Source organism: Dysidea avara, chromosome 7 (genome assembly GCF_963678975.1).
Source record: "Dysidea avara chromosome 7, odDysAvar1.4, whole genome shotgun sequence".
In the NCBI taxonomy this organism is placed as follows: Eukaryota; Metazoa; Porifera; class Demospongiae; order Dictyoceratida; family Dysideidae; genus Dysidea; species Dysidea avara.
Window position 1 is genome coordinate 20,588,221 of NC_089278.1, and position 55,517 is coordinate 20,643,737.

General features: G+C 37.7%; 1 protein-coding gene and 1 long non-coding RNA gene across 3 annotated transcripts; both read left to right on the top strand.

Annotated features, from left to right (window-relative positions):
• The first annotated feature begins 11,643 nt into the window (after window positions 1-11,643).
• Window positions 11,644-16,707, top strand: LOC136260117 (uncharacterized). The gene is made up of 3 exons (XR_010703425.1): window positions 11,644-11,856; window positions 13,415-13,501; window positions 16,629-16,707. It is a non-coding gene; the product is annotated as an uncharacterized lncRNA (long non-coding RNA).
• Window positions 16,708-26,040: 9,333 nt separating this feature from the next.
• On the top strand, window positions 26,041-52,858 carry LOC136261535 (probable serine/threonine-protein kinase kinX). Of its 2 annotated transcripts, XM_066055549.1 has the most exons (7): window positions 26,041-26,150; window positions 27,324-27,461; window positions 31,534-31,683; window positions 44,301-44,450; window positions 44,909-45,058; window positions 45,119-45,277; window positions 51,731-52,858. In XM_066055549.1, the coding sequence occupies exons 1-7, from the start codon at window positions 26,058-26,060 to the stop codon at window positions 52,778-52,780; spliced, it is 1,890 nt and encodes a 629-aa protein (XP_065911621.1). In that variant the 5' UTR covers window positions 26,041-26,057; the 3' UTR covers window positions 52,781-52,858. The 2 variants fall into 2 exon arrangements, with proteins under 2 accessions (XP_065911621.1, XP_065911622.1); XM_066055550.1 differs by lacking the exon at window positions 27,324-27,461.
• The last annotated feature ends 2,659 nt before the right edge of the window (window positions 52,859-55,517 follow it).

Consider the following 55,517-nt stretch of genomic DNA (forward strand, 5'->3'; position numbering starts at 1 on the left):
ATCATCATTGTATCTGCATAGAAAAGAAGAAATGTGCAAAAAAACAAACTTCAAAGTCAGCCATAGACTGATTTTGTGGCCTTATAAGGTACAAAAAGAAGTGAAATCCACAACCAAGCTGTGAAAAAGTGGTGCTATCCATGATGTGTACATTGTACTGCAGTATGCCAAAAGGCACCTGTTGGGTTGAGGCAATGTCTAACAGTGAAAATTTGGAACACATAGCCTTTGAGTTATGCTGTCTGAAGGAATTGGGCAGGTGGGTGGGCTGGCAGGCAGGCAGGCAGCCAGTAAAAAAAAGAAATTCTGTTAAATAATTTTTTTTCTTCAAAATTTGTAATTATCAAAAGTGTCTCTGGCCACTTTAAAAACACTTTTAGGCTTGATTTGCCAAACTTCCAAGACACTATGAAGATATTGTGAGGATGGTTTATGGTCATTTTTATTTATAGTTTTGCAAGATAGTGTAAACTACCATATCCCAAATCAAGACACACGATATTGTGTCGTGCGGCCCAAGAAGCCGGCGCGCCACACCGTGAGTATATTAACAGGAAGAAAGAAAACGCAATTTTCACACCTATGTAGCTCTGTGATCCCTTATCCGATTGGAACCAAATTTGCTAGAGACGTGCCGCCCAGTTAGGGGAGTCTAGCTACATACCAAATTTGAAGAAAATCTCTCCAGCCATTTCCGAGATACGAGCGAACAAAATTTCGTTTTAATTTCTTCGTTTTTTTCTTCTTCATCATCTTCATTTCGCACACTTCGCAAAATTCGCCATAAAACACGAATGCATACTCGGATTGGGCTGAAATTTGGCACACTTAAAGGGCCATTAAGGCTGATCTCCGTACCAACTTTGGTAGGAATCCGATGAACATTCACGGAGTTATTACCGACTATTTGCGTAAAATAAGGTCGAAGGTCTGTCACGCCTACAGGGTAAACCCCTTGGAGGAATCAGTTGAAAATTGATATGTAGATGGAGCAACATCGTAGGAGTGCCTTTTTGTGGTTTGAAAGGAATCGGGATAAAGACCATGGAGATATGACACAAAACCCAACCTGTGTCAAAATTACGCGATCGATTTTTATGAATAAAAAAACTATTAGTTTTCGTGTCTACCAGGCAAACCACTTAGAGCAATAAACTGAAAATCAGTATTTAGCTGGAATGATCTTCATAGAAAGTTCTTGCAGTAGTACAGAAGAATCGGATTACAAATCACTGAGTTATGATTCGAAAGCAACTACGTGCAGCAAATACGAGATCGAGATACTCTAATAGAACAGTCACCCTAATAAAGCATTCAGCTGCATGTATAATTTACTCAGTTATATTACATTGTAAGTTATTCTGTAGGGAATTCAGCTACAAACAAGTCACCCTGTAGTCAGATCAGCTAGAAGAAGATACTCAATAGAGAGTTCAGCTACAAAGAAGCCATCATGTAGAGAGTTCAGCTCAAATAAATCACCCTGTAGAGAATTCAGCTACAAACAAATTGCCCTGTAGAGAGATCAGCTAGAAGAAGTTACCTGTAGAGAGTTCAGTTACAAAGAAACAATCATGCAAAGAGTTTTAGCTGCAAACAAATCACCCAGTAGAAAGTTCCGCTATGAACAGATCACACTGTAGAGAGTTCAGTTAGAAACAAGTCATCCTGTAGAGAGATCAGCTAGAAGAAGTTACCTTGTAGAGAGTTCAGTTACAAACAAATCACCCTGTAGAGAGTTCAGCTAGAAACAAGTTACCCTGTAGAGAGTTCAGCTAGAAGAAGTTACATTGTAGAGAGTTCAGCTACAAAGAAACTACCATGTAGAGAGTTCAGCTGCAAACAAATTGCCCTGTAGAGACAAACAAATCACCCTGTAGAAAGATCAGCTAGAAGAAGTTACCTTGTAGAGAGTTCAGTTACCTTGTAGAGAGTTCAGCTACAAACAAATCACCCTGTAGAGAGTTCAGCTACAAGCAAGTCATCCGGTAGAGAGATCAGCTAGAAGGATCACCTTGCAGAGAGTTCAGCTACAAAGAAATCATCCTGCTTCATCTTTTCTTCTTCCTGCAGTAAAGAAAAAATGACAGGTTAAAAAGCCCTAAAGCCAGCCATAGGCTGGCTTTGGGTATACATATACAAAAAGAAGTGAAATCTAATCAAAACAGCCAAGCTGTAAAAAAGGAGTGTGGCCCTGAGAAAGGCTATGGTGAAAAAAGATGTGAAATCCAAGGTGGCGGCCAAGAAATGGCTGTGATGGTAGGTTAATGGTAAAAATTTTAATAACAACAATTCAGGTGAATTTGGTGCCGCTTGGTCTTGGCACAAAATTCACCTGAATTGTCGTTATTAAAATTTTTACCATTAACCTACCATCACAGCCCATTTCTTGGCCGCCACCTTGGATTTCACATCTTTTTTCACCATAGCCTTTCTCAGGGCCGGCACTCTTTTTTACAGCTTGGGCTGTTTGGATTAGATAGTTATATACAGTACTACTATTGTACTGTAAGATACAATACCCACCCAAGACAAAAAACTTTTTAAAGCCTTTTGAAAACCACCTGCAAACATTAGTTTCCCTTGCATGGTTTTATCTATATTTGAAAAATCTACCCTTGGGTTTACACATGTGAGATTAATTACTCACACGTACAGTAGGACTGTGCGATTGTGACTACAATTACAATTGCAAGTAATTACTGCCCAGTAATCACAATTGTGCAATTAATTGCATTCTGTGTACTCTGAGCTAAAATGTCTTTGTTTAGGAAAGTTTAACAGTCACTCGTCTATATATTTGAGGCTTCCTTTACTAGCGTTACTTATGATACAGATTAGTTCTATGGTGATAGCAATTGGTTAATAGTTGAATAATTATTATAAGTGTGGCTCTTGACGGTGAGAATGTAATATTTTCGATTAATCGATTAATTTAATCTTTTGCAATTATTACATAATACGATTAGTGCTGCAATCAATTAATTGCATATTCAATGTTACAATCAATTAATTGCATATTCGTTAGGGCTGTGTATAAGTTATGCATAGCCCTAACGTACAGTATATATTTGTGTTAATAATGGAACACCTACTATACATGTTAATGCATTTAATGAAAACAAAGGTACGTAACTGAGTAGAGCTTCCTCACCAAGTACCTGTAACAGGTTGATTGTAACAGGTTGACTTGTCTACCACGTTGACTTGGGATACTTACACTTGAGGCTTGACAGTACTTTAATCATTCTTGCTGTCAATTGTGTCTAGCCATCTAGTTACCCTCAAGCTATACTGTACAATTTTAAATCAGGGTCATATATACATAGCTTATACTTATATTAGCATGTAGAAATGCAAATCTATTTATGCTAGCAACTACCTACATAAACATTTCAGATCAGTACTCTATCATATGTAGGAACACATATGTACATGTCAATTCTATGGACTAATTATGAGATTTTCTTGTTATTTCTAGATCTTATGTACTCACAAGTTGATGGTGATGCCTTACAATGAATTTAAACAAGTATAAACTAGTAGTAACTGTACGTTACTGTAATTATTGTACTGTGTACAGGTGGTATCCCAGTGTCAGATGGTGTTTGATATATGGGATGATGAGTTTGATAGATTTAAGGGTCTACTGTTTGAAGTTAGGAAGAAAAGACAAGAAAGAATTTTGGTTGATGATGTTGTACATGTACACAATAACTTGCAGGAGAGGATGTTATCTTTGCAAAAGTAAGAGCTGAAACTAGTATATTAACAATTATTGAAGTAGGGATCTAAACAGTAAAAATTAGCGAAACAGGAGATGAATGATGGTATTATAGCATAGTTCGGTGGAAAAATTCCTACATTGGGCATGTTATAACAATTATTTTGTTCAAGTGCTAAAGTAGGGATTTTCCCACCGAGTTATGCTGTAATACCATCATCCGTCTCTTGTTTCACTACTTTTTATCACTTGGATCTCTACTTAGTCTTTTTGGTTATAGCATACAGCTATATATTAGTTATAGCATACAACTTTCCCCCACAGAAATTGCATGGTCTCCCCCTTCCCAACAAGCTACGTCTAAGTCCTTGAAATTAGTTTAGGTAATCCTAAGGCTGCAGCACATGTTGCTGCAGACCTTCAGTGCTAGTCACTGTAAAGCATTAATACAATAAATACTTTAGGATTAAGGAAGAAAATCCATCCCTCCTGGAGGAGACTGAGTGTGGCCCCGACTAGACATTGGGTGACCTGCAGTTCGATTCCTGGGGTTGGAGGGATTTTTTTCCTTACTTTGGCCCCTTTTCTGTGACACCTTTTCAGCTATAAGCCACTAAGTCTAAGTCCTTGAAATTAGGTTAGGTAATCCTAAGGCTGCAGCACATGTTGCTGCAGACCTTCAGTGCTGGTCACTGTAAAGCATTAATACAATACAATACAATATAAAAAGCTGTCATGTAAAATCATCATAGAAATATTTACATGACAAAAATACCTTCTAGGAAGAGTCCTATGTATGTATCCAAGAGTACATAATGGGGAGAAATAAGAAATATACTCTTGATGTAACATAGTTATAGAAATAAGAAAACCCTAGCTTACAGAATCACCCCAGAGTGTGCTTCACACAGTTGTTGAGTGACTTCCACTATTTCCCATATAGGAGTATCCTAGATCTTCCCCTTGTTGCCTAAGCTGAGCTGAAACCCCTTCTGAAAATTTCTAGATCCTCCACTGGGATTGCAAACAATGTATAGTAGTGAAATAAGAATGATGGAATTACAAAGCTAAGTGGGAATGCCAGTGTAGGGATTTTCCCACATAAATGTCATCATCTTGGTCCATTACTTTTCAAGCCATACTTCCTTTTTAAATTAATGCTTTTAAATGCATTAACTATAATACAGTATAACTTTTATGTAGGAACAATTATAGCGTTCAGAGTACAATTACACAAACACAAGTTCAAAAGAGTAATATATCCAGTTTTGGGACTGGGGTATACCCAGAGAGGACTATAATTACTTTTATTCAATTGAATGATAATATACATATACGACTGTCAAGCATGTGTATCCTTTCTCCCACAGAAAAGTTTTTATTTGAATGCCTTGAGATAACAACTGTTGGCAAAATTCCTCCAGCAATCTAATTACTAAGACTTATTTTTGTAGCACAAGTTGAAAATTCCAATTTTTTTACAAAAAATTGTGTACTTATTTGTTAACATTTTTTGTAAAATAAAATTATTATTACTGGTGAACTCACGCATACCACATCAAAAGAAAGAAATGGTGCCATGCGTCCCAGCTACCAATTATCGTCTGAAAAGTGTGGTATCCATTACGCTTCGTTGTTAGCTATGTTCAACCTGTTACACAGCATTACGAATCAAGAACTGTTCGAAAAACACCTCTGCAATCAAAGTAGACACTATGAAAAATACGGATGATTTCTGTTACGAAGGGAAGCCATCACGTGCTAGTGCCAAATCGACACCTTTTGCTGTCAGCCAAGATGAATGGGACACAAAGGGGGACACTGGTAAGTCCATGAAGAATGCATTGTAAGTGCTACGGTATGCCAAAAGGCACCTCTTGGGCTGAAGCGACATCGAACAGTGAAAAACTCAAGCTCATAGCCTTAGCTGTTATCGAGTTATGCTTGTCTGAAGGCATCAGTCAGTTACTCAGTCAGTAGAAAATTCCATTAAATATGTAATTTTTTAAATTTTTCATAGCAACTCGTTGAAAGCATTTTGGGTCAATCTGAAAGCTTGTTGGGCTTAGTTTTACCTAACCAATACTGCCTCATTGTCGTCAGGAAAATTTGAGGCTGGTTTTTGGGTGATGTTTTTTCGTGGGCCACACCTACACCTTTGTGATACCTACTATTCAGTACTATTGTATTGTATGATATCGATCTTTTTTCACAGTTTTCAGCTACACTCCAAGAAGAATAATGTCGGTGAGATACCATTCCAAGGAGGAGAGTAGAGACCATAGCACATCGATAAAAGTACTGAAACAAACTGGAGTATATACGTAGCTAGTGCACAATATTAAATCACAGTAAAACAATAAGAAGTGTTATATCCCTACTGTGCTCAAGATACCGTAATGGAAATGCACAGTAGGATATAACACTTCTTATTGTTTTACTGTGATTTAATATCGTCCACTACTCCAGCTTGTTTCGGTGCTTTTTATCAATGTGCTATGATCCCTACTCTAGTTGAAAATTCATAATTTTTTTCAATTTTGTTTGTATTTGTACTCTAAAAGAACACTCACATACCCTAATAGAGCAGTCAGAATGTTTTGTAAAAGCTTTTTACCTACAGTGAGAATCGAATCACTGTTGTCCACTGACCTCTTACTTGAGAGTTGATGTATTACCACTGTACCAAGTGTTTCAGGTGTCTAAAGCCTATTTTGTACAGCTTATAAATGCTATACACGTATGTTTATTAACCCTGTAGTCAACATTGCCAAAGGTAACTGCAAATAGCCTGTTTTGAATATTTTTAACATTCCTCTGATTCAGGCAATCCTTCCTGGTAAATTTCCAAAGGTCAAATGCTATAATTCTCCCTGGGTAGACCTCCATTTGATGGGATGGGTGGGGCTTGTTCAATGCATTTGATATGTACATCACTGCATTTTGTATAAATACTTCCTTGCAGCATACGTCAACAATATGAAACAGTACAAGGACTAATTACTCGTGTGCTACTTGTACCGCCTGCTCAGTTGCAAGTCACAACTATTGACAGTAGTGATGTAGTCATGTCAGCTGAGGAGAGAGCTTTCAGTTTGTTATATTCAACATATGATGAAATGGCAACTGTGGATTGTCTTGACATTACTCCAGAAGGGACCATGGCCTGGAAAACTGTTGTGAAAAGGTATGCTATTTTTTTAAACCAGGTGCACACCTACAGCTGGCCTTAGGGTGCATATCTGGTTTCCTATAATTGTTAAAAATGTGTATGTTTGTTTCAACAAAGAAGCTTTATGCTAAAAGCAGCCAGTGAGAGTGTTCTATAGACTGACTGACTCTATATTGGTAGGTAAACTTTACTGTGATGTGTATACTTCATGCCAGTTTGAAATATGGAGAAATCTGATTTCTGAATATGGTGTGAACAGCCTTTCAACTGGGCTGTACGGGTGTTGTAGTGAACGAAAAATGACAGCACAAGCCTTGTAGGCTACCACAAATTGCATATCCCTTCAAGTCAAAAGGGAGCATGTCCATCTCATATGCAAAAGAAAATGAACAGCAGAACAAGGCTTTATCAAGAGAATTTTTATAAAGAAACACCATAAGAAGACAGTTCTGAGTGTTGTTTATGGTTTGTTTGAGTCACACTTCCTTAGCAATGAAAAGGTGCAAATTAGACAGGGTTGGGGTAGTTACTCTAATAATGTACGTATTGCTAGTTAATGTAATGTATTACAGTTACATATTACTCCCAGAAGAAATGTAGCAAGTCACATATTACACGTTACTCTAAGGGCTGTAACTAGTATATTACATATTACATTTGTTCGTCACAGGCTTTAAACTAAGCCCAGCTTTCTAAATACAGGCTCCCAGCCTACAACTACAAGAGACAATAGTAAGACAAGTACTTCTCTGGTATAGTTCAGACCCAAAAAAATACTTTGTTGTAGTATCTTGGCACTCCTCATACACTATCACTCTTTGTTCTTGCCTGTACAGCCATCTTCAGTGCTGTTAAGGACCGAAATGCAGCCAATCACGTGCTGGATACAATGTGCATAAAAAAAAGTAATGCATTACAATTTCCGGATATAATATCCATTATATATTACTCGTTACTTTGTCGTTATATTACTTCGTTACAACATAAGTATTACATAATTCGTTACAAATGTAACTCGTTACCCCCAACTCTGGTGCTAATGAATTACAAAATAATTAATGAATTACGAAACACATGGAATTATACAAGACCAAAAGAGTTGACCATATGTTTAACACTTATGCAATGATGCCTAGTTTTAGAAGTAGCAGAACATCAACTTGTCTTTCTGAGGTTTTACAATACCTATAGTAGCCAATGCTATGAAAAGGGTGGCCTAGGTTAAAAGCACTGCAAATCTAATGTGGCTATGGTGGATCCAGGAGGGTGCAACAAGTGCACCCCACATACATATTAGAGCCATTCATAATACTTTAGCATACAAAATATTGGTTAAATCCACTAGTGAATCCAGAGGAGGGCACAGGATGTACGTACAGTACATACCCTTCTCCCTCACCCTTCTCCATCTTCAAACCAAATAAAATCTTCGTACAAGATTGATATACCCAATAGCACAATCAAATAGTCTAATAGAACATTCACTTTATGTAACACGGAGTGTTCCATTTACGTTTCCTAAGAGGCTTATCGAACTAAGTGTATATACCCATGACATGGTGCTGCAAATGTATGTTTTAATACTAATCAGCTGGTGGCCGTCCTTTGTATACCATACCAAACCACTTCATTGTCATAAACTCTCACAGAATACTGATCCCTACAACTCATGTTTAATGAAGACTACTCATAAATCATGATTAATATTTTATTGCCACAAATATTTGTATGCAAAATCTACTATTAATTTATTGACTATTGTGATAGAATGTAACTGTTCTTTTAGAGTTCAATTGTGCACTTGTTAAACATGTTTTTGATTTTGACTTTTAACTCTGGTGGTTACACTCTGTTTTCTTTACAACAACCCACAATGGTTATATCTATCAACAAACTAGTATTAGTTAAACACCACACCTCAAAAAGTCAGTGCATTTGAATAGTGGCCGCATTGTGTACTTACCTAATAGCCTAAACACCATGCATTCTTGGTTAAACTCAGCAGCTAGTATTTGAATTCATGTGGAATTATTGTTCTAAGTAGGTAATTAGCTTGGGTTAGAAAGGTGAAGAAGGCTATCCCATAGTATCAGTCAGTAAGGTAAAGAGCAACAACATCATGTATCTACAAGCTATATATACCTTTCATCTTTTTGCACATTGCAGTGAAATGTACTGGAGCTACTAAACCAACTAATATTTAAAAAATTAAAAATGAAGTAGGGATCTATGCAACAAAAAGTAGTGAAACAAGAGATGAATGATGGTATTACAGCATAGCTCGGTGGGAAAGTCCCTACTTTGACAGATTGGCTCAATGCCAAAGTAGGGATTTTCCCACCAAGCTATGCTGTAATACCATCATTCATCTCTTGTTTCTCTACTTTTTGTTGCAGCACAGCTAGTTACAGTTTAACTTGTGACTGTTCTATTAGAGTATATCATACATGATTGTTCTATTAGAGTATCTCAGGTCAACCAAGGGGTGTGCAGCTAGCTAGACCAATAAGGGGTGAGGTCATCTTGTTTACTGTTAAGTAAACAGCTAGACTGTTAAGAGGTGTGGTCTCCGCACTCTATCGCTATTAGTCCTCCTAGATCTTTATTAGATGGGTATGGTCACGAACCTATCGCGAACGGGATCCCAATCGCAAAGTTGCATATATCTAGCTAGTATACCTCTTATATAGTAGCACCAGGATTGAAGCACTTCTGAAATCCAGCTTTGAAATAATTCCGTGGCGTCTAAATATGCAAAGTGTTGATATGGAAAATTAATGCCTCGCATGGTTTCGTTTGATGAAGAAGAAGACAAGCAGCCTGATTGAAGACTAGTATATTAAAAATTATAAATTTAAAAATGAAGTAGGAATCCAAGCTATAAAAAGTGGTGAAACAAGAGATAAACAATGGTAGCTATTACAGTATAGCTCAGTGGGAAGTTCCTACTTTGGCATTGAACACAAAATAATTGTTATACTATGCCAAAGTAGGGATTTCCCACTGAGCTATACTGTAATAGCTACCATTGTTCATCTCTTGTTTCAATATTTTTTATCGCTTGGATTCCTTTGAAATTTATAATTTTTAATATACTAGTTTTTTTCAGTTTTTTGATAAAGCATACCGCTAGCATTAAACATGTGACTAAGGTGACTGCTGTATTAGAGTATCTCAAGTCAGCCTTCGAAGATGTGTGCTTGCCCCAAAAGGGGTGTGGTCATTGTGGTTTTGATCGATTCATAGTATTACACTAGAGTATCTTGAATCAGCGTAAGTCACAAATACAGCTAGCATAAAAGGGGCGCGGTCATTGTGGTCTTGATCGATAGATTGATAATACGTAGAATAAAGAATGGGCGTGATGTTGTGACCTATCATGGAGTACTGGTACCTCTGTACAGTAGCATAGTCTAAGCGCCTTAAATAATTTTGTGGCGTCTTTTATGCCCGATTATATGTGCTGCTTAAAGAAAGTGTTGATATGGAAAATTAACGCCTCGACATGGTTTCGTTGGATGAAGAAGAAGACTAGCAACCTGATTGAAGATAAAAGAAAAGACAAGGCACACAGGGTGTATACTCGTCCCACCGGTGAGTTGGTTGTTGTGGCGTAAAATGGTGACTGTGCACTGCTTCGTTTGGGCTCTAGGCTTGCGACTGTGGTCAGGCAGTGAGTAAGGCAGTGAGTGAGGCAGTGAGTGAGGCAGTGAGTGAGGCAGTGAGTGAGGCAGTGAGTGAGGCAGTGAGTGAGGCAGTGAGACTAAAATTGGGGTTTTTGGCAATTTTTTATAATTTATATCCGGCCACCTGTAAGCGTTTTGTTGTTTTAACACTACATTTGATGCTAATATTATTCCATAAAGGTGATTTTTGTCACGTAAGAAGTTTCTAAGCTGGTTTTTAAAAGGCAATATTTTTGGTGGTGCATGTCATTTCGGGGGGGGGGGGGGGGGGGGTATTCCTACTTAAACAGTACTAATGTACTGTTTGCTAAAAGAAACAACAAGGTGCAGAGGACCAACGCTCCTCTTGGAACCCCAAAAGGCACATCCCACTGGTGGGTTTATTATTGTGGCGTAAAATGGTTGCTGTTCACTGCTTTGTTTGGCCTCTAGGAGGGAGTGAGCGAGTTAGGCAGACCAAATTTCAAGTTTTGGCAATTTTTTTTAAATTGTATATTCAGTCACCGGTAAGTGTTTTCTTGTTTATTTCACGTTAGATGGACTAATATTATTCCATGAAGGTGGCATAAGATGTCTCTAGGATGATTTTAAAGGTGGCATTTTGGTGGCGCATCATTTTTGGGGGGGTCCCTACTTAAGTAATACTACTGACCTGTTTGATGAAGTACATCATCTTCTTACACCAGCAGAATTTAATAAGATCATTAAATATGAGATGCTGCACTTAAGAGTTGCTTATATTATAGCTGCATGCCACCCTCAAATAGTGTCCTCCCTTGAATAGCAAACCCACCGATTATAAGGCTGTAATACAGTATGCACATTGCCTAGAGCCAGGCCAGAGGGGCATTCCACTGTAAGCATTTGTATTTTCCACTGTAGGCATCTTTCTGTTAAGAGAAGGGAACACAGAGCTATGTATATACGTTTGCATGAAATTAACACACTGGAGTTGCTCACTGACTTCTTGAATCACATGGTACACATTATTGTCTTGATAAGCAGAATAACATACATACAGTTAGTGTATTTTAAGACTGTGAAACACTTGTTGTAGTTATGATGAGCGGTTTGATCAAGTGGAGTCATTCATAGCAAAACATCTCAGAGAAAAGTTGAGAACTGCCAAAACTTCCCACAGCATGTTTCGTACATTGTCACCTTGTAAGAGGCTGTTCATACGCCGTCATGTTAAAGGAGTTCTTGCAGAATATCGGTGGAAGTTAATTCAAATGGTTAGGGATGAAGTTGAAGTAATCCATCAAAAAGTTCAGGTAAAACTTTAGTAATGTACTACACCTTCATGTTACCGCTACTGTACATATTAACCAGTAATATATTTACTAAAAATAAATCTTGGCTACTAACTGTAAAGGGTGCATAGAATAAATGGTCCTGTCAATCAACGTTGAAACCAGGTCACTACTGCTGACCCGGATGACCCACTGACCCAGATTTTACCCGGATGTGACCCGGATTAATTAAAGTCGAGGCGTGCGATAAGAGCTATGTTTCGGCTAGTCGAGACTATGTTTTGAGCGTTCGATTCGTGTTGAATAAATATTGCAACTTCAGCCTAGCTGTAGGTTGAAGACCAAAAAAAAAAAGGTCATCACCTACTGACAATAGCTACCCCTCACCATAGATACCCTCAGTTTTGTGCTATATACTGTACTTACTAATAAATGGGCGTAGCTGAACGTATGTTGGTAACGCGATAAGTGGGCGTGGCTCACGAAAGAGCTGCACGATAGCGTTTATAAGTTTCCACGCCGTCAAACGAACAATTTCATTTCTCACATGATCCAATCCGGGTCAGACCCGGATGACCCGGAGAAAATGTGACCCGGATGACCCGGATGATCCGACCCGGTTTCAACGCTGCTGTCAATGTCTTAAAATTGGCAGAGTTTCTGTATGTTTTGCATCACATTTGGCGTGTTTAGTCAATATGCAGTATACGTTTAAATTGTAAACAGCTTAAGCTTGACATAAGAAGAGATTTTTTTACACTAAATTCAGCTAATGTAATGTTAATGAGTATCATACAGTACAGAGATTTGAGATTTCTTGCCTAACAATATCACCCAAAACAGCCTCACCTTTCCTTATAACAGCTTGACAGTGTTCGTTAGGCATAGCCAAGCCATGAAGTTTCAGAGAGACCCTAAACCCTTTTAACAAATTTCTATGAAATTTTAAAAATTTTCTAATTAACAGAATTTTACACTGACTGACTAATTGATGTCTCCAGCCAAGCATAACTCAACAATGGATGTAAGGCAACAGGCTTGATTTCTTCACTGTTCCACATCACTTCGTCCCAAGACATGTGTTTTCGCCAACCACACTATGTACATGCAATACACTCATCTTGGACTTCCCTATGTCCTCCTTTGTGTCCCAATTCTTTTCGCTGACAGTGCAAGGTGTCAATTCATGAGAGTGTGGTACGGCTTCTCTGTGGCTGTGTTGACTAGCTATCATGCTTATCATGCGTATTTCCATAGCAACTGGATTGATTACAGAGAAACAGTGTCAGATAATAGAGGTATTCTGAAATGTAAGATTAATCTTCTTCCACAACAAAAATTTAGACAAGGAGATTATCAACAAAATGCAATCACAAATTTGTTTATAGTATGTAATTGTGGTTCTGACCTACTCTACTTAACCAGCACTATATAACTTATCACCTCAAACACGTAATATAATTGTAATCTATCTTAAAGCTTTTGATTGTGTGTGTAGCATGTACAATGTGCCTACATTATATCAAACTGCACATTCTAGCATGAATATTATTGTGCTTTTATTTGTGCATTTTTGTAGGTGGGTTATGCTGACAGTTCAGAATCTCAAATGAGTGTAACGTATGGCTTCACTCCTATTGCTGGATGTATGATTTGGACATGGCAGGTATTTTGGAGCTTATGCATTGCAAACATTTATACAACTGCTATTGTATCCCACTGAAGTCATACTTCCAGGGACTATGTGTTGCACTGTATTTGTTGGGTGTTAACATAATTCCAAGGAAGAATGGACAAGGGTAGTAAAAACAAGCAGCAAAGAAGGCCAGTTAGTGGTTGTCTTAGTTATTGACCATCCTTGGCTTCTCACGCTTTGGATTCATATCATTATGTTATTCTATTCCTACTGTCTTAATAATGATACATAGCGATAATATATTAATTCTCACCCCACACATGATACATCCTACAGTCCACACTATACAACTAAATACTAGGAATATAATACATGGAAATGCAGTGGAGATTACATCCACGAAATAATGAATTGGACAAACATGTGATAGTTGTGCATTTTGTGCCAGTGGGTTAAGGGGTCTACATATTTAGTCAGAACATTGTATAGCATTAAACTGCAGACCATTTTGTTATTGAAAAGTATGCATGCTGCTGATTCTAAGGAATCATATTGTAATATACATATAGGCTTGCATGCATAAGCTACGTACATAGTTTCACAGCAGGACTTTGTTCCCAGGTATTGAAGGTAGAGGTGTCAGTGCATTAAGACACAAATTATATGTGCCTGGTGCTGTTCGATATTTGATGCAGTATGCGTGGATTCACCTTTCATAAATTATGTTATAAAAGTAAACAAACAAAACTTAGGGAATGCAAATCTGTGAAATTAGCAAGGGAAGTTTCCTATGATTAGTACATCAGTCAGAGGTGACTTCCTTGGTTTCGTTACTTTTTATTTACTTCTATGAGCCCTACTCAAATTTGTAGTTCATGTATTAAAACTACAAGCATACCAAATCTTGTAAACTGCCATGTTTATCTAACCTTATTGATTTATTGTTTATGAACTCAACTGCTTCAAAGAGCAAAATAGAAGTCAGTTAACTCCGCCTACACTTAACGGAGGTCTAGTTATCAATACCTCAGTCTTGTCTTGATAACTATTAGTATTCATAGGAACAACTGCCATATTTTCTGTTTTACATATATACCGTTTGCAATATTTGGTTGAATCAAAAATTGATTACACAGAACATTTTTACCATTATAGTATTATAGAAATTAAATTAATTCGGTTACTGTTAGTGGCCATGCCACATCATGTGCGATGATTTGTCTCTGGAATGCACCCCCTTGTATGCCTTTGCTCATGTATTTAAGACCAAGAACAACTTTCCACATTATAGGAAAGGTTATTGTTATCTTCATGCAATTTCATCATGATTGGTACGGAGCACAGCTAATCAATGAATAGTAAATGATTTCACCACAAGTTGTATTGAATGAGCTGCACCAATATTAAAAACAATTCCACTCTGATCACTGCTAGAATTGTGATGAACAAATGCTGGCCTTTTATGGCACGAACATGCCCAATTTCAAATTTGCTTCTAGATCTGCTCTCCTGCAAAAAAAAAATTATGGATTATCATACAGTACGTTAGTACTGTATAGTAGAGACATCGAAGGTGTGGGGGCGATCCGTGATAAAATATAACCCAAAAACCTGTCACAATTTTTCCTCACAACAACGTGACAGTATTGGTTGAGTAAAACCAAGCCCAAAAGTGTTTTCAGATCAACCCGAAACATTTCCATCAAGTTGCTACAGAATTTTTTTTTAAATTTAGTCTACGGAATTTTCTACCTGCCTGCCTGACGCCTTCAGTCAAGCATAGCGGAAAACTGGCTACAGCTACAGCCCTAATTCTTTCGCAGAAATGTTTCTAGCTTGCTTAAGAAAAAACTTTTGGTATATTGATAAACATACAATGCTTGCGCTATTGTTTTACCTTTTATCCTTCTTTACCATGGCCATCAGTCAAGGTTCTGCCGCTGAATGTTAATAGACTGCAGTACGGCTTCCATCTACCAGTGTATATTGCATCAAACTATTCGAATACATGTGGTAACCGGTTGCACCAAACTATTTGAACACACGTGTACGTGACTCACTGTTGATATCGATCAGTGAGAGCAACTCGCAGCAAACTATATAGCAATGTGTAAGTCAATAAAATTTAATATAGTTTATTTAGTAACAATGTTAAACCGAGTCGGGTCATCCAGGTCCCACTTTACAGATTATTCGGGCCTGACCCCACATGCTAAATTTAACGGATGTGTTACTACACATCATAGCGTAGCCCTGCTTCTTTCGTGAGCCATGCCCACTTATGTAAATTGCTGCCTGTAGACATATGCTAAATTAAATGTGGACGTATGTGGACATATTACTACACGTCATATTTCTTTCGTGAGCCATGTCCACTTACGTAAATTACTGTCTGTAGATATATGGTAGCCACACTCGTTCATCAGTCTGTAGGTATGCACGAATCCACGTCCATTATTGTCTGTAGGCTTATGTAGAGCCACACCCACTGATTAGTTTTTATTGTATGAGTCGTAATCTAGTATAATAGTGCTGTGATTAACTCTTAAAATATTGTGACTGGTTTTGTGAAAAGCAGGCTATTTAGTGGTCATGAGCTCGCAAAAAGACTTCACAAACAAGTATAAGAAAAAAATAGGAATTTTATAATGCTGCAATAAAAAGTACCAAAACAAGCTGGATTGGAGTAGTATGTAATATCCAAATACTGTAAAACAATAAGAAGTGAATATCCCTACTGTGCATTGAGTGTAGCACAGTAAGGATATTCACTTCTTATTGTTTTACAGTATTTGGACATTACATACTACTCCAATCCAGCTTGTTTCGGTACTTTTTATTGCAGCACTATATACTGTTCCTACTTTAATTTAAAATTCCTAATTTTTTCTTATACTTTCAATAGTATATGATTCAATAATAAAAAGTATGTAGTTCATTGTTAAATTCCTAAGGAAAAAGGTGAAATTTTATAGAAATACAGTATGCTAATGTCACAATCCATTGTTTATATCCATGAATGGCATCCATCATGTGTATCAGCCTATGTGAATTTCAATAGTGGCTTTAAGAGTTAAACAACTTTAGTGCTAAAGTGCATTTAAATACATACAGTATGTACATGTGCTTGTAGTAATTGTAGACACCTTCTGAATAGGTTGAACAAAAGTTAAACTTCTATTTAGAGAAGATGCATTATTTATTGGGTTGGTGTTGGTACTTGCAAGGGAAGGGAGAATTACTAAGAAAGGAAGTTGACGCCATCAAAAGAAAACTAAACATAAAAGGTCTACATGAAGAATGGAAACAGCAGGTATGTAGTCAAGTGCATTGTGCCACGTGAATGCTTTGTTAGTCTAAATGCTTTACAACACACAAGAAAGTTTAACTGCACAATACTTACAATATGTACATGAATGTACGTATCTGATACTTCACCAGTTTCCTTTACTGGTATAAAATTTTAATTATTAGTAAGACCAAGAAATGGTGAGGAAAAGGCAAACTTGAGTTACTAACATCCCATTTTTCCCCCTTGATGGCAGTGTTAGCATTCCCATCATCCTATGACATCTGTCTTGTACCAGAAAATAAGCCACTTAATAGTAAGGTTATTCAAGCATAGTATTCTTGAAGTTTGTTGCTATATACGTGTAATTTTTTTGTCATGCATGATTAATTGCCTGATTCATTAGATGTCATCACTAGTGTGTATAAATGTTGTTGTAAATCACCTCTGGTTTATAAAGATAAACATATTATCTAGCAGTGATTTAGCACCAACTAAACACTAACTTGATCAAGAAGTTGCCATTACTGGCAGCAACCAGAGCCACATGAGACAGATAATTTAAAGTACACATCTGCTATTTAGAGACCTTTGGAGTGGTACAGTAATTACCTCAAGCTTCGCCATCGATGATTATAATACCATTCCTCAAGTCTCTAAGATAGTACAGATACTTGAATTTGTACAATGGTCATGCTAATTATTAATTGTATTAATTTGTAAACAGTTTCAAGTGAGACCACAGTTAAAAACTAGTTAGTAACTCTGCAACAGGTTTTTTTTATCTTGGATAAAACTTTCAGACATCAAAGAAATTATGAACGTACTAATCTATGACAAGAAAAATTACTGGTAGAATGTTCTTCCTGCTTGTCTTTCAATAATGCTACTGTATTAAAACTCTCCAGGGACTGAGTATCTAAGTTGGGTCTGGCGGATCACCCTTGGGATCTGAGGATGTAACCCCCAGTTGTCAGGCAGGCCAGTTGTATAAGATTTTAATGCTTTTGTCATACCTATTGAATCTTATGTTGTGCAGGCAAAGCCTTAGAAAATTTGGGTAGGTAAATAGGTTGGTTTGATAAAAACTTTAAGTATTATAGGACAACGTTAAACTTTAAAGAACTGCAACTACAAGCCTTGCGTGAAGCATAGTAGGGTGTTCTGCAGTACCATAATGTATCACCACAATCGCTTTAGTGTTATGAAACTGGAAGATCTTCACCATCTTTAAACTTTAGGTTTTGTCTCAATTGCACTTTAAAAGCTGTCTCATCACTTCCACACAGCCATGCATGCCATCTCAGCACACATGACCCTGTATCACATGATTATCATTAAAATTCAGATTTTACAATAAGACAGTCTGTTGGGCCTATGCAACATAGGTATGGCCTCAGCAGTGTTAATATACTTTTTTCCAGAGGGCCAGTTGTTAGAATTACCTATGCCAGTACACTGGACCCTAAAGATCTTTTTAACTGCTGAGCTTGTTAGACTATTCTTTGGCATGCAAGTGTCAGTCAATATCAATTAGCTTGTCTGTATTAATTATTTGTTAGAAATGATTTGATTTCACTGTAAACATTTTCATATATATTTGATTTGATTTATTATTATCCTCTTGGTAATCGGCATGACTTCCACAGTGTTTACAATCTTTCTTCATCTGAATATTAGCTGTAGGAATAACATCATTAAATTTTACTGGAAGTCCAAGGTTGAAACTTTGGTGTGATTTGTACCCCATTTGCTATACCACTGATCATCCCCCTTTACTGTATATGGTGTGGTTAAAAATTATGGATAATTATCAATTGATTTGTAGTTGATTGCCATTGCATGAAGCAACTGCTATGCCGCCTACAGAAGAATCAACATCTTTGTACTAGAGAAGAAAAGAAACAGAACATAAAGAAGTGCAAAAATTAGTATTAGTGCATACGTTATCTCCTCCAGTAAGCAATGAGATACATCTTGGGCCCAAGTTGTTTCTGATTTTGAAAATCAAGCTCATAGTATTATGTTTTGTTTGCCTGAAGGGATTAATTAGTAGTTAACAATATTATTTTGTTAGGTATTCAGTCAGTTTGTAAATAATTCTGTTAAAAAGCTTTTTTACATGTAAAAATTCACTGGAAGCAGGAGGTGCTTTTTGGCTTGATTGTGTTCAACCCATGCTGCCAGTACATAGCATAAGAGGTAGTAGGGTGGATTTTAGGTACACGTACAATACAAACCTTACAATCCCTTCTGTTAAGCACTACCATGCATAATACGTAATATCTGAAGATTCATGTGATGTATAATTTGATCTAGAGTGACAATGCACAGACGTCTACAATGTCTGGTTTTCTGATGGGGAACGAGAAAGTCATTAATGTGTTTAGGAATCAAAATAATGATGAATTAAAGTTTGAACTGAACTGCTCTCAAGAGATTGTTAATCTAATGAAAGAGGTAGGAAAATTAATTAAGCCTTTAAATCTAGTGTGTACGTACACATACATACATTTGTGTATTATGTCACAGTAAACGAAGTCTCATGCCCAAACAACATCCTTTCTTCAAGCATCTAATTAAAAGTAGTTATACTGAAGGTAGCTGCAATTGCGCAGGCAGTTAGTTTGATTGTTATAGTAGGAAATTTACTGTATATTAATCTCTATCAAAACTTATGGGTATTCTCTTTAGGGCATACTTGGGTTTGGTTGCACCACCATTCCATAATGGATAACCTAACATGGTACTTAATGTTGCATGACTGACGATTTAGTTGAAGGTACGTACGTATTTTGTCATTTTAGAGGGTTATTAAATCAAAGTTTAAACAAAATGAAATAACTATATGAAAACTTATATCTCTGAACACTTGGATGATTAAGTATGTATTTTTCTGTACTGTTTTCAGTGTGTTTATTAGTTACTTTGTAATTGTTAACTTGTGTCAGGTTCCTGTTTTCCGATGGACAAATTGCCGAGTCCCATTGATACTTGTAAACAAAGCTGCTCAGTGTGCACAGTTTTATCCTGTGGTTGTCTGTGTGAAAGAAAGTATTTATACTTACCAGTTGACATGTGAAAAGGTCAGTTTGTAAAGATGTTTACTGGATTTAGTATTCATATTATGTATATGCACATATACATGTACGTACGTGTGTACTAATGTCTATATTTTATTAATGTAGCATCATTGTTGAAGCAAAACTTTCTTATGCTTGAAATCATAAGATAATCCTATAAACATTCCTCTAATTTCTGAATTTTCAAAAGGTGCAATCTGTTTGTAGTGGGAACTCATAAAATTTTATCCTATTTTTTTTCTTGTTGATAGTACATTTTGTACACACATGAACGTATGTGTAGTAATTTCAACATGATACAGACTTCATTCTCATGTTAATAGTTGTACAGATTCTACGTGGAGTCTTGCAGATTTATAAACTTGAATATCTGGGACTGTAATGCGCAAGCCCAGTGAGAACACCACGAAGGATTTATTAATTCCGTAGACTCCACACTTTACTTGTTTAACTGCTTTAGACACTGCACTCCAAGTAACTACCTCTTTGTGGCTTTTCTGCAGTAGCATTGACAAACTTCTGAGTATTTTACAACATCACTAGTACTATGCCAACCATGCATGACTATTAAGCATCTTCTTTACATAACTGCACATATGGAATTTAGCCCATGATTTTACACATCTGTTATAAAAGAATATTATTATTCCTATGGACGTTATGTATATTAATGATTAATAACCCACCAAAACAGAGTCTAAAGCTTACATGCATATGCCTAGTTGGATGTACAGAGTGTTCACATAGTTGATTGTATAATAACAGTAAAAATAAATTGTTGTGCACACATTTATATGGTTATAGTTGTTTTGCAATTACATAAACATTCTAACATATCTACATGTTATATAATATTATGTACCACTCTGCGTGGGCAGTTCAAAGGCCCTGCCAGTGCCATAATTTGTATATGGCACTCTTGCGGACCACAGCGAGTGCATTATAACTTGTAACGCACTGGTTGCGGTTTTGCAGACCGCAATGAGTGCATTATAAGTTATAATGCACCGACCGCATTGCAATATACAGATATTGCACTGGCTGCAGTTTTGCTGCACAAGTGCCGGCAGCCGAGACTGCTATAACACCTCACCCAATAGGTGGAAAGACACCTCACAGATCACTCGAATTCTTTTATAGCCTGACATGTTAAGGTCGATTGTGGGCCATAACGTTACCAATATGTATAATATTTACCAAGCAGCCAATGACGATCGAAAAAGCCAATGCGGTGGCCACAACTCTAGTCTACATATATAAACATAGTACTACTTATACACCTTACTAGTCTGGTGCCATCTTAGCCCAGACTAAACTGTAGTCCAATTCAACAATGACTCAATAAAACTATTATATTCTAAATAATACTCACCTTTACGTTTGATTGTGGTAACCAGTTTTTGTCATGCCACCAGATTCGAGTTTAGCCAGTGTGAATAGTAAGAATTAGACCAGTATCGTTTAGTAGTTACGTTTTGTTTATTTAAACCGTCTATTAGCTGCTTTTTTTGCTCAAGAGAATCACTATGGCGATTAGTCTGGCGCTTAGTCTATATGGCGATTAAGTGATCACGCTGGCATGCTGAGCACTACATGATGAGAGTCGAACAGCGAATGCAGGTTAGTGATATAACCCATAGCGTACTAGCTTTCAATATCTCAGGGTGCTGCAGGTAACGTCATCGCAATGTTTGGCTTGGTTATCCACAATCGATGTTAGAAACCTGGTCTTTATAAGTGTTACAGCTGTCTTGTGAGACTCTCCCCACCTATTAGGTGAATGGTACATAACAGTTATACTACGTGCACTCGTGCTCTGCCTGTATAAACACACTTGCCTTCAGGCCTGATGGCCCTCAGGCTCATACATTTATATCAGGCAGAGCACTCGTGCCCGTTGTATAACTATATAATACACCACACCTGTGGTTGAGATCAAAAGCACCGCGCTGTGGTATATAACTGATATACCACAGCAAAGTGTGGTATATAAGTGATATACCACGCTTTGTGGCTATGCTTACCATATATGGTACATTCCTGAAATCCTTATCTAAATGGTAAACAAGTCTCTAATAACAAGCACTTACATCAACCAAGAATTATTCACCTGAGCTCTGTGAGCAAAGAGAAGGATTTTTGATGAACTCTTGTCTCCTTCACTAACTCTTGTCTCCTTCACTGAGTCGCGAGTAGATGGGCGTGGCAGTCTAAAACATTGAGGATTTCTCCTGATTTTGATCTTCAACAGGTGCTGTTTCACTATAAAATGCTATCTATAATCGTTTCATCTACTGGGGTGCAGAATATAATAGTTATAACATGATTACTCGGGATATGACAAAAATATATGCACCCGGGCCCTGTGGGCACTCGTGCGTGTATTTTTGTCATATGCCTTGTAACCGTGTTATAACTATAAAATAACGAAGCACATGTGTATATAAAAAGTACATACTGCTACATCTCCTCTTAGTTATTTCAGTCAGTTTCTTCATCAATCAATCGCCTGAATGGTTTTGACACTCTTCCACATCTAGTTATATGTCTTTCTGTACTGTTTGTCTCTGGTCTAGTTATATTCTCTATGGAAGACACATCTTGTGGTTGCTTTGCACTTCTGTAGTTTCTTTAGTTGCTTGTTGGCTTGGCTGTCTTCTGCTTTGTCACAAAGTGCCAGTCAATCCGGTAGAATCTGGGTGCATTAACTGGTCGTCACTTGTCCATGTGTTCCATCAGGTAACTAAACATCATCTCCTTCCTTGAAAGGACTTAGAATTCGAAGGCCATGTCTTTGATTTCTATTTCTGTATGATTGTTGTTTCCTTCTTTTGGAACTTGACTGTTAGGCAACTTGAGTTTGAACTGACTGCTAGTAGCTGGGGGATTCTTTGTCCCATTAGTACTCTTTGAGGCTGCAGCCATTCTCAAGTGAAGTGGTTCTGTAAAAAGATATATATTGTCATTCTAGATTGTCATTCTTGGTCAAAATGTTCTTTGTGGTTCTGACAGCTCTTTCTGTTTCTCAATTACTTTGTGGATATCTTGGAGTGCTGGTCTTATATAAAGCCACAGGAGCTTCCAAAAGATAAAAGTAAGCTACAGTAGCTGAAAACTGTGGCCCATTACCTTTAAAAACTTTAACAGGAATGCCTAACCTATGTCTTGCAATGATTGACTTAAGATGGCGGATGATATTATTTGCATAGGTAGTCATCAATTTGGATGTATCTATAGAGTAACAGGACTGTCTATAACGAGTAGGTAACTAAATTGTATCTATTTGAACAAATCAGCTCCCACCTTCTCCCAAGGATATTGAGGTAGCTTTGAAATATAAGTAGAGGTTCTGCCAGCTGAAATCTGTCATATCAGGCAATTGTTTACATATTCTTCAAACTTCTGCTGAATGCCTGACCATCACACTGATGTTCTAGTTCTTTGTCTATACTTTGTAATGCCTTGATGACCTGCATAAATACTGTCAAGTACTTTAGGCTGTAGTCTAACAACAAACAATGAGAACTCACTAGACAATGAAGCATATACTTTTTCATCAGTCCTTTGATGTGCTGTGGCTAGCCTTTTCTGCAGTACTACATGACAGCTCATGAGCCTGTTTTACTTCAGTTACATAGCCTTATATCAGAAGCAGGTAGATGATCTATGATCACATTTACATAGAGATCAGTATCTTGAAATAGTGTTTTGTCATAATTGGTGATTGCTGTCAAAGGGGCTTGTGATAGTGTGTCTGCTGTAGTGAGCAATTTGCCAGCAACATGAGAAAGTTAAAATGCATTAGTCTCACTTGAATTCTTTGTACCCAAGAGGTTAACTCATCATAATTCTTGTTGTTGAGCAAATGGTTTGTGATCAGTCTCAATTTGAAAGTGCATTCCAGTGAGGTAGCTGCTCGATCACCTACACACCCAGGTTACTGCTAATACTTCCTTTTCGATTTGAGCATACTGCTGCTCTGCTCAAATTGAAAAGGAAGAGCTCTGGAATTGGAGCTCTGGAATTGTAAGCAAGAGCTCTGGAGAGCTCTGGAGCGCTCTGGAGTTAGAGCTCTGGAGGAAGAGCTCTGGAAGAGCTCTGGAGGAAGAGCTCTGGAAGAGCTCTGGAGGAAGAGCTCTGGAAGAGCTCTGGAGTTAGAGCTCTGGAATTAGAGCTCTGGAGTTAGAGCTCTGGAATTGTAAGCAACTAACCAAAACTTATCCATTTGTTGTTTCTGAGTGAGAACTGCTCAAGTTCATATGAAGAAGCATCTGCTGAAACTGTAGTTGCATGTTTAAGATTATATTGGAAATGTAGAGGAGCTGAGCTTATGTCTTGTTCAATCAACTTAAATGTTTGTTGCTGTTGTTACTTAGTAGCTCATGAATTGGCAAGCTTCATTTGCAAGCTGTGGACCAAATTTTCTGAGTTGATTCACCTATGAAACCTCTAACCTCTGAAATGTTTGTAGGAGCTGGCATCTCTCTGATTGCTTGTACTTTTGTGGAATCTGTCACCATCTGATCTAAGAATTTTATTGATGGCTATGAGAATTGGCATTTATTAATGGCTGTACATGAGAATTGGCATCTTTTGGATGTTTAAGGTAATGACATTGGCTTCTCTGAGTTTATTTAACAACTCTGTTAGTGTGTGTTCCCCAACCCTTTAAACACTTTTTTACTGATCCCTACTAACTTCTGATTTTCCTTATATTTGTTTTATACCATAATTCATCATTTGTAAACTTCTATAACACCACATTCAGGCACATTGCAAAATGTTATACCAGGTGCATGAGTGCATGACAAAATGTACATCTTATTACTAATGGAGCAGAGTGACTGTTCTGTATATGCTTTTGCTATGCTCTGCCTGTTTTTCATGGGAAGGGCAAACTCATGTGATCCCTACTAGTGTACTGTATGTACGTACAGTATTGTTTATACAATATTATTTCCAATCTACAAGATTTAAAAAAGCTTTATACGTATGTTCATTACTGATAATAGCATGTGCTGTACTAATTTAGTAGCCATGGTGTCATACAGGTTGCAAAGAATCTTGCAGTTGCTCCAGTGGTGGTTGATCTGAAGTCAGAATGTCAGGCACTGTTGATGGATGGTGCAGAAATTTCATGGGATTCCTTCAAGCTACAACGATATGTAACAAAATTAGCAGACTGTGTTGAGTTCTTTCAAAGAAAAGTAATGTGGTACTTATAATTTAAGTGTCTTTGTGCATTTATTGTAACTAAAAATTACAGTATGTCTTTATTCTAGCTGCTTATCATTGTTCCATCATATGCTTCTGGAGCTTTTCTACGTGACATTGCCAAATATAATTCATACAGTAGCTTAAACACACATATGTATTTAATTTCCATTGTATTATGATCTAAACACAATGGAATATTAGTTATCTTAACTCCTGAGGACTATCCGGTGTTCAGATAGCTGAATAGTCTCTAACTCTTTGAGTTGGTCAGTGTATTAAACACTTTTGCAAGCAACAAGTACTCTGACTGAACACCAACTAATCTGATGGAAAAATTATTCCCAAATCACTTAACTAAAAATTTAGATATCTGACAATTTAAATATACTACTACTTTACATACATGCATACATTCACTAATGTGTAGATACTATACATTATAGTGGAGTTATATAACTGTATTTGCACATGTAGTATACGTATGTGTATTTGTGTAGGTCGATCGGTTGATAGACCCACATGCTTTAAGTGGTTCACCTCAAAGTGTAGTTGATGAAGAACTCGATACTACTGTTGTTAGGAAGTCAAGTGGCAGTAAAGTAAGTACTACCAAGCACATTCGAAAGTTCATTTAGTACTGTACATGTTTATGCATAATTTTGGTTTAAACTTGAAAATCTAGGCAAGCAGTAGTAAAATCCTGCTATCAAGAAAGGTTAGTGCAGACACACAGCAGACAGGACCAAGCCAGTGGTATCATTTTCACACACCCAAGGCTCAGAAATTCCCAAAATTTTTATACCTAGTAAATGTTCCCTAAGGAGTGAACATTTTCTATTCTTAAGTTAGAGTGTCCACCTTTAAGATTTGTCATAATCTCTCATTTATATTAATCATTTAGTCCATTTCACACTGCATAAAAAACTCACGGCTTACATTACTGTGAGAGGATCGATGGTAACTTTGTCCCATACAGGTAGTACAGCACCAGGTGGTTATGCTGAAGGATGATGTTATGGAGGAATGTTTGCGTGTAGAAAAGAAGGCAAATGCAACACAGAAAGAAAGATGGATACCTGTAGAGAAAACTGTAAGTTGAATAGCACCTTACAATAATCTTTAAATATTTTTATTGCAGTCTACAGGGATTTTTCTAGAAAATAAATTCATGGGGGGCATTCCAAGTTTTTCAGAAATTGAGGGGGGGGGGGGCAGAATTTAAATTAGGCTGGGCTGTTAAATCAATTTATCATTGTTTCAAATCAATTTATCATTGCTTCATCATTGGGCTGGTTGGGACAGAGTTCAGGGGGGGGGATGCTCCCTTTGCCCCCCCCCCACCCCCCCTAGAAAAATCCCTGAGTCTATTTCCATTCACTTGAGCACTTGTTTTTACTCAGTAACTATCATACAGTATGAGTAAGGTTTCCGTTCAAAATGAAGGATTCCCGCCCAAACACTGCATGCCATCATAGAAACATCATACTCAACAAAAGTACCTTTACAGAAGAATCTTAGTGCATTTAACATCAAATCCAGTGTTAAAAACAAGAACAAAAACACAGAAGGTCAAATATTGAAATTTAAACTTCACCAAAATCCTTTTTTTTTTGTTTTTCCTGCTGGCTATCCTAACCAAGCATATTGGGCAGCACTCATTACTTTAGGTGGGGGGGAGACAGTCAGTACTACCGCGCTATTTGATACTATCTCTTGATAGATATTCAACTGTTTTGTAGTCTGTCTATCATTTTTTCTTATACAAATCTGCTAGAGAAAGCCTCAAGGCTGCTTTTATTTTTGTTCATGTAAACACTGGATGTGCCCTTTTTTGCCTTCTACCTTGAAGAAATTTGTTATTTCTACATCTATACATGCATTCCAGAAGCTCACTTCACCTACAGACATGAATAAACGACCTCAAAGCAAAGCTTGCCTACCTGGAAGGTTAATGCAGGCTCAAATGCAGCTTTCATTACTTACATACGGTTTGCTTTTAGTGTAAATATTTTCCTCACGTGAACACAGAAGGAAACAAATAGACATACAAACAAAGACACATTTTTCAGAAAACAATTTTAAGAATCCAGGTGCATGCTCACAGCTGGCCTGGCCAGCTTTACTGGTTTTACAATAGTAGTGTTCCTTCCTTCCACTTTTAAATTGCTGTATTGTATTTTTGTAGCTGATTCATTTGAAAGTTAACATGCTATGTTAAAAATGTACAAAAGCTACTTTATGTCTTGTTCATTATACTATACAGGAACCTACTACTTATGAAAGAGATAATGCTAAAGTGCTAGCAGACTTTTTCAACCAGTTGTTATCAAGGAAACCTAGTTCCCCGATATCAGAAAACTCTTTAAGAAATGATTCTCAGGCTCATACACCCAAAGGAAAGGTATGTGTACAGGTTTAGTACATGTGTGTTTGCATGGATTGTGGCAAATTTTGGAGAAAGACAGTGAAGCACCCTCATACTTTCAGGTTGAACCTGTGAAGCCCATACCTTAACTTGCTTTCTTTGTTTAACATGCAGAATAGCTACAGTATATGAACATTTTTCTTTTATGCACAACTAGCTGTAGAAAGCTTCCAAGTATTAACTATGTAGCTTACTATCAACTTTAGCTGATTGTAAAGCTAGTGGCTAGTTTCAACTGAAGAACACTGCTAAATCTTATTAAACCACGCTAGTTACAGGGGCAGATCTAGGATTTATAAAAGGGGGGGGGGGGGGGGGGGGCTAACTCAAGGTACTAATCTCTTGGGTAGAGGTGTGTGAAGTACACTTCCCAGCATGCAAAGCATGCTGGAACTAGGGGGGTCTGGGGGCATGCCCCCCCCCAGGAAAATAGATGCTAAAATACTGCAATTTGGAGACATTTCCACATAAAATTCATAATATTTTCTGCCCATAGATATTTTATATACTGCCTTTAGATTATAGGTATGGCTCTCTGAAGCATTTTGCTAATGGAAAAGTTTGGGTAGATACAGACAACCAAATACATGATGCACCCCTCTCACAATTGCACAACACTGAATAGGTGCATGTTAGAATAATAATGTTGAAAGTGGAAAATTTTGAAATTTGAACAATACAAGATTGAATCTGAGAGCACTTTCAATAGAAATTGTGCACCTGAATTAAGTATTGCCATACATATTATTAACTACACAAGTTGATGAATGAAGCCCTTTAAACAGACCAATACACTTCATTGTATGTATAGGTGCAGGCAGATTTGGAAAAGTTCCATAACAGAATCAACTACATGTTTCCAGTGAATGCTCTATTAGAGTAGTTAGCTGACTGCTCTATTAGAGTACCTCGATCTTGTACACCTCCAATGCTGATACGGGTCCTTGTTGCATAAACTGTAGCATAAATCCACTGATAATATCTTGGAAAGATGTTTATAAGGTGGTTTTATGAGTATTTGTATTATTAGTGATCATATAATTATGCTAAGACAAAATTTCATTATAATACTCAGCATATTGATCAAGTAAAGCCTAAATATGAAGGGGGGGCTTCAGCCCCCAAAGCCCCCCCCCCCTGGATCCGCCCCTGAGTTACATGTAGTAGTGCTAGAAGATCAAGGTACTCTAATAGAGCAGTCATTCACATAAAATTAATAATTTTCTTTATTATATGAAAATAACAGTCTATATAATCACATGATACATAGCTTATGCATCTAGGCAATGCATGTTGCTAATAATGTTATTGTTATTGTTAATTACTGTGTAGAACTCACAGAAAGAGTATAAACACACTACAGATAATCATACATAAAATCAGTCTGTTGGGAAGAGGTATAAGGATAAATCATCTTTAAATTGGTTCAAATTGTCCAGTTCAACTAATGAATCAGGTAGAGAATTCCACAAATTGATAGCAGAGGGTAGGAAAGAATTTAAATATGTATCAGTTCTAGCAAAAGGGGTGACGAAACACTGGTTGTGTCCACGGGTAGGTGTTGAAAGGGGTATAAGTGTAAATGAAATGTCAACAAGACCATGTAATGTTTTGTAAAACATTATCAGTTTTAAGAAATTTCTTAGGTGTTCGAGTAGTGGCCACTTAAGATGTTTGAGCATGGTAGTTACACTACTGTGATAGGAAAAGTCATTTTTAACAAAGTCATTTTTAAAAAAACAAGCAGCACTGCGCTGGACCTTTTCTATTTGGTGTTTCTGATATTGAAGGTGTGGGAACCACACTGTAGCAGCATACTCTAATATATAGGTCTCACTAAGGATGTATAATATCTATTGTCCAAGTTAACTGGTGACAAAGACTGCATAAGTGTGACAACTGAAACTCACTGAAATGAGTAGTCTTATCACAACTGAAACAAGTTGCTACTGCTTGGTGAAACAAGTTGAAACTGGTTTACAAGGTGGTCTTATTTCGCTTGAAGTCACAAGAATACATGCGATGTTTCAGTTGCAACAATTAATCTGATGGTCTGAATTGCTATTAAGTACAAGTACACAAAAAAATTGGAATTTTCAACTAGAGTAGGACCATAGCACATCGATAAAATGTACTGAAACAAGTTGGAGTAGTCCATGATATTAAATCACAATAAAACAATAAGAAGTGTTATATCCCTACTGTGCTCAAGATACCATAACAGAAATGCACAGTAGAGGTATAACACTTCTTATTGTTTTACTGTGATTTAATATCATGGACTACTCCAACTTGTTTCAGTACTTTTTATCGATGTGCTATGGTCCCTACTCTAGTTGAAAATTCCAAATTTTTTTTTGTGTACTTGTTTGTTAACTTTTTCTGTAAATAATTTTATTATGACTGGTGAATCCACTCATACCGCATCTGAAATGCTGCCACGCGCCCCAGCTATATTAATTATCGTCTGAAAAGTGAAGTATCCATTACGCTTCATTGTCAGCTATGTTCAACTCGTTACACAGCAATACGAATCAAGAACTCTCCGGAAGAACCTCTACAATCTACGCATACCAAAAGAAATGATGCCGCGCCACAATTTTATTAATTATCGTCTGAAAAGTGAAGTATCCATTACGATTCGCTGTTGGCTATGTTCAACCCGTTACACAGCAATACGAATCAAGAACTGCTTGAAAAGCGCCTTTGCAATCAAAATAGCCACTATGAAAAATACGGACGATTTCCGTTTCGAAGGGAAGCCATCACATGCTCGCGCCAAATCGACACCTTTCCCTGTCAGCAAAGATAAATGGGACGCAAAGGAGGACACTGGTAAGTCCATGAAGAATGCATTGTATGTACTGCGGTGTGCCAAAAGGCACCTGTCGGGTCGAAGCAACGTCGAACAGTGAAAAAATCAAGCCCGTAGCTTTAGCCGTTATCAAGTTACGCTTGTCTGAAGGCATCAGTCAGTTACTTACTTACTCAGTCAGTAGAAAATTCTGTCGAATAGAAAAAAATTAAAATTCCGTAGCAACTTGTTGAAAACGTTTCGGGTCGATCTGAAAACTTGTTTGGGCTTAGTTTTACCTCACCAATACTGCCTCATCATCGTCAGGGAAAATTGAGGCTGGGTTTAGGGTGATTTTATTTCGTGGGCCACACCTACTCCTTTGTGGTCCCTACTATACAGTTACTATCGTACTGTATAATTTGTGTGGTTCATATAAACTAATTAACCTCTGTCAACAGATGGTGTTTGTTGAGATTTCTGTGTTAACCTTCAACTTGATCATATCATTACTAACAGTTATACGTGCACTAAGTCCATAGGCTTTGGGGAACTTTACAACAAACAGGTTGGAGTAAACCACAAGATTTTCATTACAAAACCTATAAAATCAGGCAAAGGAACAGAAGTCTTAACTATAGGTGCAACCTTTTCCGGACTCAGAAAATTAAAACAATGTTAATATTTTTGGGTGGGTTATGCGAGTAAGAGTCAGCAAGTCAACTATGGTGACTAAGCACTTGGCTCTCAAACCTAAATCAACTGGCTATATGGGCACACCATTCTTCATGGTTGCAAGTAGCATATCAACAAACGTTAGCAAGCCGTTTCCATTTACGTAAATTATTAAACTTCATTATTATATATATATTAGTGTGGTGAAAGCAAGAGAAGATAATGTACATATTGCTATACTTGATAGTAAACTTTTCAGTTGTCATCAACCAGTAAGTTGTCCAGAAGTCTAGTTGTGTTTTTAGGACTTATGTTTAGTCATTGAAGATGTCTGCATATAATAATAATTCATGAGACTATGAGCTGGCTTATGGTTATTTAAGATTGGTGCATGTTCTTGACATCTAGCCATAGCAAGCACCAGTGCTTATGTGATGTTTAAATTGTAAACATTATTGGACTGTTTATGGTTCATTAAGTAAGTGACTGCACAAAGGATACATTTACTTAGTTGCTATGACTCCGTATGCATGTAAGTGCGTAAACTATGCTTATGCATGTCCATATATACGTACACAGTATAAAGCTCCAGAGAAAGATGAGACAGTTAAGAAAATGGAAGATGATAAACAAGAACTTGTAGCTCAAACTGAAGCAGCAATGAAGGAGACTGAAAATGTCAGACAAGCTCTTCAAAGGGAAAATCAACAAAAAGTGGAACAACTGAATGTGAGATTTTGTGTCTTTATGTATATACACATGAAATATTTTGTAAGCAATTTGTGTACTGAATACATACAGTGAAACCTTTCTACAATGGACACTTTGGGACCAGTAAATTTTGATCCATTTTTGTTGCAATAAAATTTTTTTTTTGTTATAATTGTATGGAACCAGATATCTGTTGGGACCAGAATCTTTGTCCTTATTATGGAGGTTTTTCTGTCGTGTTCTTAATTCGGCAAGATATTGTGTATCTAATCCAAAACAGCCAAGCTGTAAAAAAGTGTGCGGCCCTCAAAAAGGCTATGGTGAAAACAGATGTGATATCCAAGGTGGCGGCCAAGAAATGGCTGTGATGGTAGGTTAATGGTAAAAATTTTAATAACAACAATTCAGGTGAATTTTGGTGCCGCTTGGTCAATTGGCACAAAATTCACCTGAATTGTCGTTATTAAAATTTTCACCATTAACCTACCATCACAGCCATTTCTTGGCCGCCACCTTGGATTTCACATCTTTTTTCACCATAGCCTTTTTGAGGGCCGCACACTTTTTTACAGCTTGGCTGTTTTGGATTAGATTTCACTTCTTTTTGTATTTGTATGCCCCAAAGCCGGCCTATGGCCTGCTTTGGGACTTTTTAAACCTATCTTTTTTCTTTACCACAGGAAGAAGAAAAGATGAAGCAGATGTACCTTAAATATTTCTGATTTTATCAGTAAATGTACAAATTATATATATAATACATATATTTATTACAGAACTGTCCATGGTGGTTTCTTTGTAACTGAACACTCTTCAAGGTAACTTCTTCTAGCTGTTCTCTCTACAGGGTGATTTATTTGTAGCTGGATTCTGTACAGGTGATTTTTTTGCTGCTGAGCTCTTTACAGAATGGTTTCTTTGTAGCTGAACTCTCTACAAGGTAACTTCTTCTAACTGATCTCTCTACAGGGAGATTTGTGTGTAGCTGAACTCTCTACAGGTGATTTGTTTGCAGCTGAACTATCTAGATGATGGTTTCTTTGTAGCTGAACTCTCTACAAGGTAATTTCTTCTAGCTGAGCTCTCTACATGGTGGTTTCTTTGTAGCTGATCTCTCTACAAGATAACTTCTTCTAACTGATCTTTCTACAGGGCAATTTGTTTGTGGCAGAATTTTCTACAGGGTGATTTCTTTGCAGCTGAACTCTCTACATGGTGGTTTCTTTTTACTGTAGCTGAACTCTCTACAAGGTAATTTCTTGTAGCTGATCTCTCTACAGGGTGATTTGTTTGTAGCTGAATTCTATACAGGTGATTTGTTTGCAGCTTAGCTCTTTACAGAATGGTTTCTTTGTAGCTGAACTCTCTACAAGGTGACTTCTTCTAGCTGATCTCTCTACAGGGTGATTTGTTTGTAGCTGAACTCTCTTCATGATGGTTTCTTTGTAGTTGAACTCTCTACAAGGTAACTTCTTCTAACTGAACTCTCTACAGGGAGATTTGTTTGCAGCTGAACTCTCTTCATGATGGTTTCTTTGTAGCTGAACTCTCTACAAGGTAACTTCTTCTAGCTGAACTCCCTACATGGTGGTTTCTTTGTAGCTGAACTCTCTACAGGTGATTTGTTTGCAGCTGAACTCTCCACATGATGGTTTCTTTAAATTTGTAACTGAACTCTCTACAAGGTAACTTCTTCTAGCTGATCTCTCTACAGGGTGATTTGTTTGTAGCTGAACTATCTACAAGATAATTTCTTCTAGCTGATCTCTCTACAGGGTGATTTGTTTGCAGCTGAGCTCTTTACAGAATGTTTTCTTTGTAGCTGAACTCTCTACAAGGTAACTTCTTCTAACTGAACTCTCTACAGGGAGATTTGTTTGCAGCTGAACTCCCTACATGGTGGTTTCTTTGTAGCTGAACTCTCTACAAGGTGACTTCTTCTAGCTGATCTTTCTACAGGGTGATTTGTTTGTAGCTGATTTTTCTACAGGGTGATTTGTTTGCAGCTGAAGTCTCTATATGGTGGTTTCTTTGTAGCTGAACTCTCTACAAGGTGACTTCTTCTAGCTGATCTCTCTACAGGGTGATTTGTTTGTAGCTGAACTCTCTTCATGATGGTTTCTTTGTAGCTGAACTCTCTACAAGGTAACTTCTTCTAACTGAACTCTCTACAGGGAGATTTGTTTGCAGCTGAACTCTCTTCATGATGGTTTCTTTGTAGCTGAACTCTCTACAAGGTAACTTCTTCTAGCTGAACTCCCTACATGGTGGTTTCTTTGTAGCTGAACTCTCTTCAGGTGATTTGTTTGCAGCTGAACTCTCCACATGATGGTTTCTATAAATTTGTAACTGAACTCTCTACAAGGTAACTTCTTCTAGCTGAACTCCCTACATGGTGGTTTCTTTGTAGCTGAACTCTCTACAAGGTGACTTCTTCTAGCTGATCTTTCTACAGGGTGATTTGTTTTTAGCTGAATTCTGTACAGGTGATTTGTTTGCAGCTGAGCTCTTTACAGAATGTTTTCTTTGTAGCTGAACTCTCTACAAGGTAACTTCTTCTAACTAAACTCTCTACAGGGAGATTTGTTTGCAGCTGAACTCTCTTCATGATGGTTTCTTTGTAGCTGAACTCTCTACAAGGTAACTTCTTCTAGCTGAACTCCCTACATGGTGGTTTCTTTGTAGCTGAACTCTCTACAAGGTGACTTCTTCTAGCTGATCTTTCTACAGGGTGATTTATTTGTAGCTGAATTCTGTACAGGTGATTTGTTTGCAGCTGAGCTCTTTACAGAATGGTTTCTTTGTAGCTGAGCTCTCTACAAGGTAGTTTCTTCTAGCTGATGTTTCCACAAGGTCACTAGTTTGTAGCTGAACTTTCTACATGGTGGTTTCTTTGTAACTGAACTCTCTACAAGGTGACTTCTTCTAGCTGATCTTTCTACAGGGTGATTTGTTTGTGGCTGAACTCTCTACAAGGAAACTTCTTCTAGCTGATCTCTCTACAGGGAGATTGGTTTGTAGCTGAACTCTCTACAGGTGATTTGTTTGCAGCTGAACTCTCCACATGATGGTTTCTTTGTAGCTGAACTCTCTACAAGGTAACTTCTTCTAGCTGATCTCTCTACAGGGTGATTTGTTTGTAGCTGAATTCTGTACAGGTGATTTGTTTGTAGCTGAGCTCTTTACAGAATGGTTTCTATGTAGCTGAACTCTTTACAAGGTAATTTCTTCTAGCTGATGTCTCTACAGGGTCACTAGTTTTGTAAATGAATTCTCTACATGGTGGTTTCTTTGTAACTGAACTCTCTACGAGGTAACTTCTCCTAGCTGATCTTTCTATAGGGTGATTTGTTTGTAGTGGAATTCTGTAAAGGTGATTGTTTTGCAGCTGAGCTCTTTACAGAATGGTTTCTTTGTAGCTGAACTCTTTACAAGGTAACTTCTTCTAGCTGATGTCTCTACAAGGTCACTAGTTTGTAAACGAATTCTCTACATGGTGGTTTCTTTGTAACTGAACTCTCTACAAGGAAACTTCTCCTAGCTGATCTCTCTACAGGGAGATTTGTTTGTAGCTGAATTCTCTACAGGTGATTTCTTTGCAGCTGAACTCTCCACATGATGGTTTCTTTGTAGCTGAACTCTCTACAAGGTAACTTCTTCTAGCTGATCTCTCTACAGGGTGATTTGTTTGTAGCTGAACTATCAACAAGGTAACTTCTTCTAGCTGATCTCTCTACAGGGTGATTTGTTTGTAGCTGAATTCTGTACAGGTGATTTGTTTGTAGCTGAGCTCTTTACAGAATGGTTTCTATGTAGCTGAACTCTTTACAAGGTAACGTCTTCTAGCTGATGTCTCTACAGGGTCACTAGTTTGTAAACGAATTCTCTACATGGTGGTTTCTTTGTAACTGAACTCTCTACAAGGAAACTTCTCCTAGCTGATCTTTCTACAGGGAGATTTCTTTGTAGCTGAACTCTCTACAGGTGATTCGTTTGCAGCTGAACTCTCTACATGATGGTTTCTTTGTAGCTGAACTCTCTACAAGTTAACTTCTTCTAGCTGATCTCTCTACAGGGTGATTTGTTTGTAGCTGAACTCTCTATATTGTGGTTTCTTTGTAGCTGAACTCTACAAGGTGATTTCTTCTAGCTGAATTATCTCTTTCTATAGTTGCATGAATTCCCTACAAGGTAACTTCTTCTTGCTGATCTCTCTACAGGGTGAAATGTTTGTGGCTGATCTCTCTACAGGGTGACTTGTTTGTAGCTGATCTCTATACAGGTTACTTGTTTCTAGCTGATCTCTTGAATTCTCTTCAAGTGACTGCTCTATTAGGATGACTGCTCTATTAGGATGACTGCTCTATTAGAGTATCTCGATCTCGCACTTGCTACACCAAGTTGGATTTCGTGTTATAACTCCGTGGCTTTAAGTCTGATTCTTCTACACCATTGAAGAGCCTTTCTAAGATGATAACTCCATCTGTACAGCGATTTTCAAAGCATTACCCCAAGGGGTTTACCTGGTAGGCGTGGCAAGCAGTCGTTTTTTTATTAGCTAATCTCGATTGCGTAATTGTTACACACTGTTGGTTTTTTCATTGTATCTTCCTGGTTTTTAGCTCGATTTCTTTCAAACCACAAAATGTTTGAGGTTCAATAGTTAACCTATTCACCCACCGATTTTCAGCTTCTTCCCATACACGGTTTACCCTGTAGGCGTGACAACATATTGGTGTTATTTTTCGTGAATAATCGCTCATAACTCTTTCCCTGTTTATGGTATTCCAGCCAAAGTTGGTACAGAGATGCGCCTTTATACCCCCCCCCCCCCCCCCCCCCCCCCTTCTGTGTGCCAAATTTCAAGGCGATCGGATATGGCGTTTGCGTTTTATAGCAGTTTTTGTAAGTGTGCAAAAAGAGGAAGAAAAATAAGAAGAAAAATAAAACGTAGAAACTAAGCCAATTTTTGAAGTCGCATATCTCGGGAACGCTTGAAGCGATTTCGCTCAAATTTGGAATGTGGAGTGCTGAAGGTGGAGGGAGTGTCCACAGCAAAAATCGTCTAGTTTCATCAAGGCAGCACAGAGCTACGGAGGTGCGAAAATTACGTTTTCTTTTTTCCTGTCAATATACTCACGGGTGTTACGCGCCGCCGGCTTATTGGGCCGCACGACACACTACCGTGTGTCTTGATTCCCTTGCATGGTGAATCAAATGGGCCACTTATTGTATAACTGTGATAATGTCCAGGCAATACACTGGGAATGTGGTTTGCTCATGTCTTTAATACCAAGCCAATTAAAAGATATTTAATTCATACTGATTGTCATAAAATCTTGCATGGTGGGCTTCAATTATGTTTAAGTATGCTGTGTCTTAACTATTTGTAGTAATCTGTTTCTGTAATCTTTACAATGGCTGACACTTGTATCATATCCATTTCATTGCAAGAAATTGTTTAAAAGATACTGCATATGTACTTGACTAACATGGCCAGAGGAGACAGTATGGTTGGTCAGGGCTGAGTCAGACCAATATTGTGGAGCTGGAGCAACTAGCTGACCAGCTCGAACTATATTACTTCCATGCAATCACATGCTGTCTTTAGAAGATCATATCTACACATCCATTTTATAGATTGGCATGAGTAGCTAGTTGTTTCTCAGCCTAACTAAAGCACAAAACTACATATAAAGCACTTGCGTGGAAACAAAATCTAACAAATAAGAGTGTTAATAATTCCATACAGCGCTGAATGTAAAATGCAGCATTGCTGATCATGTGTGTAACATTTCAAATTGCCAGAAGTTGCCAAAACAATGCAACCTGTTTGTTAAATGATCAATGTATATAGACACTTACCATGTGTCTGATGGCTGAAAACCAACATGGTTCAAGTCTACAGAATGAACGTTCCAAACAAAGATGACCACTTTAAACCAGTTAAAGCACCTGCACACTAGTGCAATATGAAGAAAATTAGTGGTCTCAAGCTGAATACAGCACTTGGCTTCACATTGTACTGTATTAGTTTCTCACCCATGCCCTCATGCTACACCCCTTGTATTTTTTCCATATTGCACTCATGGCAGTGAGTATATACAGTACTTACAATCACCTTACAGCACAGTATAGCATTCACATTATTTGTACCATAGGTATAGATTGTGGTATCTATGTCAGATCACGTGTGCTGACAGTTGCTATCACTTGTACAGCAGGTACCTTCTTTGATTCTAAACCAGCATCCTTAAGTAACAATTTAATCTTCATGAAATAATCATTAGCATTTTCCTAGCTTATTACACTTGGCTTCTTTTACTGAGTGAAAGGCAGACAAACCAGTATACTGCCTTCAAGTGTAGCCATGTAGCTATGCATAAGGCTTTTCAGCTGTATATAGTGCATGAGTTTACTGTATAGCTACTAATGGAAAAATATTAAACATGATATATCAAGACACACGGTAGTGTGTCGTGTGGCCCAAGAGGCCGGCGTGCCACCCCTGAGTATATTAACAGGAAGAAACAATATGCAATTTTCACACCTATGTAGCTCTGTGATCCCTTATCCGATTGGAACCAAATTTGCTAGAGAGGTGCCGGCCAGCTAGGGGAGTCTGCACACCAAATTTGAAGAAAATCGCTCCAGCCATTTCCGAGATACGAGCGAACAAAATTTCATTTTAATTTCTTCGTTTTTTTCTTCTACTTCTTCATTTCGCACACTTCGCAAAATCCGCCATACAACACGAATGCGTACTCGGATCGGGCTGAAATTTGGCACACTTAAAGGGCTCATTAAGGCGGATCTCCGTAGGTAGGAATCCGATGAACATTCATGGAGCTATGACCGGTTATTTACGTAAAATAAGGTTGAAGGTCTGTCACGCCTACAGGGTAAACTCCTTTGAGGAATCAGTTGACAATTGATATGTAGATGGAGCAACCATCGTAGGAGTGCCTTTTTGTGGTTTGAAAGGAATCGGGATAAAGGCCATGGAGATATGACACAAAACCCGACCTGTGTCAAAATTATGCAATCAATTTTTATGGATAAGAAAACTATTAGTTTTCGTGTCTACCAGGCAAACCGCTTAGAGCAATGAGCTGAAAATCAGTATGTAGCTGGAATAATCATCATAGAAAGTCCTTGCAGTAGTACAGAAGAATCGGATTACAAACCACTGAGTTATGATTTGAAATACAACTACGTGTAGCAAATGCGAGATCGGGATACTCTAATAGAACAGTCACCCTAATAAAGCATTCAGCTGCATTTACAATTTACTCAATTATATTACATTGCAAGTTATTCTATAGGGAATTCAGCTACAAACAAGTTACCCTGTAGTCAGATCAACCAAAAGAAGGTACCTAATAGAGAGTTCAGCTACAAAGAAACCATCATGTAGAGAGTTCAGCTCAAACAAATCACCCTGTAGAGAATTCAGCTACAAACAAATTGCCCTGTAGAGAGATCAGTTAGAAGAAGTTACCTTGTAGAGAGTTCAGTTACAAAGAAACAATCATGCAAAGAGTTCAGCTGCAAACAAATCACCCAGTAGAAAGTTCCGCTATGAACAGATCACACCGTAGAGAGTTCAGTTAGAAACAAGTCATCTTGTAGAGAGACCAACTAGAAGAAGTCACCTTGTAGAGAGTTCAGCTACAAAGAAACCACCATGTAAGAGAGTTCAGCTGCAAACAAATCACCTGTAGAGCGTTCAGCTACAAACAAATCACCCTGTAGAGAGTTCAGCTAGAAACAAGTCACCCTGTAGAGAGATCAGCTAGAAACAAGTCACCCTGTAGAGAGTTCAGCTACATTGTAGATAGTTCAGCTACAAAGAAACTACCATGTAGAGAGTTTAGCTGCAAACAAATCACCCTGTAGAAAATTCAGCTACAAACAAACCACCCTGTAGAGAGTTCAGCTACAAACAAGTCATCCGGTAGTGAAATCAGCTAGAAGGATAACCTTGTAGAGAGGTCAGCTACAAAGAAATCACCCTGCTTCATATTTTCTTCTTCCTGTGGTAAAGAAAAAAATGATAGGTTAAAAAGCCCTAAAGCCGGCCATAGGCCAGCTTTGGGGTATACAAATACAAAAAGAAGTGAAATCTAATCCAAAACAGCCAAGCTGTAAAAAAAGAGTGCCGCCCTCAGAAAGGCTATGGTGAAAAAAGTTGTGAAATCCAAGGTGGCGGCCAAGAAATGGCTGTGATGGTAGGTTAATGGTAAAAATTTTAATAACAACAATTCAGGTGAATTTGGTGCCGAGACTCTGAGGGCTGCACTCTTTTTTACAGCTTGGCTGTTTTGGATTAGATATTTTATAGTTATAACACGGTTACGAGGGATATGACAAAAATATATGCACGAGCGCCCGCAGGGCGCGAGTGCATATATTTTCGTCATATCCCGAGTATCCGGGTTATAACTGTTATGTACTACTTTCATTGTCATGTCTACTGCTCACGGTAGTAATACAGTCGTAAGTAAAACATTGATTGTTAAAGACAACGTTGGATTGTTACCTGAAGATGAACTAGCAAGCCATTATTGTTTACAAGTGCCTGGCTGGTGTCCCTGTGTTAACTGCCGCGACTTTTCACCACCAAGCGTTTCTCTGCTGGCTAAAGACAATGCTAAAGACGATTTGTGCGACATGAATCGTGAGTCATACCGCCTGATGTTGAAGCGAAAGGCAAGTGCTACAACTAGTGCTGTGAACACTGTTGGAGAATGTACAAAGGCTGCCGAGCAGCAAGCCCAGGAAGTCCAAGCGCGTGATACACCCCGATACGCACTCGCTGCCTTGGATCACCCCAAGGATCAACCAGGCAAGAGGTTTCAATTTGACTGCCACAGCGATGATTTACAGATGACCAGTCATTTAGTGAAAATGGTAGTGGCACAGAATTGGTGGCATATGGTTCTTCTACCACAGCTGTAAGTCATAGAAGTTCATTGATTAGCCAAGATCAGTTTGTTACAAAGCAACACTTGCCACCCCCTGCTCCAACATTTATCTTTAACAGTTGCAACTTTTCAAGCTGTCCAATATCTTTTTCTCGTTCATATCAAGACAGTACAGATGACATTGATGAGCTTTTAAAAGACATATCAGTTGATCAGCTGTTTGACCCATAAAGGACATTATAGAGACAGTGAGAGACTCTCTATATGATTATATCTATGTGATTATATACAAAGTTTAAATGTACAATTATTGCTTAATAATCAATCAAAATATTTCAAAGTCTAATACAACTATAATTGCCATAGAAACAGGCCTCTTATAAGTATCACCTCCTGGGTTGAACAAGTTGCATAATGTTGTTTACTGGACTTTATGGAATGTAAATGTTGAGAGTTTGTTGACTGTTGAGACCTGCACATGGAATGCTGTGGAACACCACAAAGTGTGGTATATCAGTTATATACCACAGTTTGCTGTGGTATATCATTTATATACAACAGTCTGAGCCTTTGATCTGAGGTGTGAAAATGGTACATATATATATACCACACCTGTGGTGTAGATCAAAAGTGCTGCACTGTGGTATATAACTGATATACCACGGCAAACTGTGGTATATAACTGAGATACCACGCTTTGTGGCTACACTTACCATATATGGTGTAACTTCACACATTCCGCGAAATTCTTATCTAAATGGTAAACAAGTCTCTAATAACAAGCGCCTAAATCAACCAACAATTATTCACCTGAGCAATATTCGATGAACTCTTATCTCCTTCACTAACTTCAATAATCGCGAAAAGATGGGCATGGCAGCGCTATAGAGTCTAAAATGCCTGATCCATCAAGGATTTCAAGCCTTTAGTACTGACAAGAGCCTAGAATCATTCACCTGAGCAAAGAGGATTTTCGATGAACTCTTGTCTCCTTCACTAACTCTTTTCTCCTTCACTAATCATGAGTAGATGGGCATGGCACTGCTAAAGAATCTAAAACGTCTGATCCATCGAGGATGTCTACTCAACAGGTGCTGTTTCACTATACCTTGCTATCTATAATCGTTTCATCTACTGGGGTGTAGAATATAACAGTTGTGCGGCACGAGTGCGTATATTTTTGCCATATCCCAAGTAATCGTGTTATAACTATAAAATACCACGCTTTGTGGCTATGCTTACCACACATTCCGCAAAATCCTTATCTAAACAGTAAACAAGTCTCTAATAACAAGTGCCTAAATCAACCATCAATTATTCACCTCAGCTACTGGAACGAATTTCGATGAACTCTTGTCTCCTTCGTAGATAACTCACTAATCGCGACTAGGTGGGCATGGAACCACTAAGAGTCTAAAACATCTGATCCATCAAGAAATTCTACTGATTTTGATCTCCAGCAGGCAGTGTTTCACTATAGATGGCTATCCATAATCGTTTCATCTACTGGGGTGTAGAATATACGTAACAGTTATAACACGATTATTCGAGATATGACTAAATATACATACTCTCACTCGAGTGAGTTGTGCGTATATTTTAGTCATATCCCTCATAAGTGTGTCATAACTATAAAATATAGGCCATTGTAAGGGGGCCATGCAGGGCTTCCTGTGAAAATCTTGGAAGGAATATAGTTTTAGTGAAATAGCACTAAAATTGTAAATCTGAGCATCTATTTTTTCAATTTTCTAGGGGGAGGGGGTTGCCTTTAGACCCCCTAGAATGCTAGTGCTTTGCACTTTGCAGAGTGCAGTAACACCACTCTCAGACACCATGCATGCATATTAGTAGCAATTTCAACATCTACAATGGCCTGACCAACTCAATTGTCCTTCCTCCAGCCTTTACTAATAATTATGTTTTCGCACGAGGACAATATCATAGTTATAGTTGGCACCTGAATCCATGGTGTGAAACCGAGGACAAGGGTGATATCTAAGATATTGCCCAAGTGTACCTATTTTATACTCCAGTGCAAATCAGAGCCTATAAACCAGATTGTATTCTAGGTAATTCATTCATTGTGAATTGGCTAAAGTAACAGAAACCTTACATTATGGCCATTCCAAGTTACTAATCATTAAGCAATGTATCTTTCTTACCCAGTCTGCCTCGGGGGTTTAGAAAACCCGGACCGGACCGGACCAGGTCAACTTCTTCAAGTAAGCCAATTCACACAATAGCTGTAACATACAATTCACGCAATAGCTAGCTATAACATACACTCTTCACCTTGTAGCCACTCTGCCAAGAACATAATTAGCTAGCTACGATGGCTAAGACTGCAACAGCGATCGCGCACGAAACTTCATCCACGATAAAACAACCTAACTAAACTATTAAAATACTTTCTACTACATTATACTACACAATCGCTACAAAGCTACAAGTTCTTTCTGTTGTACTCAACTGTTACACACACTAGTAACTGCCCGAATTTATTAGAATCGTGATATACAAAGTGAAAGGAACTAAGATAACAGCAAACCTCTGAATTTATTTTGGTAGTGATGAATGAGTAATGGAGTAGTTATAGCTACATGTCAAGGTAAGCTTTAAATAGAACAAACCTTACTACTCCAGAAATCTCTATATAGCTACCCTGCATGGACACTAGCTTACCTTTCTTAGTTTAGCCAGTCATCCATGACCATTCTTTTACATAAGTTTGAAGGTTTGCTGTTATCTTAGTTCCTTTCACTTTGTATATCGCGATTCTAATAAATTCGGGTGGTCACTAGTGTGTGTAATAGTTGAGTCATAGATAATCGAGTATTATCTATGGTTGAGTACAGCAGAAAGAGCTTGTAGCTTTGTAGCGATTGTGTAGTGAAATGTAGTAGAAAGTATTTTAATAGTTTAGTTAGGTTGTTTTATCGTGGATGAAGTTTCGTGCGTGATCGCGATCGCTGTTGCAGTCTGAGCCATCGTAGCTAGCTAATTATGTTCTTGGCAGAGTGGCTACAAGGTGAAGAGTGTATGTTATAGCTAGCTATTGTGTGAATTGTATGTTATAGCTATTGTGTGAATTGGCTTACTTGAAGAAGTTGACCTGGTCCGGTCCGGGTTTTCTAAACCCCCATCTGCCTCTCCCTACTTGTGTAACATGGCTGGCTTCAAGGTTTGCTACCACTCACTAATTAACAACTTTGGGTGATAAGTTAGTTACCACCCAGTAATAAGCTAGTTATCATGAAGCAAGTTACTTTTAGATCCCTCCACATACTGGAGTATAAGTACTTCACGAAACAATCAGACTTTGAGTATAGCTATTATATAAGATGGTTAAAATGGGAAATATGGCAGAAAAACTTATGTTGTATTTAATGAATCACAGAAGTTTGTGTCAGTAGTTTGAATAATATTATGTAGATTGTTAACATGATTATTTTGCCAAAGTGCACTGGTCTGTGAGTATGTCAGATGTTATGCCTGTAGCTATGCTATATAGACCACAAGGTTTTGCCTAGTAGTAGTAGTCTGACACAAGAAGAGAACTACATATATAGACAGGAATAAGCAATTTTGTCAATTCCTTGTCCAGTGTTGGTCATTTTCTGTCATGTAGTGCACACAGAATCCTGGGGGTAGTAACTGTTACAATATGCTCTGTGTACGTATATGCATATGTGCTTGGCATACATTCAGATTAAAATTCACAAAAAGGAGGAGCAAATTAAGCAATTAGAAAATGATAAAGGAGATCTTGCTACTAAGCTTGAAGCAACAATCCAAGAAACAGATAATATTAAGCAAACTCTTCAAAGAGAACATCAACAAATTGTGGATCAATTGCATGTGAGTGCTTATATATGTGTAGAGGGTCGCAACATAACATGGTACACAATTTTGAATACCAGGTTACTTATAATAATCCACCATTATACTAGTATAGATTTTGAATGATGGTAGGAATATAGCTACAATTTGTAAAAAATTAATGAATTGCGCTTTCAATGAAATAAATGAATAAATTTTCAGAAGACATGTACCTGTAACACTTTAAGGTGCACTCTATTCCTGGAATCACTTTACACAACAATTTGAGAATAATATGAACAAAGAATTTCCCTACTTGCTGTACACAATACAAGCGTTAAGTGTGACTGTCTTGCAGAATGAATACATCTAGTGTATCTGAATCTTTGGCTGAGTGCTTTATATTTACAATCAAAATTAGAAAGCTGTGCTTTGCATTAGTAGTACAGTGATATTCATTGCAGCTGCCAATGGAATGTATACATGTATTTCTTTAGAGTAAAGCTAAGGAGAAGGATGGGCTAATCAAACTAATGGAAGATGATAAAAGAGACCTTACTAATCAGTTTGAGGTAGCAAAAAGGGAAGCAGAAAATACCAAGCAAAATCTTGAAAGAGAACATCAGAGAATTATAGAACAGTTCAGTGTGAGTATATGTTTGTGCTATATACAAGTACTTGTCCTTTAATCCACATTACTGATACAGGTTCAAGCTAATGAGAAAGAAAACAAGATCAGTCAGTTAGAAGATACCATAAGACGCCAGAGTACTGAGTTGGACCAGATAGGAGTTACATTACATGAAGTTCGGCATAGTAAGGAGACTCTACAAATGACTCATGAAGAAATACTGCAACAAAAAAGAGTATGTTATGCATTTATGCATATAATATTATTACACATGTACATATCTAACTGTGTGTTATCCTCCATGGACCAAAATGTCTATATATATAAAATTGTTACATGCATACAAATAAAAATAGTGCTTCCATTTGCTTTCATTTGGCAACCATAAAACATCCTGATGAAGTATATAAATTCACAAGTTTTTAAGCAGAGAGTTATTGCAAGAGACAAGTTTTGAAGTTTAAGGATAAAACTTACAAATACAGTGAATGGTTGCTAGAATTCATCAGACAAATGAAACATCAACTAAGCTAATGTAAATCTTTCCTCAACTATACAGAACATACACTTTATGGTTGTAGCTTTCATATGTATCAGGTTGCAAAAATAGAATTTCGCGAGTGCTACATTACTATAATTAACACTTGTGCTTGACCCTTAGTAACAGTGTCACTTTGTTGCTACTGTAAACTAAACTTGTGAGTGTTGATATTGTACTTGATTTCTTGTACATCATTCTATACTACACTGTTGTGATTGTGATTGTCTGGCATGTATCAGGAGACAACCTTGAATTAAGTAAACTGCAAAAGCTAAAGATTTAATATCAAGACACACGGTAGTGTGTCGTGCGGCCCAAGAAGCCGGCGCGCAACCCCGTGAGTATATTGACAGGAAGAAAGAAAACGCAATTTTCGCACCTCCGTAGCTCTGTGCTGCCTTGATGAAACAAGACAAATTTTGCTGTGTACATTCCCTCCAACTTCAGTACTCCACATTCAAAATTTGAGCGAAATCGCTTCAGGCATACCTGAGATATGCGACTTCAAAAATTGGCTTAGTTTCTTGGTTTTTTTTTTCTTCTTATTTTTCTTCCTCTTTTCACACACTTACAAAAACTGCTATAAAACGCGAACGCGTTATTCGATTGCCTTGAAATTTGGCACACAGAAGGGGGGTATAAAGGCGCATCTCGGTACCAACTTTGGCTGGAATACCATAAACAGGCAAAGAGTTATGAGCGATTATGCACAAAAAATAACACCAATATGTTGTCACGCCTACAGGGTAAACCGCGTATGGGAAGAAGCTGAAAATCGGTGGGTGAATAGGTTAACTATTGAACCTCAAACCTTTTGTGGTTTGAAAGAAATCGAGCTAAAAACCAGGAAGATACAACAACAAACCAACAGTGTGTAACAATTATGCAACCGAGATTAGCTAATAAAAAACGAATACTCGCCACGCCTACCAGATAAACCGCTTGGGGTAATGCTTTGAAATTCACTGTACAGATGGAGTTATCATCTTAGAAAGGCTCTTCAATGGTGTAGAAGAATCAGACTTAAAGCCACGGAGTTATAACACGAAATCCAACTTGGTGTAGCAAGTGCGAGATCGAGATACTCTAATAGAGCAGTCATCCTAATAGAGCAGTCACCATGAACAGAATTCAAGAGATCAGTTAGAAATAAGTAACCTGTATAGAGATCAGCTACAAACAAATCACCCTGTAGAGAGTTCAGCTACAAACAATTCACCCTGTTCAGACATCAGTTAGAAGAAGTTTTCTTGTAGAGAGTTCAGTTACAAACAAATCACCCTGTTGAAAGATCAGCTAGAAGATGTCACCTTGTAGATAGTTCAGTTACAAAGAAACCACCATGTAGAGAATTCAGCTACAAACTAGTGACCCTGTAGATACATCAGCTAGAAGAAGTTACCTTGTAGAGAGTTCAGCTACAAAGAAACCATTCTGTAAAGAGCTCAGCTGCAAACAAATCACCTATACAGAATTCAGCTACAAACAATTCACCCTGTAGAGAGATCAGCTAGAAGAAGTTACCTTGTAGATAGTTCAGCTACAAACAAATCATGCTGTAGAGAGATCAGCTAGAAGAAGTTACCTTGTAGATAGTTCAGCTACAAACAATTCACCGTGTACAGAGCTCAGTTAAAAGAGGTTTCCTTGTAGAGAGTTCAGCTACAAACAAATCACCCTGTAGAGAGATCAGGTAGAAGAAGTGTGTAGATCGTTCAGCTACAAACAATTCACCCTGTAAAGAGATCAGCTAGAAGAAGTTACCTTGTAGAGAGTTCAGCTACAAAGAAACCATCATGTAGAGAATTCGGCCGCAAACAAATCACGTGTAGAGAGTTCAGCTACAAACATATCTCCCTGTAGAGAGATCAGCTAGAAGAAGTTTCCTTGTAGAGAGTTCTGCTACAAACAAATCACCCTGTAGAAAGATCGGCTAGAAGAAATCACCTTGTAGAGAGTTCAGCTTCAAAGAAACAATCATGTGAGAGTTCAGCTACAAACAAATTGTCCAGTAGAGAGATCAGCTAGAAGAAGTTACCTTGTAGAGAGTTCAGCTACAAAGAAACCATCATGTAGAGAGTTCAGCTACGAACAAATCACCCTGTAGAAAGATCAGCTATAGAAGAAGAAATCACCTTGTAGAGAGTTCAGCTAAAAAGAAACCATCATGTAGAGAGTTTAGCTACAAACAAATCACCCTGTAGAAAGATCAGCTATAGAAGAAATCACCTTGTAGAGAGTTCAGCTACAAAGAAACCATCATGTAGAGAGTTCAGCTACAAACAAATCGTCCTGTAGAGAGATTAGCTAGAAGAAATTACCTTGTAGAGAGTTCAGCTACAAAGCAACCATAATGTAGAGAGTTCAGCTGCAAACAAATCACCTGTAGAGAGTTAAGCTACAAACAAATCTCCCTGTAGAGAGATCAGCTAGAAGAAGTCACCTTGCAGGGAGTTCAGTTACAAACAAATCACCTGTAGAGAGTTCAGCTAGAAACAAGTCACCCTGTAGAGAGATCATCTAGAAACAAGTCACCTTGTAGAGAGTTCAGCTACAAAGAAACTACCATGTAGAGAGTTCAGCTGCAAACAAATCACCCTGTTACGAGAACTCAGCTACAAAAAATTGCCCTGTAGAAAGATTAGCTAGAAGAAGTTACCTTATAGGGAGTTCAGCTACGAACAGATCACCCTGTAGAGAGTTCAGCTACAAACAAATCATCCTGTAGAGAGTTCAGTTACAAAGAAACCACCATGTAGAGAGTTCAGCTGCAAAAAAATCAATCACTCTGTAGAGAGTTCAGCTAGAAGAAGTCACCTTGTAGAGAGTTCAGCTGCAAATAAATCACCCTGTAGAGAATTCAGCTACAAACAAATCACCCTGTAGAAAGATCAGCTAGAAGAAGTTACCTTATAGAGAGTTCAGCTACAAAGAAACCACCATGTAGAGAGTTCAGCTGCAAATAAATCACCTGTAGAGAGTTCAGCTAGAAACAAGTCACCCTGTAGAGAGATCAGCTAAAAACAAGTCACCCTGTAGAGAGTTCAGCTAGAAGAAGTCACATTGTAGAGAGTTCAGCTACAAAGAAACTACCACCTAGAGAGTTCAGCTGCAAACAAATCACCCTGTAGAGAACTCAGCTACAAACAAATCGCCCTGTAGAAAGATCAGCTAGAAGAAGTTACCTTGTAGGGATTTCAGCTACAAATAAATCACCCTGTAGAGAGTTCAGCTACAAAGAAATCATCATGTAGAGAGTTCAGCTGCAAATAAATCATCCTGTAGATAGTTCAGCTAGAAGAAGTCACCTTTTAGAGAGTTCAGCTACAAAGCAACCACCATGTAAAGAGTTCAACTGCAAAAAAATCAATCACCATGTAGAAAGATCAGCTAGAAGAAGTTACCTTGTAGAGAGTTCAGCTACAAAGAAACCACCATGTAAAGAGTTCAGCTGCAAACAAATCACCCTGTAGAGAGTTCAGCTAGAAGAAGTCACATTGTAGAGAGTTCAGCTACAATGAAACTCCCATGTAGAGAGTTCAGCTGCAAACGAATCACCCTGTAGAGAACTCAGCTACAAACAAATATGCAGTGTAAAAAGATCAGCTAGAAGAAGTTACCTTGTAGAGAGTTCAGCTGCAACGAAACCACCATGTAGAGAGTTCAGCTACAAGCAAATCACCTGTAGAGAGTTCAGCTAGAAACAAGTCACCCTGTAGAGAGATCAGCTAGAAACAAGTCACCTTGTAGAGAATTCGATCTCAGCTAGAAGAAGTCACATTGTAGAGAGTTCAACTACCATGTAGAGAGTTCAGCTGCAAACAAATCACCCTGTAGAAAGTTCAGCTATGAACAGATCACCCTGTTGAGAGTTCAGTTAGAAACAAGGAATCCTGTAGAGAGATAACCTAGAAGTATCGCCTTGTAGAGAGTTCAGCTACAAACAAATCACCTGTAGAGAGTTCAGCTACAAACAAATCACCCTGTAGAGAGATCAGCTAGAAGAAGTCACCTTGTAGAGCTATAAAGAAACCACCATGTAGAGAATTCAGCTGCAAACAAACACCCTGTAGAGAACTCAGCTACAAACAAATCGCCCTGTAGAAAGATCAGCTAGAAGAAGTTACCTTGTAGGGATTTCAGCTACAAACAAATCACCCTGTAGAGAGTTCAGCTACAAAGAAACCATTCTGTAAAGAGCTCAGCTGCAAACAAATCACCTGTACAGAATTCAGCTACAAACAAATCACCCTGTAGAGAGATCAGCTAGAAGAAATTACCTTGTAGATAGTTCAGCTACAAACAAAGCACCCTGTAGAAAGATCAGTTAGAAGAAGTTACCTTGGAGAGAGTTCAGCTACAAAGAAACCATTTTGTAAAGAGCTCAGCTGCAAACAAATCACCTGTACAGAATTCAGCTACGAACAAATCACCCTGTAGAGAGATCAGCTATAAGAAGTTACCTTGTAGATAGTTCAGCTACAAACAAATCTCCCTGTAGAGAGATCAGCTAGAAGAAATTACCTTGTAGAGAGTTCAGCTACGAAGAAACCACCATGTAGAGAGTTCAGCTGCAAAGAAATCACCCTGTAGAAAATTCTGCCAGAAACAAATTGCCCTGTAGAAAGATCAGTTAGAAGAAGTTACCTTTTTGAGAGTTCAGCTACAAAGAAACCATTCTGTAAAGAGCTCAGCTGCAAACAAATCACCTGTAAAGAATTCAGCTACAAACACATCACCCTGTAGAGAGATCAGCTAGAAGAAGTTACCTTGTAGATCGTTCAGCTACAAACAATTCACCCTGTAGAGAGAGCAATTAAAAGAAGCCACCTTGTAGAGTGTTCAGTTACAAAGAAACCACCATGGAGATTTCTTTAATCAATATATGTGACCGGATTTGCGAAAAGGGGTCTTCCACACACATCCAATTCCGTAAACGTTGGAGATCATAACGCAGTGTTCAAGTAACATATTAACCTGAAAATTTCACCATTTATTCAGCTATAGTGGTGCGCACCACTGTCCAAATTTCAAGGCAATAGCTCTTTCCAATCTGAAGTTATCAATTGTCAAAGTTGGCAAATTGGATTTGTTTGGAAGGCCCCTTTTCGCAAATCCGGTCACATATGTATTATATATATATATAATTTGTACATTTACTGATAAAATATTTAAAGTACATCTACTTCATCTTTTCTTCTTCCTGTAGTAAAAATAGGTTTTAAAAGTCCCAAAGCTGGCCATAGGCCGGCTTTGGGGTATACAAATACAAAAAGAAATGAAATCTAATCCAAAACAGCCAAGCTGTAAAAAAAGTGTGCGGCCCTCAGAAAGGCTATGGTGAAAAAAGATGTGAAATCCAGGGTGGCGGCCAAGAAATGGCTGTGATGGTAGGTTAATGGTAAAAATTTTAATAATGACAATTTAGGTAAATTTTGTGAAGCGGCACAAAAATTCACCTGAATTGTCATTATTAAAATTTTTACCATTAACCTACCATCACAGCCATTTCTTGGCCGCCACCTTGGATTTCACATCTTTTTTCACCATAGCCTTTCTGAGGGCCGCACACTTTTTTTACAGCTTGGCTGTTTTGGATTAGATAGTTTTATACAGTATTCTTTTCTTTCACAGTTTCACACATGTGTCAAGTTGTTTTAAAAATATGTGCATGGTTACAAACAAACTGACACATGTACAAACTCTTTTTACAAAACTTGTGCAAGAAACCAGGTATGCTTCTTTTACAGCCAGTTGTGCATGTATACAGCAGTATTGTGATTTACACACAATCTGTTAATCAATTCAAAGAAAGCAAAAAGAAATAAATGTATACATGATGAGCATCATGCATGCACTGTGTTCCTATAATAGAGAATGACAAGCTGTAAAAATCAACTCTGCATCTTTAATATCCAGCTAGTTTTAAGTGTGCTGGATCAAAGGCATCATCTAGTATAAAAATCAGTTGTGAGTATAGGAGTTAAATAGTTTTGAACATATGTTTTGTTCAGCCATACAGTATCATCATGGCAAATGTGTGAGGAATTATTCTGCATAATTTGTGTGACAGGAAATTGCTATCCTTCATGGTCACTGCAATTACCAATTCTATGATAGTAATATTGTTTTATATGTTATTTGTAGGACTTGGAAACACAACTAGCAAAAGCATTGGACCCATTGGAGAACATTGAAGAACTGAAAGAAGTGGTAGACTTGAATGAAGAGATAGGAAGAGGTGCTTATGGAGTTGTGAAGAAAGTGTCACTACATGGAACAATTTGTGCTGCTAAGGACATCCATGCTATTATTATTAACTATGCACAACAGAGAGAATTTGAAGTGGTTAAAAAGAACTACTTGGAGGAGTGCATTAAATGCAGTAAACTATTTCATCCCAACATAGTCCAGTTCCTAGGTATCCACTACCCCAGTGAAGATGCCAAACTACCATGGCTTGTGATGGAAAAAATGGACTGCAGTTTGACTAGTTTTGTGAAGAAATACACCCATGTACATAGTGACACATCATTGCCTGTAAAGATTCTCATAATTCATGATATTTCACTTGGCTTGAGGTACCTACATGCTCGAGATATCATACACAGAGATCTTTCCTCCAATAATATTCTATTAACAAAACACCTCACTGCAAAGATTGCCGATCTTGGTGTGGCTAAACTGATAGATCCAGATGGGACTAGATCACACACACTAGCTCCAGGTACACTTTACTTCCTTCCACCAGAAGCTACCTCAACTAGGCCACAATATGGTAAACCAGTAGATGTGTTTTCACTAGGTTGTGTGATGATACACTTGATGACTCATGAATGGCCTGAACCTGCCGTTGAAACACATTACGATGAAGTCTTGGGGAAGAAGGTTGTCTTGTCAGAAGTAGAAAGGCGGCAACTTTACTTAGACAGAATCCTAGAACCAAGGGTACTAAAGGATTTGATCTTACTTTGTCTTCATGATAGCTCTAAATTACGTCCTGTAATTGCTGAAGTGTGCGAAACGATGGAAACTCTGAAAACAGCTATCCCAAGACAACACTTAGTTACTGGTGACAATTCACTAGAATTTGAAGAACATTTGAGAATTCAAGAAATAAGAGCAAATGAACAATTGATGGAAAGGGAGGTAGAAATAAACAGATTGAGTGCTGCTCTACATGAAGCTAACAAGTAACTAAATGTGTAGTAACAATTTAGATATTTCCTTTCATTGTTTGAGTGAAGATTGTTGTATCTATAGTTATCTGTATTATCTGTGGGCAAATTTCAAATACATACATTCATCTGTTCTAAAGTCTTCTGATGTTCATTCTCAAGAGCTTGCTTCGCTTTCTCAGTCTCCTTCGTCATTGCCTCCAGTTTTGCAACAAGATCTCTTTTATCATCTTCCATTTGTTCAAATATTTTATCATAACATTTTGTAAACCCCACATATGTATATCTCACATGCTTAGCTACATACATGCATGCAGTTTCTGCCTTTCTTTCAGTTGTAAAGAATGACGTGTATGTGGGGGTTGCAGGCTTACTTACTCTTGTGATGCTATTTGCTTACACACACATTTGTCAATATAAAAGGTTCAACAGTGAATATGTCACATTTTTATACATTTAAAGAGATGAAGGGTCATTGGAAACAAGGCTACTCACCATGTATCTGTAATGAGTTGACCCATGATGGAAAAAAATGTCATTTCTACTGTGGGTTGACTTATACCAGGTTGGGCCCACCTAAAACACTTACTGTTGAGGGCAACTATACAAACCTTAAGGCAGAAAAATATTGCTTTGCAGGAAGATTTTCTTGAAGCACATTATTTTAACATTTAAACCTGATAATAAAGCAGCAAATAACACATGCACATGGACATGTGTGCACACGTACACACAGCAAAGTAAGCTCTATTCTCATGGCCACATCAATGGCGGATCCAGGATGGGGCATTTGGGGCAAATGCCCCCCCCCCCCCTTCAAGAAATTGCATACAACACTGTGAAAAAAGAGGGATATAAGATGGTATTTCCAGTGGCTTATTGAATACAAAAAAGCTTGATATAACCTGTATTATACTAACAATCTCATGTAAGGTATTAGTTAATGTGTTAAACATACTGAAACCATATATGTGATGGTATAGTGTGGGTATTATATCAGATATAAGCTATTTCAAGTATTGTGGTAAATAAACTGAAACCATACATGCAATAGTATAGTATGCATTATACTAAAGTATAAGATGAGTATAAGACAGGATTTATTTTAAGGCTTATTTGTATTCAATAAGCCACTGGAAATACCATATTATATCCCACCTTTTTCACAGTGCAAGATCGAGATACTCTAATAGAGCAGTCGATTAATCTAATAAAGCAATCACAATGTTCATGAGGCAGTGTAGCTTACCTATGAAGCTATAAATAGGATTTTATTTTACATACAGACGTGATATATTTGGTAAAGGATAACTAGCTATTATTGTTGTGACCTTTTTTTTTTTTTTTTTTTGGTCTTCAACTGTTTTTCAGCAAGGTGCCCCCCCCCCCCCCCCCCCCTCTTTCCAAACTCTGGATCCGCCCCTGCACATCACCCTACACATTTTGCACTTTAAAAACCTCTGATTATTCTTTCTGGTATCTCTTTTCCTTAGCTTAGCTATGATTCCTGATTGAAATTACTCTTGAACAGTTTCTGGAATTATTTCAGAATGCAACTTACATGCATTTTCTTCTGCAATGACATAACAACATGTAAAACTGGACTTTAAAAGATTGAGTTACTCTAATAGTCTCAAGCAATTGGCAGTGATTAGCAATTGATCTAAATCTTTTATCCCAGTTGTATGGGGGCAATTTTAATAACCACTTTCAAAACTTGTTTTATTACACTGCAAGTAAAAATTGAAGTAATCATTCCCAATTACTCCAGAATTAATACCAAGAGTACATAATATATATATTTAGGGAGAGTGTCCCTAAATATATCAAGAGTACATAATATATATACCTAAATATATATATTATGTACTCTTGTTAATACTTATTCTTTTACCAGCTATTATTCCAAAATCAATCATTCCAGCATGTAATACTTTGTGCATTCCTTCATCCCTGGTAACTTTCACACCTGTATGCACAACACAAGTGCTCTGAGTTATATGCACACAAATCCAGGACTATGACATTCAGCTGGACTGTACAATTCCTCATGTATGGGTGACAATTAAAATACAAGAAGTCCCACCTGAGCTTCAACCATTACATACATATGTGGAACATAGTGTAAGTTCAAATATATACACCAGCAGTTGGATACACACAGCACACGCACATACCACACACACACACTACACTCTACACACATGCACAATGACACACTATACAACTCACACTAGCTGAATCAAAAGCTACTTGATGGCTTCTTTTAAGATCATCAATCATATTCTCTTTCAGTTTTCTCTCACTCTCCATAACTTGTTCCTTTAGATTAGTCTCTGTTTGTTTTACAACTTGACAGTGCTTTGGGCTCTGAGAAAATATAATATGGTTAAAACAGGGTTTCTAACTTTCTATGCCATTAGTAATATTTTATTAAGCACCATCCTAGTGTGGTAATAAGACACGGTTTAATTTTTAATATCACACTGTACCTTGAAAAACAACAGGCTTAAGTAGCAACTAATTATTTACTGACATGTTTTCCTGAAGGCTTGCTCAATAGAAATAGCAAGACCATTCATTATCCAAGCAACTTGTGTACTGAATAGTATGTACGTACATCAAGAACACATCTGAGCTTGATTTTACACAACCACATGAACAATTGTTTCTGGAGTTTCTGGAAAGCCTTTTTAGTTAAATCTCTTCTAAATTTAGCTAGCTATATCTAGTTACCTACCCAGTATTATATGAAA

Bases quoted from the DNA above. Each gene is read 5' to 3' on its own strand.
- LOC136261535 (XM_066055549.1), top strand. From the start codon at position 26,058: ATGCTGAAGGATGATGTTATGGAGGAATGTTTGCGTGTAGAAAAGAAG. The intron at 26,151-27,323 runs GTAAGTTGAATA...TATACTATACAG, and splicing joins GGATACCTGTAGAGAAAACT to GAACCTACTACTTATGAAAG. The intron at 31,684-44,300 runs GTGAGATTTTGT...GCATACATTCAG, and splicing joins AAAAAGTGGAACAACTGAAT to ATTAAAATTCACAAAAAGGA.